General features: G+C 40.4%; 2 protein-coding genes across 5 annotated transcripts; one reads left to right on the top strand and one right to left on the bottom strand.

Annotated features, from left to right (window-relative positions):
* Positions 1–4602: 4602 nt before the first annotated feature.
* On the top strand, positions 4603–20519 carry ndfip2 (Nedd4 family interacting protein 2). The gene is made up of 8 exons (XM_026158607.1): positions 4603–4860; positions 11315–11549; positions 11744–11874; positions 13322–13409; positions 13721–13845; positions 15855–15921; positions 16005–16110; positions 18543–20519. Exons 1-7 carry the CDS (start codon positions 4834–4836, stop codon positions 16106–16108), a joined length of 777 nt encoding a protein of 258 aa, XP_026014392.1. The 5' UTR covers positions 4603–4833; the 3' UTR covers positions 16109–16110; positions 18543–20519.
* Positions 20520–61493: 40974 nt separating this feature from the next.
* On the bottom strand, positions 61494–67791 carry spry2 (sprouty RTK signaling antagonist 2). Of its 4 annotated transcripts, none has more exons than XM_026159911.1 (4): positions 67051–67791; positions 66027–66181; positions 65357–65451; positions 61494–63884 (listed from the first exon to the last, which is right to left on the bottom strand). In XM_026159911.1, the coding sequence occupies exon 4, from the start codon at positions 63834–63836 to the stop codon at positions 62835–62837; it is 1002 nt and encodes a 333-aa protein (XP_026015696.1). In that variant the 5' UTR covers positions 63837–63884; positions 65357–65451; positions 66027–66181; positions 67051–67791; the 3' UTR covers positions 61494–62834. The 4 variants fall into 4 exon arrangements, with proteins under 4 accessions (XP_026015696.1, XP_026015694.1, XP_026015695.1 ...); XM_026159909.1 differs by having other exon boundaries at positions 65880–66181; XM_026159910.1 differs by lacking the exon at positions 66027–66181.
* Positions 67792–72089: the final 4298 nt, after the last annotated feature.

Below are 72089 nucleotides of genomic sequence, written 5' to 3' on the forward strand. Positions count from 1 at the left end.
AGACCAAAAAAAATAAATAAATAAATAATAATACATTATTCCCAAAAGGAAGATTTTGTATTTTTAAAACCTGAGCTCCAGCCTGAAGTGGCATCAAGCTGTGTCCAGGTTTTTGCAGGGCCAGTTGGCAAAGTCCAACTAGACAGCACCCAGGGCACCGGCAGGCAGAGGGGTGCCAAGAAGTGTGTGTGTGTGTGTGTGTGTGGGGGGGGGGTGCAATGTGGTTTTGACAAAAGAAGAGGAGCTGATGAGCTGTTTGCTTACAGCTGTTTGTAGGAGTCTTTCCTCTAAGGATCTCCCACAGCAAAAGAGTTGTGTGTGTTTATACATGTGGCACAACAGCAGGAAGCGTATGAATTATTGGTAATTACGATTCATTGTCTGAAGTAAGGAGACAATAATAAACAATGTTGGTCATTGCCACAGTCAGCACCAAAGAAATGCATGTTTCTTTTAGACTGGTGAGTTCATGCAAATACCAGGTAGGAGCAATGGCTTCTCAGCTGTCATCAAGTTTAGGGGGACAGGTCGCCAGTCCTTCCCTGTTATCCTCAATTAACTTACTCATGTCTCTGCAGGAAGCATGTAAAAAAAAATTAGGGCCACTAAAAGAAAATAACAGGGTGACCGGAACTGGTTTTTTTTTTCATAGTTCTTAGATCGAACCATTTTCTTCTGCTTCTTACAGTCAAAATTCTCTACAAACTCAGGTGCCAGCCCACTAGGAGGTTGAAATTCAGTACTTTCAGTCAGTGAAGCAACACTGAGCCAAGAGCACTAACCACTGCACCGTCACCCCCCTTACTCTCACGTGTTTTACAACCAGAATGGGCAAAAAATACTAGAAATTTCTGGTCAAACACTGCCCCCAGGTGGTGAAATTTTAAAACAGCATTACCTCTATACCTTTAAAGTAAGTCAAATAAGTCAAATACCAGCCCGGGCTCACTTTCTAGAGCTGGTCATCCACTAATCCGAAGGTTGGTGGTTCAACCCCTGCCTGGGCCAGTCTGGATACCAAGATACTGAATCCCAAGTTGCTCCTAGTAAGCATCAGAGTGTGATTATTAGACAGATGGAACTTAGGTGCAGAAAATGGTGCTTGGGTGAATGAGGGAAGTTGTATACAGCTCTCTGAGTATTCAGGTAAAAAAAAGCTTTATATCAAAACCAAAACTGTTCTGTCATTATTCTCAAAGTTAGCGCCACATGTCAGAGCAGTGAATTGCCAAAGTGTGGAGCGGTGCAAAGGTACTGCACACAATACTAGAAGAGCTACAGTATTAACAGAAATTCACATTGAAATTACTTACAATTATCTGCAGTTACATATTTCTATAAATGTATTTATTTCTATAAAAATGAATTCAGTCTAGTAATAAGAGGTGGTTAGTTTGTGATATTACTCATTACTGTGACCCAAATTTACTCCTATTGTATTGAACTTTATATACAAGTGCAGGTAGGTCACACATCAGTCTTTACAAATTAAGGCCTATAATTTGGCCTTAGCAAGTTACAGTCAACAGCCTGTGTTATTCATGTTTTTTGAATCACATTTTCAAGGAAATACATCACTCTCTCTTGTTTGTTGGTTAAATTGAAGATTTATGATTGGGTGGGCCCTAAAGATGAGCAAATCAATCCAAATGGTATCAATACCAACGTTGGTATTGGTATCGGAATGATAGTAGCACGATAGGACTGATACTTTGTTTCTATCCTCTGAGTTTAGTAAATAGCCCACCAAATTGTCTGAATATCTTTGTTTTCACTGTCATGTCTATTTTATTAATAACCTATTGCACATTTTAAAACACAGAAGTTTAATGGAGAGTCCTTGCTTAAATGCACCTTGGGAGTTTTAGCTGTGGCTTTAACAGTGGTTTTACACCTACAGGAATGTATCTTCTCTCCTACTTGGCAAGTTTAGATAACACAATTTAAAATTGTTGTTTGAGTCGCCTTTTAGATTCCCTCCCACACAAACACACCCCACAACCCTGTAAATAACTTTCATTGTGTTCCTCAGATGAAATATGCTCAAGAATTATGAACAATTCTTCTCACAGTGCATACATCGTATTTGGAAGTATATTAAAACCTTCCTGTATTGCCACTTCTCCACACATAAAATGCAAATTCAGCCCCAAATGCACGGCAGCTTGGCAATTAAATTGCTGCTTGTATCCTCGCGAAACTAAACAGATGTCTTCCCCTTGTGATGCACGATTCTATCAGCATCTAACAAAGTGCTCACCTCCAGTGAAACAGCAAAGCTTTCAGGGGCATGAGAGGGACTCTGCCACGCTGAAAAGCTGCAGTATCTGACAGAGATGCCCACTGTTTCTTTATATAACACCTTTTTATAGCACCTATTTACCTTGAAATGATGTTGCCAAGTAACAACATCCCAACTGTGCAGCCGCGGTGGGGATGGTGGTGTGTGTGTGTGGGTAGGTGTGGGTGTGTGTCAGTGATGGATGTCCTGAAGGGCTGTTATTGACTCTAAAAGGGGGGTTCTAACAGCGAGCTGGGCGAATGAATTCCAGTGTTTTTCACTCTCATGCAGGTCTGCTGCTGCAGTAAAGGTGTAGACAAGAACTCATCCATCACTGCTGCAAGTTCCATCCTTAACGCTGCTAATCGCCTTGCACGGGGCCCAAACCTCTATGATGCTTCTACACCACCCCTCCTTTTTTTTTTTCCTTTTTCACAAGTTTCTCCAACCTCTCCCACTCCCTCCATCCTCTTTCTCTCTCAGCATGAGTCACTTAACTGATACATGTACTACAATAATCCCTCTTCTTAGTGAATGGGATTAATATTCAATTCAAGAAGAGCCTTTCATCAATACCCCTCCATGCCTTCTTTGTTCGCTCTGTTTAACCTTTTTTTGCTTTTTTTTTTTTGGCAAATCCAGCAATGATGTAATAATGCAACAGATCAGGGCAGATGTAGTGATGTGTAGTTAAGTGCAGCAGAGCCAGTCACTTTGGTTAAAAATGATACGTGTGGAGGGAAAATGCACGTACAGCAGTTTGGAGAGGGGAAAAAAAATCTATTAACAATGCATCAAAAGAGGATTTGGACTCAAATTGTCCTCAGTGCTCTGTTTTAATGATGCCTTCTGGTCTGTTAGGCTTCTACGAGAGACCAAGCTACTGCTTTTAAGTCACCCTGCAACAGTATCTGAAGCTGTTTGTGCTTTATCCTTGAAACTCCAGCACTTGCATTGATAGAAGTATCAACCAGAGCCTGTTATGCACTGATCCAATCCAATGCTGATCCAGGATTAGCTGGGGAGGCGAGACCACATGACGGAGTAAACTTGAGAACGGACGTAAAGAGTTTACCCCGCCTCCCCTCTGCTCATATCCACACACATATATTTTAACATGATTTTTGATGGTGGGGATAGAGGAATGTTTCTTTTAGACAGTGAGCTGTCTAAATGCACTCCCAGCCTGGAGCAAAGAGGGTCAAATCTATCTGAGGTTGCTCTCTGCGTGTGTTTGATAGTGTTTTGCAGTACTGCAAATTTTGGTATCGATCCAAAAGTACAGAGTCAGTAATGCCAATACCAATACCGATATTTATGTAGTCTATGTAAGGGAGACCAGTGTGTCATGATTGATGAGATGACTCACCAATAACAACAATTTATTTAACAGAATTCAGTGTATTAAACGTAGAGGATTGAAACAAAGTATCGCTCCTATTGCTCCAGTGTCGATGCAATACCAGTACCAGAGATGATATCTATATTATTGATAAGGGTGTTTGATAGCTCAGGGCCTGCTTATTTGTGTTAAACAAGGAGGGGTCTCACTTCTTAAACTGCAGCAATAAGGTTTCCAGGGTTTTTGGTGAAAATGAATAACGATCTTATTTTATGTTCACCTTGCTTTTAGTCATGCAACAGGATGGTGTTAAAGTTTTGGTGTTTTTTATGGATGGAAATGGGTCGTTGTGGTTCAGAGATAAAAGAGGAATTTGGCTCCACCTAGTGGTTTCTCTCGTCAAATTTATTTATTTATTTTTGTATTTGCGTCATCACCCTTTCTCAATCCTTGGAAATCTGAGATCAAGCTACCGAGGAAGGAGTCAATTGGTCGAACGACAATTGGAACAAGAGGTAGTCGCCTTCAAAATAAAGCGTCTAGCGAGCGTTGACGGCCATCTGAAATGGTACAGAAAAAGTAAAACAGACAGTAGATCAGCCATCTTAAAACGTTATGAACTGAATAATATTAAAAGACAGTAACATATCACATTCCCAGGAATTTCTAACAGATTAACTGCCTAACAATTCAGCTGAAAGCAAGCGCGGATAGAAGCCAAGTGCATTAGATATTGATATTATATTAATTGTACCTTTTTTATACTTACAATGAAAATATAATGCTAATATATGGTTGTTATCAAAAATAGTAATAATAATAACTCTTAAAGCTTAGGTGTAAACGTAAGGTAAATTAGATAAGTAGAAGATCACATATGCATTAATGAATACAACAACGATAATAGTAATAATAACATTAATGCGCAATACAGATTATATACATTTTAGTTTGAAATATTTAACCGGAAGTGTGACATCTTTAGACTAGCTTGAAAGTGGGTGAAGGTTTTTACACAGAACGGTATTTTTCTGTGAATGCATTGTAGGTTGTAGCCATTTCTTTCATCGCTCAGAATCCGGTTCTTCAGCGTTGTGTCTGGAATCAACATCTCTTGCCCGTGACTCACACATCGGAGTAAACCCAAGTCTTATTTTTTTTTGATAGTTCTCACCGGCTGGCTCGTTTAGCCAGCTGAACCTAGTCGAAGATGGACCCAGCGAGCCGATACCAAGTGGTGAGTGGAAGCTGATCAAAACACCGTTTGATAGCTCGGCTTGCCACTCGTCACAGGCACCAGGCCCTTGCCAAAAAAATTAATGCTTATTGTTTGTATTGACTATTTAAAATGCGTTATGTGGGACAGACAAAAGCCGTAAAAAAACCAAACTTTCACAAGTGTTGTGTTTTTCCCCTAAATTGGTTTTGCTATGGTACCCAGCCTTTGATTAGCCACCTCCGTTAGCTGGCCAGCCAAGAGTAGTCACGAAGGCCGTTTAAGTGAAAATGCTTTTAATAGCGCTACACACATAAAATACACTCTCTAACTTGTCGTTACATGTGTACATTAAAACATGTAAATTAATCAGAATGTTTTTTTGTATGTAATTTGTATAGTATATTTTTTTTCTCTCATTTCTTTTCTAAATGTACTTGTATATTGTTCACATGTTGAAATAAATTACCAATCAATCAATCAATCAATCAATCAGGTGTAGTTACACGGTTTTTGGCAGCATAAATTCTGAGAAGCTTAGCTCTAAGTTAAGTGGTTAGCATAGGGATTTAGTAGCTGGCTCATATTAAATGTGGTAAGAGGGCCTTTTTTCCCTCTGGTTGTATTTTTTTAAAGCTGTATTTCCGGCTTAAACCGCAGCTTAAAGGGCTGGTACGAATCAAGAGAAAGGAATGACGGTGACAAATAAGTGTTAACGAACTAATTGTTCAGAAATATGACTTATATTATGTCTTCGCAGAATCATAAAATTCTATAGTAATGCAGGGAAAAGCTAATGCTACTACTGTTAGTCAAAAACATTAATGGATGCCAGCCTCAGAGTATGGCTTCTTTGGTTGAACTGGCCTAAGCATGTGGAGTTTGTTCCTTCTGTTAATGTATTGTAACAGCAGTGTTGGTAAAACTTTGGAGTCAGCTATGAACCTTGGGACATAAAGTATGCTTTGTGCCTTGTATTCTGGTATTATGGCTGATAATCCCACAGCATATTCGGTATGAGCCAAGGCAAATCAGCAATGTCCTTTTTAACTTTTCAGCCCTGAACAAAGCAGCGATTCACACCAAGTTCTTTTTTTTGGTTTTTTTTGAAACTCCAGCACAATACAGTGGATTCTCAAGGATGGCTTGGATGTGGCCAAACGGATAAGTTATCTGATATTGTGGTTTGTGAAAGCAAACAAAAAATATACTAATAAAAACCCAGTGTTCATCACAGTATGCCTACACTGTCATCTCTTGCTCTGTTTCCTTTCTAAATAATACTACAGGTATGGGGCACTGCTGCTGTGAGGTTCGGGTGTATTTGGACACATGAGGAGGCTTGTGGCTATGTTGTTAAGATCTTATGTAATCCCCTGTGCTTGCGTGGGGGTGCAGTTATGCTTTGTCCTTGATTCTGAGCCAGTCGTCGGCCGCTCATTCACTTCCCTGCCTTGTTTGCTGACCCAGCGCTGGTGGAGGTTCAAAAGTCGGTTGGGACGGCCAAGATCTTAGTTTTTTAGAAGTCTATCGGTGTGGTAAACCAACAGATTTCACTGTGACTGTGCTTATTAAAGAAGCTATTTAGGTTTGTTAGTCACCTCTGGCTTTTCAACTTGCGTGATATCATTACTTATCACAAAGGGTGTTTCCCCTGTTTGTCGCGGTGTTTTACCACTGTTCGAAAACCACCATTACTTCATGGAAAAGGTTTCAAATGGTAGATTCGCCTTTCAAAAACATCATTTTAAGCAGATTATCAGAATTGTGGAATTCAGTCCTGCTGACGCAGAGTCAAAATGAGTTTCAAATGAAAACTTGCATAGCTTCAAGCTATGCAACTGAAGTTTGCCGCCTTTTTTTTTTTCTTCCAACTTTTTACATATAAAGCAATCATTTTGTTAATCAGGATTTTTTTTTTTCAGTACAATAATCATGAAGTGAAAATCATGACATGCTGCGTTTGTAATTTTTTTTTTTTTAAACCTTTTCAATCCTAAAGTAAAAATCTGATATCGGCACATGCTTAGTCAATATTTCTAATTGATAAATCCGACATGTAATGAAGCTGAATGTCAAACCCAAACTGCCTCAAGCTTTGCAGTGACATCAAATCAATCTGCTCTTGCTAACTGTAAACTTGGTGAATGTATCTGGCTCAAACATTAGAGGCAAGCGTGTTCTATTGCCTATTAGATCAACACAAGTCAGCAGAACAGCATACCAATTCACCCAACTAAAGGTATCACTGTAACTGTTTACTGACGATTGTGATCATTTAAAATTAAATTCATTGATTGTGTCAATCACACAGATCATAATCTCATCAATAATTGTACTTTTTGTAAGCTTAGTCTTCAACATCATACTTTTGTATGTTGAGTTCAATTTAAGTTGCTTTCTTTGTTTTTTGCATGGCTGTCCCACCTAATATTCATATGTGACAAATGAGGTTCCAACTGACTTTTGGCAAATTGCAGTTCCATTTACACATTATGAAGGTTCAACAAGAGGATTGGACCTAAACATTAGTGGGCCATGGGAGTTTTGGGCTCTCACCCTAGTGAATGGCACCATACAACAAAACTATCATTAAATCTGCTGGTGCATGGTGTTGTTTCAGGCGGGTGATGTGCTTCTTGAGTTTGTTTGCAGGTTGAAGACACGAGTTGACCATTGTGGTGATTTTTACCACCATTTAAATGATCTATCAGTACAGAAGCATATACAGAGAAATGTTGCAAGTTTGTCTTTCTGAGGAAAATCTTTAAAAAAAAAAAGCCTGCAATTTCTTCACTTCTTGGTTTTCACTTCTCTTATATTATCGCTGGTATAAAAGATACAGAACTGTGGTGACGTCACCACTGACGTGCAAAGTGACCAGTGGAAATATATTGGATCCTTCGATTGCTCTGCTGTTTTTAATATAAACACGGTCCTGTAGAACAACGGTATAGTGATCCACCCAAACTATTGCTATTACAATAATTATATTGATGATGAAAATCAAGAACTGAGGATTATTGTGAAAGTTGTCAGCTCAACTTAGATCAGTGTTTTTCCTGTGGTTCTGCCTCTTTGATTACAGGCACTTTACTGTGCTCTTGGGGAATTTGTTCTTGGACTTTAAACAAGCTAAACTTGCTTAACCACCTTGAGACAGCTTTTGTTATTCTTTGGGTTATCAGCATTCTGACGCACAATGAGTCTGTCAGGTTATCCTGCCAATCCTGGGTCACGTAGCACTGTCCTTAAAGTTACATGTAGTTTACTTAATTCTAAAACTACAATCTTATGCCTTTGGCCAGGAGCTGACTAGATTGAACTTTCTAATGGATGCCCTTTTGGAACAGAGGGGCGGAGGTGATTCCCTCTCGGTTATACTGTAACCATCATCTGTAATTTCAGAAAGTGTTTGGCTCTAAGACCTGACAAAAAAAATCTGCTTAGGCTTGTAGATGACCCTCTCAGATGTTGCGTGGTCTGTCATTAACTTATTACATGTCGATCACTTTTCCAGAAACCTTCCTCTGTTGACATATTGATGTGGCTTTATGTATCTGTGCTTGCTGTGTCAAACATTCTGTTTAGGGCAAACCGTACTGCTCTTACTCATTTTACTCCTCCTTACATGCAGGCTAAGGATATCACTGTAATTGAACATTTCTTAAGCTTCTACATACTGTAGCAGTTCATTTCTTTAGGGTTCAGATTGTGTTAGCTTTCATTGAGTACAGCTCTGACAGATGCCAAAGGGTAAAGACCAAGGATTAGTCTGTAATGCTTAGCTAAGGAATTAGAACTAAGCAAGAATAATGGAACCTGCCACCACTAAGAAAGTCTCCTATAGAGTGGTAATCACCTTTCACTGGGGTAATACAGTATTTAACTTTATCTGTGTTTTTGAAAGGGCTAAAGGCATAACTAATTATTAATGTCAGCACCCATCATGTTCCGAAGCAGTGGTGTGGGTGCCCTGGCAATGCTTCCCAGTGCTAACAGACATAAATGTGAAGTGGTAAGCAAGATGGAACATACAGTTAGCATAGTATAGCTGTTTTTGGATTGTTTGTATGTATGCAGTGTCAGAACTAACTCACATGTGCCCAATATTAAATTTGTAGTGCTATCAGAGCTAATGTTAGCCACACACTCTGGGTGTTTTCTTACTTTTACACTAGTTGATTACTCTAAATTTTCATTTTAGTTAGAAAACTAGTAGCTATTAGGGCTGAACGATTATGGAAAATAATCTAATTGCGATTTTTTTTTTTGCCCCAATATTGCGATTGCGATGCGATATGCGATTATTTTTTAAGGTCTTTGTCTTCTGTATTATTAAACAAAGACAAGCAATACATCATATAGTATGGCCAATACTATATTACATTAATTTTAAACTGTTCTTTCCTGGAAGACAGACCTCTGTTATGATGACATGAGGTGATGCATGAATTGATGACTGACATTTTTATTTAACTTCTTCAATCACAACAGTATATTTGAACATACACAATAGTTTATTTTTAGCTTACAAACATCTGAGCATAAAGTGCTGACAAGGAACCCTGGTGTAAACATTAAAATGAAAGTCAGTACAATGTGCAGATTGCAGAAATATACATAAAAAAAATCAGTGGCTTTACCACACTCAGTTTTTCGACATCTGTGAACTACTAGACAGTCATTCAATTAAAAAATAATATTAAATAAATAAAACTAATAAATAAAAAATACACACATCTTACTGATCTCTGCAGTCAGTAACATTACACATAAAGTGCAAACATAATAGCAATTGTATAAACACACACACAAACACGCCTTTAAAATTTAAAGGCGTGAAATTGGACGGTCTAGCCAATCAGAAGGCTAGTTCTGATTAGCGTCACCGCTGTCTCGGTGGAGTTTAATAAACTCGGCCGTCTGCTTCTTGCTATCTAAAATATAACCAGACACTGGTGTAAATTCTCGACTGTCTCATACTTCTGTTTAATAAGTTTTCTGTTTGACGTTTAGTCAGCTGTGTGAAAACCAAGGAGGAACCCACCCGGGGGATTAATAAAGTTTTATTTTATCTAATCTAATAACTTTAATCTCAGCCAAACCGATTTACTCACGAACAAACAAAACACTGAAAAAAGCCCAACGATAACATTTTTAGGTTGTCTAAGTGACTTATATATTACGTTTAACCCGAGCAGCGAAACTCCGCGGTGATCTGAAAATGATGTGCCGGGAGTTGTGCCGTTCTCGGCCGCATCAGTAACCCTCGAGCTCCCGGCTAGCTGTCGAGCTGGTGGGTAGCAGACGCCTCTGAAAACGTCGAAGCACTTTTGCAAATATGGGATATCTTGATAAACCGAGCAGATATTTGATGTTTACACAACTACTTTCTCGCCTGAAAATATGTTAAAAGTTTATTTTGTGACCCAGAAAGATTAGTATGAGTAATTTTAAAACTTAGTAGCGGCCGCCATTGCTGGAAACTGGAGTTTGGCTGGGCCGCGCTATGAATTCTGGGATATGGTAGTAATTTGGACAGCCTTCGGCGCGTCGCTGTGACGTAATCGGTCTACAAATGCGGCCTCAGGAGGATGCAGCCCATGAATTTGGACATGTCCAGAGTATAATCGCAGCCTTTGCGGTTAGAAAATTGCACTTGATCATGTCGCGATATTATCGCAAATGCGATATATCGTTCAGCCCTAGTAGCTATGCACGGATTTAACATCCTGACTCCATACATTTTCTCTGGAGGACTGGCATTTGCTGCTTTTTTGAGGTCACCAAAAAGTAAAAAAAAAAATTCCACTTTGAAGTGTTGCCCCCTTTAGCCACAACTTTTCAGCAAATAGTCCATACCGCCTCACCTTTATTAGTGAGACGGAATCCAAAAAACATGTCATTTTTACACTTTGTTTACCCCTGTTGTTTCACAGCTCGCTGAGCTTTGATTTTTCTACAAGTACTCTGGTGTTACACTGACAACTTCTTCTGTCAGACGCTTATATTTGAAAACAACCTAAAGCACTCAAAATGAGACTGAAACATACATGTTCAGATTGTTTGTTTATGTTTACCTGACTGATACAACAACTAACTTGTCCGTACATTGCTATAGGTGCGTGTTTTTTGTTTAGACTGGCCATAGCTTCCCAACTTTGGGCCTCCCTTTGAGAGCGAAACCAGAGTTTGATTTATATATATTTTTTTGATTCATATATATATACACATACATATACATGAATGAAAATATTGAAATCTTTTGCTTTCTGGTTTGTTATTTCAGTCGACTGGCAGCTGTTTTTATGCAGTCAGAAGAATTGGAGTTTTCAAACTTTGAAACTGCCAACACTCTGGTGCTTTCTTCTCAAGTCTTTCAGAGATGTAGGACGAGAGTGTGTGCATGTGTGCATTCCCCTTGAGCAGCAGCATTGGTTTTGGCTGATGATCTGCTTCTTGTTATATTCAGTTGCACAATGAGGACGACTCTTCGGAGGCCGGCGCCAGCGAGCCACAGCCGTGCACTTCTGCCACAGCCCAGCCCGGCACATCCGGCCAGGACCAGAGTCAGACTCAGGTGAGCCCGACCCCAGTCCCCGCGGCAGGGGAAGCGTCGGGCGTGAGGACTCAGGGGGAGGCAGTGGACACGGCACCACCTCCATACGCTTCCATCGACTTGGGAGCAAATGCTGCAGCACCACCTGGTACTAATTTGACTTTAATTGCACACAGAGTTTGGTCTGATTGCAGCTCTGTGGTGACTATTTGGAGTGTTTGTAGCTTTGAGTCACTTTAGTTTCCAGGACGGTCTCAGAGCGTTATAGGAAGTGCACAGCTCCGCTTTGATCCTGCGTGCTTTCTGTCCTTTTCTTACTTTTTTCCTCCTCTCTCTCAACAGAGACTAGTTTCCGAGGTGACTTCCCTGTGCCGCCACCCTACAGCGTTGCCACCTCATTGCCCACATACGATGAAGCAGAGAAGGCCAAAGCAGCTGCCATGGCTGCCTCAGCAGTGGAGGTGATGCCACGGGTAAGGAGCCCTGCTCACACACGGTCGCCCTCTCAGATCCCCTCTTATTATTCTTGGGTTAAAGTTCTTCCACTGAAACATTCTTGTGGTTACTGGTCTTTGGTCTGGGTGTGGTTCACCTCAAAGTAGGGCTGGGCGATATGGCCTAAAATTCATATCGTGATATAATCTGAAGCACGTGCGGTAACGATATATATCGTGATATATTCTTTTCTTCTGTATAACGTATTTTCCACACTATAAGGCACACTTAAAATCCTTTAATTTTCTCAAAAATCGAGAGTGCGCCTTATGTATGAATTCTGGTTGTGCTTACTGACTTCGAACTGATTTCTGCGTGCAGAAATCTGTTAAAAAATGTTTTAGTACAACTTTGGTAAGCCGCACTGCTTGATGGATTGTCAGAGCATTACGGCTGCCGTAGTGGGGAGCTTCGCGGCGTAATCTGGGTCCAAAGCGCCGTCTGCTTCAGGTCCCAAAGTCAAACGAACACTGAGAGTTAAAGAGTTAAAAACATGACATACCATGTTCTGACTGAGAGATTTTGAAACAAATTAAAACGTACAGCTCTGCTTCCACTTCCGACATAAATGAAGACAGAAAACTAAACAGCAGTGGCGTTTGCAGGGTTACTGAAGTTGGACTACCTGGTATATAATGTTGTACCATGTATGTTAGCATAACATTAGCACAGTGAAGCTGGAGGATGAACCCCAACTTTTTTCCCACTTATTAAAAGTTAACGTGAGGGATTCTGGTGGTCAGGGACAAATGCAGTCGCATAGCAAGATGCTATACACGGGCCAAACTTCAGTCAGGAGAACAACTGAGATTATTCATCCACAATATGAGGTTGGTTATTAATATAGTGCAACAACATGGGAATAGAACAGCTGCGAGAGAATTCAACATTAATGAATCAATGTTACGGAAGTGGAGGAAGCGCAGTTTTTGGCTTTCCCCATATTTCACAAGTGCTTCATCTCTTTGCTATGACTGTCGGCATAATTTGCAGATGATAATGGTTTTAGCTGCTGCGATGCTTTCGACCAAAACAGGCGCAGCTTGATGACATCATCAACATGCGCTGTCACGATAGAGCGGTATAGTCAAAATCTCTATCGTTGGCCAAATTTATATCGTTTCTATCGTATATCGTTTATATCGCCCACCCCTACCTCAAAGCATGCCAGAAAATTTTTGTCTTGACTACCCCACGCTTGTGACATTCCGGACCAAAGTAAATGCTGAAAGGCTTTATTTCTACCAGCTCTGAGTCTTCCCATTCAGAACAAGTAAAACTGCATTTCAGTTAACTTGAATTTATGCTCTGAGCACGTTATATCAGCACTTTAAAGGTTATTGTTAAGGTGACTTACTAATTCCAAAATACATTATGACTTTTAAAATAATATAACATTTGTACGTCTGTGTGTGTCCGTGTAAGGATGATGACTTCCCTCCCAGAGACGACTTCAGTGACGCCGATCAGCTCAGAGTGGGTAACGACGGGATCTTCATGTTGGCCTTTTTTAGTGAGTCTCGTGTTTTCTTTTGTTTGCTTATTTATGTGCAAAGTAAAGAGACCTGGTAGCAGCTCTGTTTGCTTTGCCCAGATTGCAACACACTCGTAAAACAGCATGTGACTCCCTGATAACAGATGAATTAACCCTCGAGTCTCACTCATAATTCAGTGGATAAACATTTAGAGAGACGCTCAAATCCACTGAGACTGTTGTTACTTTTAGATTTTTAACATATAATTTTTAAAAAATCCACTGCTGATTTCAAAGTGAAAGTCACTTAGATGCCCAAATAAAAACAAGTCTTCCTGATGTTCCTTCAGTGGCCTTCCTGTTCAACTGGATCGGGTTCTGCCTGTCGTTCTGTCTGACCAACACCATTGCGGGGCGCTATGGGGCCATCTGCGGCTTCGGCCTTTCCCTCATCAAGTGGATTCTCATTGTCAGGGTATGTTTTTCCACTGTTTGTTTGTTGTGTTTGAACGATGGAGGTCAGTGTTACACACGAGGATCAGGGTTTAACGAAAAGTTGAGCAACTCAACAGCAATCTTGGAAAGAATCTGTGCAGTTTGTTTGTTTTTTTAAAACTTATATCTAAGTGAATGAGAATGCAGCCATTACTGAACATTTGAATATTATTCTCCTACAGCTACACCATGTTGTGGATGTTTTCCATTAAATAAAGCCTGCAGACAAGCGGTGAGCGGTAGCTAACATTCTTTAATCACAAACAAAGAACAGAAAACCAAGCTTGGTGGAGAGCCTGCATGATCGTGGGGCAGACGGTCAGCAGAGTCTCACTGAGCCTAGCATGGCTCTCAGTTAAATACCTTCTCCAGGAACAAAAGGCAGTACACAGCTGTTTCACACCTTAAGGTTCACACTCCCTTGCTACCTCCCAGAGTCCTCAAAGAGAGAAAAGATTCTTCCTGTGGACTTGTCTGCTTCCCCCAACTTCCTTACCAGACCCCCACCATCTGTCTAACTGTATGAGTGTGAGACATGTTAAAATCTAGTGGCGCTAAGGCATTATACAATAAAATAATGTGATCAATACATAAATAAAAGAAATTCCTATACAACCACGTGAACCTCTGAGCAGTGCTACAGGATTAGCTTTTTGGGGACGAGTCTCAGTGTCGTAGACCCAAAGACTTTGACCTTGAGGGCTTTGGACCGTACTGCTGCCAAGCCGTGAACTAAATGAGGTTTCTCTGTCAGACACTCTGAGTCCTTTACGCACTCTCTCCAAATCACCATTCCCGCATAGTTTGTCTAAGGGTGTTACCCAGAGTTCATAGCCCTTTTATGTTAAACACAAGGTTGGTAGGTAATGGGGGGAAAATGGCAATGTCATACGCTCTGCTCCTCTGTGCACAACTACTACTGCAGAGGCTCATACAGTGTTCATACCATTACCAGCCTCTGGCAAACAATCAGCTCGTGCTACTGAGCAGACGACCTGCTGATCTGCATCCTCAGTCATTCTGGTGTTCTGGCTTTGAAACGCGAAAGATTGACATAAATCTGTAATATTCTTTGTTGTTTGGAAGTTTCATCAGTTGGGTTGACAAAGACTAAGTCTAATGTGGTCTACAGGCGAGAGTTTAATTGTGCTCGCAGTAGAAGGAGCATTATTATATCAGTTGGGAGCTGCAGCTGAAAAGCTCTCAAGCTGGTGGTGGTATTTGTGATGTTTCATTTCCTTTGCACATGTCTTTGAAGTTTGCAGAGTGTTGTTGCTATTATTATATCTTTTCATTTGTGAAGGTCAAAAGTCTCACTGGGATTAAAAAACCTCCCCCAGGAATGACGTGGCCAAGAGGCCAGCAGAGCCCTGAGAGCTGTTCAGAGTAAGCTCAGGACCTGCGACGCCCGTGCTTCCTGTCTCATTGTTGTAGGTTGAGATATCGAGAGAGAGTCTGATTTGGGCGTCTGATAGAACTGCAGCTGCTGCTGCGGAAGAACTCACAGGGGGACATTAAACACACTTAAAAACAATGCTAACTGCATCCTGTGTTAATGTCTGCACACTCATGCCCTTACCCGTGTGTGTGTGTGTGTGTGTGTGTGTGTGTTAGGGTGACCTTGAGGTTTGACTTTTTTTTTTTTTTTTTTTTTTTTTTAAATGTCATATTTCTGTTTTCAGAGATTGCCCTGTTTATACACAGCTGTCATTTTCCACACAACACATTTAGCAATATTTTCATTCATGCACTAGTCAAAGTAAGCAGATTTCATACCATCCCCGGTCCTCATATAACTGTTTTTTTTTTTTTTTTTAATCTATAGTGTGAGAGCACATGACTGCTGGTCAGGCTTCATCGATGTGGGATTTGTATTTTTTAATGGACTTTATGAGAGAGCGTCACTTTGTATAAAGAGCAAATTAGACACAGCAATTGTTTCCTTCTGATAACACTAAAGCCAAACTCTCTCTTCCTGTGTGTGTCCAGTTCTCAGACTACTTCACTGGCTACTTCAACGGTCAGTACTGGCTGTGGTGGATCTTCCTGCTGCTCGGTGAGTGCGCTGCAGTCAGTAATCGTCCCTAAAAGCCAAAAAGCCTCCGTGTCAGAGTGACTTCATGATTCTCTCTCCCACAGGTCTCCTGCTGTTCTTCAGAGGTTTTGTGAACTATCTAAAAGTTCGCAATATGTCAGAGAACATGGCCACATCTCATAGAACACGCCTCTTCTTCCTCTACTAAAGGTATCAAAATCTTTGTATTGAGCTGGCTGTGTTCAACTGGATCAGAGTTTTTCAGTATGTGAAGTATTCAGATCTGCATTTGTTTTCTAGGTGTTTGGTTTACAGCTCCAGCTTAAACTGGGGAGGTTTGATGAGATGAAGTCAGGACTAGAGTCTTTCAGGGTCTCGTTCGTGAATGTGGTAGGCGCAGAGCTGACAGGTGGCTGTGGTAAAGACATGGCATGTCAGCGGAACTGTTGGTCGACCTACATGCAGAGTTTTTTTTCCCCTGTGGCTGTGAGCTGTGGGAGCTGTGGGAACTGAGTGAACGAATAACCCAGCCAAGACTCGTGACATGTGTCTCAGCACCTCGCTGCTGCTGATAGACCCTGTGCATGAGAAAATGCTAACTTCCTGGTTTGAGACCAGATGTAGGGTTGTACATTTCCGGTAGCTTTACTTTGCGGTCAATCGCTACTACGAAGATATACTCCAAAATCATGTCCAAAACTCGAAAACGGAAAGATCGCGTTAAGTTACAAAGAGCAGAAGGTGGGAACACTCACCACTGTTGTGTCATAAAAAATCTAATGATCAATTTTGACGTTTAAAGAGTTTAGATCAATCAGTTGTTTACATCACTCAACACAAGCAGAACTGCATTACTGCAGCAGAAGACACATCGTCCACATTCAGAAGCACATCTCTGTATAGTGACAGTTATTATGATTTAAACAGGCAAATGTTCAGCATTCAAACTACAGGTGAAGAATAGTCAAACCAGATGTTTCCCTGTTATGTCGATATCAGCTAGTCAAGTACACACCACACCTACACAGCATGTTAACAAACCGTGAAAAAAAGCCACACAAAAAATGAACGATTGCTGGTAACGTTTTCTATGCATTAGTATTTACGAAGAGTATGTTGTGACTTACCTTCACAATTACAGTGGTCCCTCGCTATAACGCGGTTCACCTTTCACCTCGCTGTTTCGCAGATTTTTTAGTGCAAGTTTGCATGTTTGTTTATTTTTTTTTTACATCACATTGTGTCCTGATCGCTGCAGACGATCTCCTCCGTGCCGTCTCTCCTGTACAGTACAGAATCGCTGCATCGATCGCTAGCAGTGTGACTCTGAAGTGCAGTACGTTATGTCCACGAAACGTTTTGCATCGTCAAAAAATAAAATTGGCTACTTGATTTCACCTATCACAGGTTATTTTTTAGAACATAACACCCGCGATAAACAAGGGACCGCTGTTTACAGATACTGAGAAATATAACATTTGAATCCCTTTTCTCTTTTGCTCTGAGGTGCGGGGGAAAAAATATCGACAAGTCGATGAACATCATTTACATATATATTGGGTATATGCCCAAGACATCTATTGAAATGTAAATCGCCGCTTGATTCATTCATTTGCTTAACTTGTTTTGGACCGTAAACAAGGCGCGAATAGGACACCGGAAACAAAGCTCCCCACAGGAGTTTCCGCACCGGAAGTAGCATATGCTAACGTGCACACAGTCTACTGGCCACTTTGCAGAATTAAAGCCTGGTGAGCAGCTGCACCTGTACAGAGGATCTGTACCTGGAAGAGAACGAGACAGGAGAGTTGCTTTCCAAGTTAAACGCAGCTTAAAGCAGCACATAGCTATTATCTTCAGCTCAGGTGATCTTTGTCAGTTCTAAAATTAGACACAGCCCCATTCATGGTAATCCTTTCATGATGTAATTACAGATGATCGTCATTTAAAAACAGAAAAACCCACCATTCTCCAAAAAGCCAGCAGCACACAGCTCCTGCTGATAGATTGAAAAGTGTGCTGAACAGTGGACACTTCTGTGTGTTCCTGGGTTCACTTCAGCCGGTTATGTTAGAACCTCTGTCTGCTCTGTGGCTGGTTCAAGGGCCAACAACAACACAAGTAAGAGTAGCCCACAAACTGGTTGGTCCATATATGTTTGGCACCGCCTAAACAGTAAACAGCTGCAGCGTGTAGACAACTTGGAGTAAAGCACAGGCTCTACACGGGACCAGTACAGGGTTACTGCACCACGCCACAGTGAGTTTCAGTGATCATTTTACACCATGTGCTGAAATCTAGAGCCAACGTCACAACATCTCTTATCTTTGGAAGTGTCACAATTTAGTCAGCGGAAGTCATAGTCACACGAGCCCTGAGGTTCTTTGTTCAAGGTCGTGAATGCTGAAGCTTCACGACTCATGTTTAGTGTAGAAATGTTTACAGTGTCCACCTGACAGTGGACAGTGCCAGTTTGTACAGTGTGTGAGAAACATAGTGTCCAGATAAAGGTCATCAGAACGGATGTGCAGTTTAAAGGTGGTACTGATGCACTTACAGACAGGAAGTTGCAGATCAGATATGTTCTCATGTTTAATAACTGTCACTGTTCGCCCCTAATGTGTGGAATTCATTCCCTCCAGGTTCTCCGTGCCGTCACCGCTCCATTCCAATGTGAACGTCCTTCCCTCCCCCTTGAATGACCTGACTAAAGAGCCTTGCAGTGAAGAGAGGAGATGGGGAAGGAATGGAGGAAAAGATGTAGGGAGAAAGAGTTACCAGTTTCATTAAAAGTAAAACACGGCTCAGCTCTGAAGCAGCTGCTTCAGAGCTGAGCCGAAAAATCCGACTTTGATGATCACGTCTCATCCCTGGCCCTTTTTGCCCCCCCCCCCCCCCCCCCCCCCCCACCCCACCCCACCCCACCCCCACTTCATTTTCCTTTGATTCAAAGCTTTTCACACTGTCTTCTCTTGGATCATGTGACGGAAACACCAGACCAGCTCATGTGTCACACAAACCTGGCCTGAGGCGAATTTAAGAGTTAACATTTATTCACAAAGCACAACAAAACAGTGTAGGATGTACATAAAAATAGCTTTGGCAGTTCTAAGCTAGCTTATGTGATGCCATGCGGTGACAGCAGTGTTAACAGCTTAAAGCTGAATCACAAAACCTTCATGACTATAAAGTAACATTTGGAATTTTAAAATAGAAACCGTGTAGGAGGTGAAAACCCATTATGAGACTTTGATATTCAGATTTCCCCTCCAACAGCCTTGTTTGTCTCACTTGAAACAAACAGGAATTAAGGATTCAAACTGACAGACCTTTTAGTTACTCGTGGAATTTTAAAACACACCACTGTTTACTTTATATGGTTTTATTATAAAATGAATAGAATTCATGGCACATTAATGTTAAAAATAATGTAGTTAAAAGTAGCATGAAATACATTAATTATTTAACAAAAACATTAAAATAATACTAGCGGTGTGTTTAAAAATTCCCTGATGATTGTTTCATGAACTTCTCTTGAGCTTGAACTAAGCACTAGTTTTGCCGTATTATTTAAGCTTAGGGTGTTATAATGAAGTCTTAATTTAACGCTGGTGTAGCAGTTTGACAGCGCCAGTCCTTTTTCGTCATCTCAGATTTTCTTCAAATCAAATTTATGCAACAGTTTCCATTATAAGGGCACTCAGAACCGAACACCGAAGCTCTGCTTAGCTAGAATTGGCTCAAAATATAATAAATAATATAACTTTTTTCCCCCCTTTTTTTCAGTCGGTTAAGTTGGGGCTCTGAGCCAATGGAAGGTGTTTGAAATTGCAAACTGGAATCTTCTATTATAATAATTTAAGATAATACAGGTGCCAAAAATTAGCATCAGCAATAACGGCACTCTGGACTGATATCAGTCACTGGCAAATATTTACTGATGATGTCACATTGGATGTGTGATGAAGAGCTTGAAACCTTTAATGACAAACCAGAAGCTTTTCTTAAAACGATATCAGATAACATGTGCTGGCAGAAACTTAGCATTGGCTAATATTGGCTCTATTGACTGATATCAGGAATGACAGCCACAGATATTTATGCATTATCCACCAATTAATTACAGTATGAAAACCTAAATAATTCAACTATAAAACAGTGAAGGGGGAAAGGAATGAGAACAAAAGCAAATTTAAAATGCAAAAAAAGTGGTTGTTTTTAAAAAATAAATAAATTGACGAGTCATACTGATGCTGTTTCCCTCTGTGTTCTGTGTCATAAACAGAGCTTCCTTGTTTAAAAAACAAAAACAGAAAAACTTTGAAGTTTTCCATGGTTGAGTCATGTGACCGACTGAATATCTGCTGATATTCCTGGTATCAGTCAGTAAAGCCAATATCAGCCGATACGGGTTACCTGCTGATATCGGTGCATCTGATATTACTCGAATAAAAGCTTCTTGTTTATCTTGTTTTTCATTGCAGCGACTTTCCCTTAGAAACGATGGAAACATTTGCACCAGCAGATTTCCTGAATTGATTTTTTTTTTTAATCTCCTTTCCCTTCAATAACAATCATTAATCAGCCTTTTTTTTTTTTTTTGGTAACATTTTTGAATCAAAGAAAAATGAACAGCTTTCATTAATTAATTAATTTATTATTTTTGGGTTAAACAAAAAAACCCAACCCTCACTATTTCACAGCACAAGTTCACCTCATCTCGGTCGGCAGTGAAACGGCTGCCTTTTCATTTTCAAAACAGTGTCTGTTTTCTACAGAGGCACTAACCAACGAGAGCTCGGTGGGAAAAGTTTGTTTTCAGGCTGCTACGGTCAGATCAGTAGAAAGTGACCCTAAAGCGGGCCTCGTATGCATCTCCTGCTTCGGTGCTGTTGAAGTTTAAAACGATAATAAGCATTTTTACATAGAGGGCAGCGACATGCCAGGCTCGAGGAGAAACTCCTTGAAATACACGAGTCTTATGCAATTTACTCAATTGTAATGACCTACGATTATTGTGGCTTTAAGGTCCTGTGATAATGAAGTAGACGTAGTTGCGTAGTTTAATCAGAGACTGAGATCCAGTTGTGACATCAGGGAGTGAAATGGCTGTTATTGGACAAGCTGGTTCTGCATGACCTGCATGACTCGGACAAAAGCCAACACACGGATCTCTCTGAGGTTTCAGCTTTTCTGATTACATTTAGGATTTCTTCCTCTTTCTTTTCATGGCGTGAGAAGCTTTCAGTGATGTGACTCCTTTTTTTTTTTTTTTTTTTTTTAATAAATCAATGTTAGCTGACGTTGTGACTTCCAGTGAGTGCGATGACGGCGATGAAGTCTGGGGACACGCTGTTGCGTCTTGAATATGGAGCCTGACTGGACAAAGAAAAATAAACTTTTTTTTTGTTTTGTTTAATTAATTATTATTTTTGTCATTAAGAAAAGAGAAGTGTATATACCAGATTATGCCAATTCAGAATATTTGCACTTTGAAGAACTTCTGTACAGTATGATTTATGAATCTGCAAAACTGGATCTGGGTTTAGAAAAAGGTTTTCTTCAGCCATCATTGAATTCTTAAATCATCCCAAGTGGAGAATTTGCCTTTTGCACTTTTTATTTTTGAAAATAATATTTGTGTGTGTGTGTGTGTGTGTGTGTGTGTGTGTGTGTCTCATCGCTTTTAGCCTAAACTGTGACAGCTTGAGAATTGCCAAACTTTTTTTATTATCTTTTCGACTCTCATCATATCCCACTAAAGCCTCTTTCAGCAATATTCTGATCTTTTGGTGAATTGATGCTCTGCTGCATGATTTTCCCTCCCAAATGAGTGGGTAATGTTAGGATTAATCTAGTGCAAAATATTTCTCTTTGTATATAAATGAGGAGGGGAAAAACGAGGCAGCAGCCACACTGTTTCTCTTGTCCAAAATATGTCCAAGTAACATGTTCTGAAGCGGTTGTTATGCATTTATTATAACTGGAATAATGATGACAAATAAATAATGTGTTTCAAAAATAAGAATAAAGTTCAAAAGTCTGCCACTTACATTTTATGTTGGCGTCTGCTTAAACTCATTTGGCAGTATTACTTACACTGTTCCACTTACAGGTTACGGGGTTAACATGCTACTGTCCTGTCAGATACTTGAGTTTCTGTGATCTCGACATCATCAGCGTCATTTTGTTTTTCTCCCGCTGACTTCTTTGGTATAATTTCCTGGTTCTGGCGTCACAGGGATAAAGCTTTCCCAAGTAAATTATAAAAATCTGAGAGCTAATCTGCCAGGTAAAGCCTGTGTATCATCTTTATTGCTTATCACCACACAAAGCTTTACCCAGAATGAAAGCTGACACAGGATATCTGCTCAAGATGAGTCGCACACAGAAAGTGAAAACACCCACAGGTGCTGATTCAGCTTTAAAAATCAAGAAGGTCGCTTGAAGATCATTTGAGGTCACCGGTCCAAAGGTGAAGCACGATTCGCACCTTTCATCAGGATAATGATTGCAAGCTACCGAGCAACGTCTCACAATAAAGGGCGATGCAAATCTAAAGTTAAAGCCAATGAAGGGATCATGAATAGATGCCTAAAGTTGTAACACAATCTAAAATATATTTAAAAACAATCCTGAAATGACACAAATTAATATTAGGAAGTAAAAAGTGCCAGAAAAGCTGAGGTATTAAACCTGGAGGGGATTTTAATCCTCTCTAACGCTGAATGGGATTGCAGGTTGAAGTCTTTCTTCAAATAATGACATTCAAACAGTTGTTATATAATACACCTACATATATCTATTAATACATTCATGTATTAATACATTCAAGTTCATTTTCATGTAGCTTGGAATACCAATTTTAAGTTACAGATGTATTCAATTTTTCATTATCTCTAAAGCTGAAAGCAAAGGTTAAAAATAAATGAATGTTTTCACCAACTCCACTAGATGGAGCCAAAGATTTATAGTTTATGTAGGTCAACGCGTCCCATCAGGAGAGAACCTCAACTGCCTTTTTTATGTCTGCAGCTAAGTTCCTATTAACATAATTTAAACCTCATGCCCATAAAAATGAAAACTAAAAAAACCCTTCATATATCACTGCCTCTGGATTTTTTTTATTTTTTTTAGCTCTTGTCATCAAAATGCAACAAGTTAGAAATTGAATTTTACAATGATGTTTGTGCTTTCTTGGAAAGAAACATGTTTTTTCCCCCCTATTTTTATTTTAGTTGTGAATCTAGTCAGATTCAAATTTGTTTTATAGTCAGACATGGGCTTCGACCTTTATTTCCTGTGGTTGAATAAAAACGCTGAAGTGGTGACAGCAGCTGTGGATGAGCGGAGGATCATTTCCACAGTGAACGAAAAACTCATTCATCCATCCAAGTGCAGAACACTCCAGGTGTAGTGGGAGTTTTTGAAGGTAAAGAAGTGAAATTTTCTGCAATTTGGTGGACATCAATGCAACTGAGGATGTATTTCACTAAAGGCATAAAGATCCACGGCAGGATCACAATAAATCCATAATATAATGTGTCGGTGGCCATAATGATATGAGCCTAACTGGAGGGGGTTGTTTGCTAATCGGAAGGTCAGTGGCTTGTCGAAGTATCCTTGGGTAAGATACTGAAATCTCAATTTCCCCTGATTAGTCCACTGGAGTTTGAATGCCGTACTACATATTGACCCTTTCATGCATTGAATTATGACATGGAGTGACACATCAGTGTCCAATGTAGTGGTTTATATGCAAGTATACCATCAACACTGACACAAATAAAAGAAAATAGCCTCTGTCTACTGTAGTGACCACCATGTGTGAAAGGGTTAAACAGAGCAGAAAAGTACTATGTAAGTACCATGCTGTATCTTATCTGGCTTCGTAATGCAGTATTGCTGTTCTTTTCATCTGAGAACCTCCTTAAACTCAGTTTTGCGCGACTTCCATGACATCCTGGATAAATGTTGTCAAATGCTAAATACTCAAACCTTTCAAAGAATTTGGGACTTGCTGTGTCTGTATGTCTTCTTCTGGGTAAACTTCCCCGTTTTAACCTTCAGCCAAAACTTCAGCCATCTCATCTAGCAGCACTTATAAATAGTCTTTGGCCATCTGTTAAAAAATCCCCAAAACAAACCGATGCCAAAAAAAGAAAGATCAATTGAAGTTGACATGAAATGTAAATATATCCCTTTTACCACACAATATGTAATCAGTTCAGCTGCATGGGGGAAAGGGGAGGCTGCATAGGTGTGCAGTATCAGAGTGTGACCAATAAAGATGAAGAGCTTGTGTGTTTTTATTAGCCCTCAAATCTAAGAGTGAAGCTGATCTAAAACAATGATTTCCTTGTTTATGAGATGCTCACTGATGTTCTGATCTCTTGTTTTTATGTTCTACGTTCTGTGAAAGTCAGCTATGCTACAGCCGGGATCTGGAACCCATTTTAGTCTCGCAGCTTTATTGAAGTTTTAATGGTGGCGTAACTTAACCACTGATCCGAGTTCAGCGGTCCCTGTCGAAGGGACTTGATAAATATAAGCCAGAGGCTCTTTAGAACTGCTCTGGGGGTACGTTTTGCTCTGTGCTAGATCAATGTGTTCTCACACACCAGCGCCTCAGGCTATTAACTACACTCTCTGTTCTTACACAGCTGTCTGTGTTATCATCTAAAAGCCTAGTTTCATGTGATAAGGCACCACGAGTCTGAAGCAGAAAAATGTGTTGGTCATTAATTATCATCGTGATAATAAAGATAAGTGGCTCGCTGTCAGTTCACAGAAGCAGGGACAAACTGTATTAACACACAGTTTAAGTTAAAGCCACAAAAAAGTCCCAAGGCTTGAATGAGGTTTCAGTCTAAGAAGCAGGAGGTTGTGGTACAGTGATTATTTTCCAATTGCTTTATATTTGTGATGCTAGCAGTTTTGTACTGTATTATATATACTGAATGCTAAAATCAGGACATTATGAAATTTGCAATGTGAATGCTAATATGTCAGGCAGATATGTTGATCAGGTGCATCTTTTTTCTTCTGCTTAAGCTTGACAACAGTTGTTATTAGCAGCAATCTCAGGGAAAGTTTGACAGCTGTTTGCAACTTTTTAAATAAACACAAATCTCACAAATATAGCTTGCTCTGTGATACAGACTGTCCAATGAATTTTATTACTTAGCATTAATTAGCACTTGCTAACCAAGCTTGCTAACTTTGGCTTATAATTTGGTGTTCTTGATGACTCATAGCTCCGAAACAAATTAAAATGGTGCGAGCAAATGCAAATGTTGAGGCTTCAAAATGCGAGTCCAAAAAAAGGAAGAAAGAAAAAAGTGACATCACAGTGGCTACTTCCATCTTTTGGATACAGTCCATGCCATGAACACGTTTTCTTTTGATAACATATATAAATTACAGTAAAACTTTTGCTTTTTGTTGAAATACCATTTAGAAAATGACAAAAAAGTTATTAAAAACAATTGGGTAACATAAATACCTGCACTAAATTTCAAGGCAATCCGTCATAAATACTTATATAGACGTTAAACTACTTAGGATTGTTCCTCTGGGGAATACATGTACATACAATGGAAACAGATCAATTTAGTATTTATTAATATGTTTCAGTATGGATGTACAGGATAGCAAAATCTAGAGATCCCAAGAGCCACAGCACTATGATCATTTCTGTCACCACACAGATCCATTGGGATTTTTATATATGTGACGTGGCAGCTTCAATACACATTAAATAAACAAACTAACACACAGATCTCATCATCAGACAACCCTCATTCTCAGAATTCTCCAAATTGACTTGTGGATCATAGTGGGTGGTTATGTTCATTCATGGTGGGAATAATTTCTTTTTTTTTTTTACCACAAGGAGGCGCTGTCTACATATGTTCTCATCGCCTGTGGAAACTAGGAAGTAAAAGCACTTCATGGTGAAGTTTGACTTCAGTAAAGCAGTTACAGGTCCTTGTGAACTACTGCTTCTGCATACTTTATGTATGAAAAATAAATCCTGGGTACAATTAATATTATTTGGCTCTGAGTCTGACCATGTTGGACTACAGTGACATATTGTGGAAATTTAATTACAGTGGAAACTAGTAGCCTACTGTAGTATTAATCATACTTCATCACTTTTCTTGTATCATTCAGAGCAGAAAAGGGTATTTTAAAAAATGATAGTGGGCGATGACTAAGACGTTGGTAGTACCCTTGTATGTGTGTGCGTGTGTGTCACCTCGCTTATCTGTGAACTGTGAAATGCTTGGAGCTACAAGCTGTTTCTTGCCTCCTGACAGACAGGGCTCAGGGGTTGCTCTTCCTTCCTGTGTAAATTATACACTGAGTTTTGATAGGTGTCACATTAGACACAGCACGTTGTTCCCCCTCGGTCTCTCTCTACCGCTGCCTTTTTCATGTCGCTGACAACAGCTATGTGTGCCAGAACCGGTTTCCACAAAGCAGCATTCTGATTTTTTAAAACACTGCTTTGTTTAACCATTTCTTCCTTTTAATATTCAATTAAATTACCTTCCTGTTTTAAAGAAGCGAGTACTTCAACAAAATCACTTTTAGAAAATACCTGCATCTACCTCAGTGTATACTGAATAGGCATATTCGATATACAGTGTGGTCACCAGTGAACACACACAAACGTGTCCGAAAAGTCTTTTCAGAATTCTTTGGATGAAATGTCCCCTTCTTTGTGTATTAGTAATACAGTAAAGATAGTGGCTATTTAAGACCTAGAACTCCAGTATTGGGATCTCCTTGAGGCCCTACTTGTGGGTAGGCACTCAACAGAAAAGGAGATCTTTATGTGAGAGATGGAGATCTGAAATACAGTGTTTATTAGGCGTTTCACTGTGTTGGACAAAGTAGAGCAATATCTAACAGTATGACAACCTCAATCAGGATTTTTTTTTCTTAAGTATTTTTATTCATCTTTAGGCATGAAAAAAATATTTTTGAACTTCATTTTTATAAACATGTACTTTTCAAAGAGTTTGTTACATGTCCACTTAGGTGGACAGCATACCGGTACGTTTTGAGTTATGGATTTGGTATGGAGTGACACATCAGTGTCCAGTGTAGTGGTTTATGTGCAAGTATACCATCAACAAAGACACAAATACAAGAAAACAGCCAGTCCTGTCACAATGGTTGTTGCTGTTGTTACATCCACAGTGTCAACATGGCTCTTACATGGCATCTTGATGGCATTCCTTTTAGCAAAAAAAGAAAGTCTTTAAGCTTAGCAGTGGAGCTGGTGCAGTTGGCAGGACGTGACTAGTGGACATGTAGCCGCTGGAGAACACAGAAAGTCTATGATATTTTGCAATTTCAAGCAACAACCAGAAAAATAAGAGCAGGTCAAGAATTAAATAGTTGTGACTACGATTGGGAGTGGAGATGCTGATAAATGATACATGAGAAGGGTGATAAATACACCAAGGCAACCTGAGCTTATATCATAGTTTGTAGAGATTTAGGACCCAAAGGCAATATATAAGCTGACTAAAGGTGAGAAAATTTATTAAGCCTGATAATTAACTCCAAACATTAACAAGGCCTAGAAGGCAAAAACAGAACCAAAAACTAAATAGATGCAAAGGGGGAACAGAGATGGAACACAAGTGGGAAGTACAACAGATGATCTGAAGAGGACAAAGGGGAAGCTAGGACAATTTATACACCGAGGGCTGAATAATAATCAGACATAAAGACAATCAGGACAATCAGACAGAGAAAAAGTAAAACTAACACAGGACATGAAAGGAAAGCAAAAAGACTGATACAGACATGATCGCTTATCAATTTTGAAACACACTGAACATAGAAATAAGAAGACACGCTAAATATGAAGACAGAGACAAAGACACACTGGAAGGAAAAAGACAGAAAGATGAGTCACAGGGAGGGACCGATGCAGTGGAATTCATGGTTCAGCAAGAGTTGCACATTGGCAGTCTGGGGATGGCCCATCCGTCTGCAGACAGCTCTGCTGTCAATGGAGCCAGTGTACAAAGTATGTGGTACAACCGGTCTGTTGGCCACTCTTGATTGGGCTTGTTGGTGCATCAGCCAGCAATGGAGAAAAGCAAAGATCTGATACAAAGATCTGAAGAGAGTGTTAAAAACAATGAAAAGTGTCTACCCCAGCCACTGCCTGTGCTTTTCATGCTGTATTCTTTTATCTTTGATGTTTTTTAACCGATCCTGTGTGAACTGGTTGGCATTTGGCAGTCAGCTGCTGCCAGTGATGGCCAGTTGGGATTTTGGAGAGCTGCGCGTGAGCATATCTGGTGTGGGTGAAAACCCCCTCTTTGCTCACTATAGGAACAGAAACGTGTACAGATTTGCGGGATTATAAATCACACTTAATGACACACCTAGGGAACTAAAATGCTACTATTAGAACTCAAGATATGTACTATAACACAGGAGACAATGCTGGAACTTATCACTAGAATAACAGTGAGGTAAAAAGGCAAAGTTAAGGCTCTCCATAATAGGGCCCGTGCCTTGAAAAGTACAGCGTACTTACAATGTAAAATGGGGACATACCGTCTGTTTTTCCACTAAATTGTCAAGAAATTCCTTAGTGTTCCTGTAAAACGAAGGTGTACCTACATTTAAGTACTTTAAGTATTTGGAGTGAAATATAATTATATTGTAATTTCAAATAAAATATGTTGAAATTCCATTTAATTACAGGGGAATTGTGCCCTTAGTGGTGGATCGTATTGTAAAGTGTTGCTATTTAAAGAGTGACTCTGCATGAGTTTTAGCCCTGTGCATTTATTTTGAAAGCGTACAGTGTTAATGTAACACAGAATTACACTGAGAATAGCAATCATTGTCTACCAGGGGAAGCTCCACTGAAAGGATGAGGCAAATAATAGCCTCACTGCTACATGAAATAATGACTGCTTGAAGCTTTGGTCGATATTCTGGGTATTCTTAAATTAATATTTTAGTAAAGACTATAACCTGAAAACAAAATCGAATCTTTAAAAGAAAGTGGGGCTTACTCTTAACAGAGAGGCCTATTCATATAATGGGTTTATGTTCCCTAGTTGCCTACCCGCCTGCCCCTGGCCCCAATCTGGCCTCCTCTTTTTTGGAGGCTTTAATGACTAACCCATTTACATAACTCCCTTTCGGTTTGCAAATGTTTCCCTTTACGAGGCCCTTGCCTCCCCTTGAAAAGCATTCTCTTCCTCCCTCCCTTCTTCCCTCCGTTGCTCTATCTGAACGTCTCTTGCCTTCGGTGTGACCAGGTGAAGCCTGGCCCGGCCCCGATCCCAAAGTAAACCTCTCACATGCAGAGAGAAAAAGGCAGACGGAGAACTGTGCCGACAAACCCTGTCAGCATCTGATGCCCACCTACTGCCAAGCGTGTGTGTATTTGGCGCGCAAGCTTTCCGGTGTGTGGGTGTCCCTACTGATAGATAGCAAAAAGCTTGCCTTAGCCAAAAAGAATTTGCTAATATTTTTCCTAACATGGTGTAAAATGCACTAATTTTACAGCAACCAGTCTCATTAATTGACTTAGAACATGACATTTCGGCAGTCAATATGACAAATTAAGTTATATTATTACAGTCTCTGCAAGTGTCTTGAGCTACCACTGATTTCTTTATATTTTGCTAGGAAAACAGGTAGATACAGTTGATTGAAATATACATGCATCATCATATAGTATATAGGGCAAAAACACAGTTTTACATTTTTAATGGACTTGAAAGTCAATATTTGGTATGACCACCTTCAATTTTCTTGTCATTTCTTAAAGTAGTTTTCAAGAAGAGATCCCCAGGCTTCTTGAACAACTCTTTAAAACTCTTCTCTAGATGTCGGATGCCTCTTTTTTTCTGTTCTCTGTTGAGATGATCCCACACTGCTTCAGAAATGAGGCCTTGGGAGGTCAATCCATGACTGATAGTGTTGCATTGTGTGTTTTCCTATCTAGGCATATCTCAGTCTTTGCTTCCAATTTCCCTTCCTTATGGAAGGCTTCTTGACAGCCACCCTTCCACTGAGACCATTTCAAACCACATCAGCTCAGGTTTTCAACAAACAGTAGACGGATAAACTGAAGGACCAGATTCCTCTCAGGTCCTGCATCAGTTTTTTGCTGGATATTTTTAAGAGCGTGACTTTCATCTACTGAACATTTGGGTTCTTGCACTATAAGTCTAAAGCATGAAGATAAAAATACTCAAACTACACTTGTTCAAATTCTTACTATGAGCTGGACAAGAAGATTGAGATCACTTTCTTATCTTTTCCCAAAGTACTGAGCTAGCACCAGAGCTTCAACATGTTATTTACTGTTATATTTTATTTTTATTCTTATCTTTATATTGTTTTAGTGTACATTAAGGGCCATGTGTATATGATTTTTGACAGTAAAGCTGTCTTTGACTTTCACTTATATAGCAGTGTCTTGTGGAAACATTTCTGAGTGACTCGGAAAAAAAAGTTTGTACTGTGGTAGCGATCTGATCACACTGACGATACGTTCATGAAGGAAATAAACCACATATAAATATAGACAACCTAAATGTAGAACTTCATCTGGTGTCAGCGCTTTGATCTTATCAAACCACAAACATGAAACTTTCTTCTTTTATTTGCTGTTGTTTGTTTGTTTTTAAATTGCATGACTTCAATTTAAAGTGCATTTTCTTGCAGAGAGGTGGACGCGAAGACTAAACTAACTTCGTATCTGTGAGATAGCTTAGCCTAGCAACAAGATGGGAAACAGCTATCAGAAATCAGATATTTCTTACTTGTTTATGTACTATGTTTATCATGGTGTGAAAATAAGAAGTCATGTTTTTCACATCAAGACATGTGCTGGAAACATTTAGTGGTGACTTTCAGAAAATAACTTGTGGCTTAATAACAGTCAAATCATGTTTGCGATAAGCTCAAACTGGAAATAAGCCGAGTGTAAATATAGAAGACCACTGCAGAGACTCTGGGGATGTTTCACAAGTGTTGAATCACCAGCCTTATCGGACCGCAGATTTGGCTGCTATTTTCCATTAGGTGGTAAATTATGTGTTTGAGCTGAAAATGATTTGAACAGTGGGGTTAAAGATTTCTTCTGGAAATTACTGTCAGTGTGATAGAATAGAATGCCTATTTTTTAAATCTCTGTTCCTAATTTTGCAATTATTATTATTATTATTACTATTATTATGCAACTGGTTAAAATTTAGAACATCCCATCTCAGAGTAATGCTGAAAAACCAGCCCAAGCATATCTTACTTCTGGACCAGACTACTGTAATTCCACACTAACCTTCCCTGAAAAGCATTCAGCTTTTCTAAAATGCTGTGGTGAAAGTATATCAAAAATATAAATCATATTTCTTCCATATTAGCTTGTCTTTATAGGCTCCCTGTTAAATTCTGAATTTAATCTAAATTGTAATCCTTCTCCCCACAAACAAATAATCTCACAAAAGGAAGGTTTGTTTGAATGATACAATGGGTTTATAGCGAGAACTTAAACCACCAACGCTTGCATGTGTGAGTTAACATGTTTACAGTACCAAAACCACTATTAAAATACAACACAAGTCACCCACACAAAGTTATTTAACCCTGTAGCTGTGAGGAAACACGCAATCTCGTTGGCACAAGGCAGCATGGCTTTCAAGTGGGCATGAAACACAGAGTTGCGGGATTACAAAATAGCTGCGTGTTCCGCTTTCGGCGCTCGCATGTACACACATGTCTCCTTTATTCAGGAGTCAAGACAAACAGCAGGGCCTCGAGGCATCTTTCACTGGAAGAATGGGTTTGGAATGGCTTCCAGGACACATGCCTGTCTGTTGTCGAATGTCAAACACAGAGCTGTGACATTTCGCAAGACTGCACGTACACACAACATGCAGAGAGAGGTTTTCAGAGCATTTTCACAGCTCTAATGTGGCTCCAAAGGTTATTCCTTTAGGAGAACAAAGAATTTATCAATGAGATGTGAAGATCTCTTCCAAGTCTTTGGCCAGACTTTGTGTCATGAATGTGTCCTGTCGTGGGACAATTGTGGGGAAAAGAAAGTTTACTTTAATCCTTTCCTGGAATTTTCTAAATTGTTTTTGTATTGTCCTGCGCTGCAATTGACGCCCAAGATAGTTGCAAAAAAAAATGACTGAATAAGGATGTGACCTTTGTCATTTAGGAAACAGTTGCAGTTCTAATGCCATTTCCCTATGTTTGTGATGACTTCAATTTGCGACTTATATGCATTTGCCATATTCAAGGCAACTAGAGTGACAGCAGAGGCCTGTCAGAACACCTGTAGTTGAGCAGCTAGTGTAGCCAGACAGAAATCTTACACCAATTTTGCAAGCTAAGGTCATGCGTCGTTGCTTCAAGACTGAGGTTAATGCTGGATATTTACTTTTTAAAATGCTTTTGTTTGCATCATTTCTCTCCACGCGTTATTTTGGACCGCCACTTGAACTTATTGACATTTTAATGTGCCTGAGGGGTGTACAGTATGACATGAAATAAGATTAATCGTCAACGAGGTATTTTGAGCCTAAAGCCACATGAAACTGTTCCCTTTAACCGTGGTGACACAACCATCTGGGCTGAAAAACAAACCCAACTTCCTCTAAGTTGAGGCTGGCTCGATTGATACAGTGGGGCAAAAAAGTATTTAGTCAGCCACCGATTGTGCAAGTTCCCCCGCCTAAAATGATGACAGAGGTCAGTAATTTGCACCAGAGGTACACTTCAACTGTGAGAGACAGAATGTGAAAAAAAAATCCATGAATCCACATGGTAGGATTTGTAAAGAATTTATTCGTAAATCAGGGTGGAAAATAAGTATTTGGTCAATAACAAAAATACAACTCAATACTTTGTAACATAACCTTTGTTGCCAATAACAGAGGTCAAACGTTTACTATAGGTCTTTACCAGGTTTGCACACACAGTAGCTGGTATTTTGGCCCATTCCTCCATGCAGATCTTCTCGAGAGCAGTGATGTTTTGGGGCTGTCGCCGAGCAACACGGACTTTCAACTCCCGCCACAGATTTTCTATGGGGTTGAGGTCTGGAGACTGGCTAGGCCACTCCAGGACTTTCAAATGCTTCTTACGGAGCCACTCCTTTGTTGCCCGGGCGGTGTGTTTTGGATCATTGTCATGTTGGAAGACCCAGCCTCGTTTCATCTTCAAAGTTCTCACTGATGGAAGGAGGTTTTGGCTCAAAATCTCACGATACATGGCCCCATTCATTCTGTCCTTAACACGGATCAGTCGTCCTGTCCCCTTGGCAGAAAAACAGCCCCATAGCATGATGTTTCCACCCCCATGCTTCACAGTAGGTATGGTGTTCTTGGGATGCAACTCAGTATTCTTCTTCCTCCAAACACGACGAGCTGAGTTTATACCAAAAAGTTCTACTTTGGTTTCATCTGACCACATGACATTCTCCCAATCCTCTGCTGTATCATCCATGTGCTCTCTGGCAAACTTCAGACGGGCCTGGACATGCACTGGCTTCAGCAGCGGAACACGTCTGGCACTGCGGGATTTGATTCCCTGCCGTTGTAGTGTGTTACTGATGGTGACCTTTGTTACTTTGGTCCCAGCTCTCTGCAGGTCATTCACCAGGTCCCCCCGTGTGGTTCTGGGATCTTTGCTCACCGTTCTCATGATCATTTTGACCCCACGGGATGGGATCTTGCGTGGAGCCCCAGATCGAGGGAGATTATCAGTGGTCTTGTATGTCTTCCATTTTCTGATGATTGCTCCCACAGTTGATTTTTTCACACCAAGCTGCTTGCCTATTGTAGATTCACTCTTCCCAGTCTGGTGCAGGTCTACAATACTTTTCCTGGTGTCCTTCGAAAGCTCTTTGGTCTTGGCCATGGCGGAGTTTGGAGTCTGACTGTTTGAGGCTGTGGACAGGTGTCTTTTATACAGATGATGAGTTCAAACAGGTGCCATTCATACAGGTAACGAGTGGGGGACAGAAAAGCTTCTTACAGAAGACGTTACAGGTCTGTGAGAGCCAGAGATTTTCCTTGTTTGAGGTGACCAAATACCGTAAATGTCGGGCTATAAGCCGCTACTTTTTGCACAAGCTTTGAACCCTGCGGCTTTTAGTCAGGTGCGGCTTTTCTATGGATTGTCCGTGATTTTTGTCATATCGTAAGACGATTTGTTTTGTGTGTTCCGCTGTTGTACGGCACTACGTTGCCTGGCGGAAGGATCGGGGTTCAAGAGTGGTATGTTAGTAACATGTCCGTCCGCCAGGCAACGTAGTGCCGTACGAAGTAGCGCGAAAAACAAACTTCAAAGTAGCGCTACGCATTCAGCGGGAGGGGTGGATGATGAGCGGCGATAAACTTGCAAGTTATGCCCAAAAAGCAAGTTATGCCCAACTCCACCGGTGGATTCTGACAGCGTGGAAAAGTGTGAAAACATCCACGATCACCAACGGATTTTGAAGGGCTGGACTGCTGCATGATGGAGAGGAGGACACCGCCACGGCCCTTCTGAGGGTGTTCGACTCTGACACTGACAATGAGGATTTCTTTGGTTTTGAAAGTGACAACGAAGGAGAGAAGAAGAGTGGATGACGAAGCCATCCTGAGCCTGTTTGTATCCGACACTGGAGAAGAGGACTTTGGTGGTTTTAGTGCGCAGGAAGAAGAGAAAGATGGTGGTGAATGACTGACTTTTCTTCTTGTTAAAGCTGTGTCACTGCACCTGAGCCTAAAAGGTAGTCCGAATCTATTTTTCTGGTGTGCTGTAGGCTACTGTTATGTACTACATGTGCAAATATGTACCCATAACTTGTTTTTCAAAATATTAATAAAAGGGGTGTGTCTCCAAACAGCCATCTCTTTCCTGACAATTCCCTTTGTGCATATTCTCTTACATATGATAAGTCAACATTGAAACACCTGCGGCTTTTGGTCAGGTGCGGCTAATGTATGTACAAAACAGGATTTTCCCCTGATTTTAGCTTGTGCGGCTAATATTTAGGTGCGCTTTGTAGTCCGGGAAATACGGTACTTATTTTCCACCCTAATTTACGAATAAATTCTTTACAAATCCTACCATGTGGATTCATGGATTTTTTTTTTTTCACATTCTGTCTCTAACAGTTGAAGTGTACCTCTGGTGCAAATTACTGACCTCTGTCATCATTTTAAGTGGGGGAACTTGCACAATCGGTGGCTGACTAAATACTTTTTTGCCCCACTGTATGTGGACTCAGGGGTCCACATATCAGGGAGTAGGGTGACCATATCTGGATTTCCAAGAAAAAGGACACTTGGCCCAGTCATGTAGAACTTTAATAATACTGTTTGCTTAAAGAAACCTTTAACATATTTAAATGATGCCTTCTCTGTGTGGTTAATGAATGGTGAAATAAAAAACGTCATATAGACTTTTAAAAGTCAACAAGTGCAAATAAGAGGCCCTTTGGTCCCTTGTATCTCGCACCTAATGTCTATGATAAATGTAAGTGCTTATGTGGACATATTAACTCTTCTAAACTGTAATAAAAGTGTGATGAAAGTAAAATTTTTGTTTCTTTTTGTGGTTAAGACAGTCCACCACCCACTTCTGTAGATAGATATTAATGGATAGGTGGGTGCTTTTCCCCAAGCACCCACACTGTTGATTTCTGAAGACATAAACATAAACAATATCAGTATGTTCATGGATTAATTGGGTAGAGAAACAGGAACTGAAAGGCTGTAGCCTATGTGCTTGAAAACATGCTAACACGAGCGCCTCCTAAAACCATAGGTGGCTTGGCGTGTTGACATAAATCAGTCTTCCATTTAGTGTCTGTAGAGCAGCTCACTTTATACCTGATGACATTTCAAGTCTTTAGCGTGAGTTCTCTGGTTTCCGGAGGGCCTCCGTTCCCTTTAACTCCTTCATGTGTGGAAAGCCTTGACACGTGGAACTCCTGGAGAGTGACCTCTTCATATTTTCACAGTAAACAGCCCCTCCAAAGGCACTCGCTCCTTCTCCTCCATCTCTGAACAGTGGCCTCCTTTCAGGGCCATCACTTAAGGGCCCTATTAATAATTTGACAAGTTTTCTCAAAGATTAATTACAGCCAGCTTCTAGGCTGCAATTATGCAGGGTGGAGAGACTCTGTAAACCTTCTTCAACGCCATTTCCAGGCCCAATTTTCCACTTATCAAGATGTCAACGCAGAGGAGAGCAGTCTTCTGATGCATTGATCCCAGTTAGGTGGAAGGAATGAACAGCTCTCACTGGCAAATGCTCTCTGATTCCCTGGCAGATGGCTGAAATTGAATGCCAGATTGAAGTCATTAAGAGCAATCTTTTAAGGCCAAGAACAAATAAATCTGCACCCATCAGAATCAGGGAGTTGTAAATCTGAAATTCTCTGAATGCTTAGGTGGGTATTTCTTCTTGACTGGACTGCAATGCAGGTTAAGTCCAAGGGGGTTATCACTGAAAAAAAGGCTCTCCCTTGTCTGAAGAAAACTTGTCCATTAAATGCCAGCAGTGCACACAACCAACAAATTTTTGTGTAACAATCGAGAGAAATAAAATAACTTGTTAAAAAATTTGTCAGGTAAAGTATATTCATTCAATTTAAGTTGCAATTTTGTGTTTTTGAAAAAGTTTGATACAAGTATTTATTTCTAGCATTATTATGGTCATTTAAACGGCCTCTCACAGTACTTCCACAGCTCCTCAGGAGACAGTGGTCCACAGTTCAATGCTTCATTAATCCATTATCCCCAGTTGGATTGGACATGGATCGGCTTTTGCAGTTTGTGCAAAATTCATGTACACAGAAATTTGATGTAAAATCCGACTTACAGCGAAGCTAGTGACTCTTCAGGCTATAATAAATGCTAATGCTAGCATGGCAACACTGTTTATATTTCAAGTTGTTTATTGAGCCATGAATATTTGGCTAATATTAATATTGTGCCAGTGGACACCCTGTCAGATTTAATGAAAATAACTTACCCAACTAAGCAGCGTGTCTATAGGCTATGAAAATCAATCCACATTCAGGGGGCACGTCACTGACGGCCAATCAGTGGCTCTAATGTGGACCTAGCGGTCCAAGTGATTAAGGCCTGGAGAGACTATAAGTAGCACAAGAAGAAAGGAGCACAGAGGTCACCAGAAGTGACGCTAGAGTGCGACACTAGTGGAGGAACTGTGCCACTATGGCTCCATCACTGCTACTACTTCTGGACACCAAAAGGAGACCCTGTACTCTTTTCAGAGTCAAACCCACCACCCTAAATCCATCAGTACAGATGCGGCAGAGTAACATCTTCTGTTTCTTCTTCTTGTGCAATAACTAGTATCATAGTGTCATGTGGCAGCTTTAGAGTTTTGTAGCCATACTGGCTTTGTGAAGAAGTAATGCTCAGGAAGAAGTATCCTGAGAGAGCTGCTGCATTGAAGAAGGATCGCTCAGATGCAGATTCAATGCTGGACTTTAAGTCAAGCTTTGGGACAAACAGTGATCTCTCTGCATTGAATCATACTTGTTTTTAATCAGGACAACATGCTGTGTCCTGTCTTCTTCCTCGCATCCCAACCCGTTGCGGTAGATGGCTGCCCCTCCATGAGCCTGGTTCTGGTGAAGGTTTCTTCCTGTTAAAAGGGAGTTTTTCCTTTTAACCAGCTGAGAGTGTCTTTGCTGTGGATTTCAATCCACTCAGAATTCAGAGGAGTTGCGCCCTGCTGAAAATGACAGAGAATGCAAAGGTATAGCACTTCAGTATTGCTTGAAATGCCTTACCACCTTTTGTGACTCAGTCATTGTTTAAATATCTATGGCTGCCATTGCTGCCACCCACAGACTCAGACTGCTGCAAATTTAAATCAAGAGACAAAACAAAGTAGATGACTTTTTTTTTAAAGACAAAACATTTTTCCATTTTCCATTTCAAATACTCATTTTCAGTTCAGTATCAACAAGCCATGAATGTCGTACAACAAAGCACTCAAAGCAATTAGCGCTCGAGTCTGACCGACTTCCACCTTTATATGATGAAGTGGTTGAACTTGTGACTGCAGGGTGAGGTGGCAAGTAGCAGCCAGACTCCATACATCACCTCTGAAAAGTGGAAGGCTCCTGTCGTCCAAAGCAGATGGTTCGTCCTGAGCCAGCCAGCCGGCCTCTGGATGAATGTGTTCAAGAGTGTGTGTGTGTGTGTGTGTGTGTGTGTGTGTGTGTGTGTGTGTGTGTGTGTGTGTGTGAGAGAGAGAGAGAGAGAGAAGTGGCGAATACAATGCAGTGAGTGTCCCCATGCTGTTGTCTGTCAGAGATAAGAGCCACCTGCCTATCCCATTCAACCAGAGCCCTCAGTGTCACTATAACCCATATACATCAGTTTAAAACTACAATGTGTATGTTTTATTGTGTAGTAGCAGTGCAATTCATTTGGGGTGTACATAGTAATACAGTTGAAGTGTATAAATGGTGCTTTTTAAGTGAAAAATTAAACAAATATAGCTTTCATTCATTAAGCCCCGCTGGAATAAATAATGGCCAACTGCTGCTTCCTGCTCTGACTACTATCTCATTTGCCTCATGTGAAAAGTGTGTTTGGGTTTTTGTTTGTCATTCCAAGCTAATGCATTACCATCTATCTGTGCACCCGGAAAGAAAATGAGAAAGAAAGGGGGGACGGAGAGGTGAACTCGGAGCACAAAGCTCAGATTGTTCCTCCTCGCTGTCTGTCCATGATAACAATGAGCCATTCATTTGCGCTGCCATGGGCCCTAATTAATTCCAACTTTACATTCTGACCTACAATCTCCCTTTGCTCATCCCGTTTTCCTCCAGATCCATCAGTTATTCCACACGCCCAGATGACTTCACCCTGTGTCTTTATCTCCTTCACTTCCCTCCTTTTTTTGACCAAAACATGTTAGCCTCATTGGGCAAATCTGAATTCCCATATAAAGCTATTTTCTTTTGCACAACTACACATAAAACTTTAGTACTGAATATATCTGCATTTTAGAAGGTTTTCCTTGTTTTTATGCATGGACTAGTGCCTTCCCCATGCTGAAAGTTGAACGTAGTGGAGGCCTTTTGATTTTGAACAGTATTTTTAAGCCTAAATGTTAGCATTTTGGCTGATGCCAATTCAGATTTTTATTGCCAGAATTGACCATATTTGGACAATAGGTTAGAGTGTGACAATATCTGCTAAATATACAATAAGACTTCAGATATGCTAAAATTTCACTCATTCAAAACTGAAGCACAAACTTGTTGGATTGTCTGTACCACAGACTCTATTCATAGAGACCAAAACTGTATCTTGAACCAGGCAGTGAACATGTTTTGTAATACTGGAGGTCTGGGGATTTCATCACGAAAGTCCGAGGGGATTGACTGCCCTTTGGAGTTAAGTGGCTAACAGAGAAAAGGCTTTTTTAAAATATATTTTTGCATTAGCCTAATTTTTCAGACTGGGAGGTTGCGATGTATCTCCACAACCACCCCTGAGAAAGATATTTGACTCTTGAGCGGCTAAATGATACTTAGCTAGCTAGCTAAGTAGCTAGCTAGCTAAGTATCATGTTATTTAAGAGTCTAATGGTTTTCTGTTATGTAACTAAAAGTAAAGGTAGCTAGATAGCCTGTGAGCACAGCGGAACATCTAGCCACTAACTGGAGATTTACGCTTCAGCGGGAAATCTGCACCATAACTAGATTGTAACGGCAAACTCCTCTGAAACCCTATGACATAACCTAACATGCAGCTTCCCAGAAATTTAACTGCACATTGGTCAACACATCCCCCAACTACTGTGATTGGTCTGTTCAGTAGTGCTAATTTCCGAATGGTTTGTGGCAGCAGTTTTTGAACTGAAAGACATCAACAAAACAAGCTTTAGGCTTGAAAAACAAAAACAACAAACTAAAAGAACCTAAAATATTCCATTGGACTACAAAGATCCCTTTCACATTCCCAACAACTGTGCACTAACATACTGAGTAGTAGATTTAATTTTAAAAGAAAAATACACAGCCCACCTTCCACCAACCTGCTAAGCCTTTAGTAGGTCACCTCCACCTCCTACATTATCCTTTAGAGAGTTACAGTCAGTTGTGGTCAGTAAATGTAGGTGGACAGCTTATTATTTCAGTCTCGCAGAGAACGCTGCTATTGATGTCAATCAGTTATACCACTGAAAGCACATTGTAATTGCAGTATTCCTCTGCTTCTGATTTGAGGTGAATTTACAATTGACCTTTTTTTTCTTCTGCAGTTGTCTTTTCCACAATGGATGAATGCTGCTGTAAAAACAAGTCTGCTTCTTAGAAACTGGCATCAAAGGCTGACATTTACCATTTCATGTTTCACATCACATACAGAAGTAGAGGTTTGCAGCGTTATTTCTTTAACACTCTCACCACAGAATTTCAAAATAATAGATATGTTGAATGCAACAACTCAGATCTTTTAATAGAAGCGTCCGTGCATACATGAATCAAGCCAGGACACGAAGCTTTTCAGCCATCGTTGCTTCTCCTTTTATCTGCCTTTTTCTCATTCATAATTTTTATTAAAATACCCTGCCAGCATCTTTGCCCACAATTTACATCCTGCATCAGCCCACACAAGCTGTGTAAGCAGAATTTCCTTCTTTTTGACCCTCCGTCTTCTGCTTCCCCTCCCTTCTCACTCAGCTCCTTCCTCTACTAACCAGGCACTGAACACCCCCCCCCCCCCACACACACACACACACAAACCCTTCAAAAATAATCCCTTTGCTTCAGTCCCTGCTCTCCCCATGTCAAACAGAGCTTGGCGCTGTTTCCTTTTTCCTGCCCTACATCCGAAATGTGAGGAGAGAAGAATTAAGAGAACGGGGTTGGGGGCGTGGCGGGGTGATGACGAAGAATAGGAGACAGAAAATAGGTGGGATATAGAAAGGAGAAGCCATGAAATATCCAAGAGAGAAAAGTGGGAGGGTAGGAAGGAGGGGTGGTTGTGTTAGGGGCACAACATGAAGAACAGAGGCTGCTTTGTCGATAGCAACAGCAAACTTTTACAGCGATCGCTTGGTGCTCTCACTGCGTGTGCTCAAAGTGAAGCAACCCGTGTGTGTCTGAATATGTGCGGCAACATGTGAGTCTAAACACGAAGGATTCTCCTTCCAAGAAGGATGTAACGTATGGAAAACACACAGAGTCACACAGGGTACTGGGTTGGTTAAAGCAGCAGTAACATGACACTTAGCTTGGACCACGATGACCAGATCCTTGATTGTATCCTCTTTAGCATAGGGGCGAGTATTCGGAGCCCAGCAAAACCAAGCTTACAGATAGTATTTCTCTTGCTGTGAAGCAATGGCCAGAAACCAATTCTTTGACTAAAAGCTACTATGAATAGATAACGTTTGGACAACACAGACGTGTGTTAAGTGGATGATATTTATGCATTTTGCTGTGTTCATTTATGTGAATATCTCATTTAGAATGAGACAGGTACTTAGTTTACACACACTTTGACGATATATCAGCCCATTCTCTTTCCAGGGACAGAAATTGCTGATCTTTGTCAAGTTTGGCAATATATGAACCACTCCAGTGGCTTTGACAAAAGTCATTTTTTGTGCCTAAACCTGACCGAGTTATTTCTGGTGTCTAAAAATGAACAAATAACCAACTAGCTTTTAGTTCTTAAATTATAGCCAGTCATTGTATTGGTGATTGATGCCTCTAAACTTTCCCAGGCCAATTTATATGTCTAGTTTCAAAATTACTTAAAATACAATTTCTCTATTTTAACATCAATATATAATTGATTAATTATTAAATTAGGGCTAACTATATTCTCTACTAATACTGATCCTCCATAAAGTTCAATTTATGAGAGGCAAATCCAAAAAAACAATGATCAAATCAGAGCAAGAAATGATGTGTGTCATTTATTAGCCAAGCCTAAATTAAGCACAAATTAATTAGGCCTTCGGGTACTTGTTAAATGGCCCCAAGTTTCAGTTTCCTGCCTATTGTCTCTTATTAGGTTTTGTTCAAAATTTGATGTGTCATACCCAATTATCTGTGGCGAAGAGCCCACAGATAATTGGGTAGTCTATTGTAACTTTCAGAATCCTGACACTGAATATTATTAGTCAAACTGTGCTGGCCTGTGGAAAAAATGATGCTTTTCTTGTAGAAAAGTACCTTGCAGTCTGCAATGGTTGTTTGTTTTTAAGAACAAAAAAAAAAGGATTGTCCTTGTCTTTCTGACAAGAAAAAATGATACTACTACTACTTTCCCAAAGAGAGGGAAGAATAAATAAAGATTAATTTATTTGTCAGTGGTAGGAGTTTAATTTTCTGCTGCTGTTTTCAAAATCAAGGTAAGAACTCTGGGCTTCAAAGGATGTTCCCAAATCTTTCAAAAGGATGACTTTGTGGAAAACGCTATATTGGAATGTCCTTATGTTCTTGTAATAATCTTTATTGTGATTGTAGTTGTTTGAGGTTGATGCCAATGCTGGAGGGTTAGCCACCTCATTTTAACATAATTGGGCAACACTTTTCACAAAGTGCTTAGTTCCAAATACTGTCCAGTCATTAGTGTCCACACTCACCACTGCCAAGGGGCCGATGGTGCAATATGGCAGCCTCGCTTCTGTCAGTCTGCCCCAGGGCAGCTGTGGCTACAACTGTAGCTTACCTTCACCAGTGTATGAATGTGAGAGTGAATGAATAGTGGAATTGTAAAGCGCTTTTAGGGGTCCCAAAATGCGCTATATAAATGCAATCCATTATTATTATTATTAAAAATCACACGCTGTAACCACATATTGGAGATGCTACAATGACAAGTCTACATGGCAAGTGCTTGACCTACTCTTGGCTGTATCCCCCCTTGTACCCCAGAACAGCACTTTTCATTGCTGACAGCGTGTGATAACCAAACTGCTGCTGAAGCTGTTCTTTAAAAAAAAAAAGATAACATAACTTGGAAACAATTTGATGGCAAAACATCTTTTTAGCTTACATTGGTGTGATAAAGCACGTACCCCCTACCTGATTCCCTGTTTTTTTGTATATTTGTCACACACATTTAAACACATTTAAATATAAGAAGAAGATAACACAAGTCAACACAAAATGCAGTTTCTAAATGAAGGTGTTTATTTTTAAGGCCCCCCCCCCCCCCAAAAAAAAACAACTTTAGCAACTGGGGTAGAAGGACCTTAGTCAGGGAGGTGACCACCAGAGATGGGCATTACTTTTTTTGAGTAACGAGCAAAGTAAGGGATTACTATTGCAAAAAAGGTAATTAGATTACTGTTACTTTCCCGTAAGCACGCTGCGTTACTGCTTTACTAAAACTGTGATTTTTTTATGAGAGTGTCTCATGACAATGACGTAAGCGAGTGCGACGTTCGTGGCAACAGCTGTGTGCAGATCAAAAATGGATAATATAACGTGTGCGGGAGAGAGTATGAGCGTGCAGCGTTTAAAGCGTGGAAGCACTGACCTTATTTTGAGTTTGATTCCGTAAAAAGTGACAAAAACATTAGCGTCTGCTGCTCACTGCGTGGGAAGTAAACTTCTTTTTACAGCGAAAAAAAACCCTAAACGTCTGAGCAAGCACCAAATACGCTGCTGCTGGAATGTGACATTCACAGAGAAACTGCTGTATCCTTCCACTGACCGCTGCGGCACACCTGCACCAGGGCAAACCTCCGCCTGCCCCACTCCTGCTATACAGGTGAAAATAGAGCAACAGGACCGCTGAGTCTTTCATTTTATTTATTTTCTGCTGTGTTTTACGTGCATCTATTTGAAAGAGTGAGTGTAAACACACACAAAAAACGATTTTATTTTATGTGCTGAAATGTGCAGAAAATAGGTTTAAATGTTAAACAAATTTCTTCCAGTCAGAATGTTGCATATAATTTAATGTTTGCTTGATGCATAAAGTTAAACGATTGAAACGAATAAAACAAGTTTTAAAAAGAGACTTTTCCATTTGATTACATTTTATATGATGGATTATGCAGAAAAAGTAAAATTGGGCTGAACGATCTATTGCTTTATTACCTATTTAGGGGATAAATCATGTTTTAAAAAGTAATTAAGTAACTAATTACTTTTGAAAATAAGTAATCAGTAAAGTAACAGGACAACCATTTCTGCACTGTGCCACCAGTCTGCCCTTTATGGTAGAGTGGCGAGATGGAAGTCACTCCTTATTTGCCTGAAGTTTGGAAAAGGCACCTAAAGGCCTCTCAGGCCATGAAAAACAAAAGTGTGATGAAACAAAGGCTGAACTCTTTGGCCTGAATGCTTAATATCAGGATTAGAGGAATCACCACGCCAAAACCATCCTCACTGTGAAGCATGGTGGAGGCAGCATCATGCTGTTGGGATGTTTTATTTGGCAGCAGGAGCTGTGAGACTATTCGGGGTTGAGTGAATGCAAAAATGTACAGAGACATCCTTCATGATAACCTGCTCCAGGGCACTCTGGACCTCGGACTGGGGCGAAGGTTCATTTTCCAAGAGGAAAATGACCCTAAGGACACAACCAAGATAACAAAGGAGTGGCTTTGGGACCACTGTGTGAATGTCCAGATACCAGAATGTCAGAGACTCGATTGAACATCACTGGAGAGATCTGACAATGGCTGTGCACTAACACTCTCCATATCAGGCTGGATAAGCATACATTTTTTAAATATATTCAATGTTTCTGTAGGCTCTGTTCATCCACCAAAGCCTGTATGCCACAGCTGAAGAGTGGCTATAACCAAGTGGACAGTTTGGGTAGTACAGGCCCTTATGAGAGAGAGAGACAGTGAAATTTGGGCTGTAAGGGTCTCTTTCTTCAGGGTTATTGAGCACGGATGACCACAGGAAGCCGTTTCCAGAGCTTTTCCACTGGTGTGTGTGTGTTCAGCTTAGGACCGTCTCACCACAGGAACTTCCTCTTTGGGTAAACACACATATACACACAAACACAAGATTCCCACATACATGCATCACCTGTATACACACTAAATTCCAAAAGGACAAGCACACCCGTGTGTCCAGTGATGGTGTCAGCTTGCACAGAGGGAAACTGCTGTTTATACAAGTGCTTTAATGAAAACTGACTTTTGATTTTTCCTTTGATTAACAAATGACAAAAAGCCGATAAAAGCTTGGCTTCTTATTTCAGAGTTTGGTGCCAAAACATTTATAGATGTTAAAATAAAGCCAAAACTAAAAGCTGATTATACTGATTCAGTCGACTTGGCAGACATGCCTTGTTATTTTGATAGGCAACTTAACTAGCAAGAAAAGTGACACAATTCTGCACCAAAATGAGCTCAAGCCATACTTTGTTTTCTATATTAATCCAGCAGGCATTCCAGGCTGAAGGAATTCTGTTGCTTTTGGCGACAGTTCAACTGCAGTGCTGCTTCTTAAGATGCCTCGCTGTGAAATGACATGTTAAGTGTGCGTCTTGTTTTCTCTAACTTCAGGGTCCCGGCAATGAGGCAATCTCTGTCTAGTGGTCTACAGCGGCCCTACAGACATGGAACGTATACAGAAAGCTTTAGCCACATTTTAAACTGTAAGACATGCGGGGCTATCAGAGACAAACATAGGTGCAGTAAATCAGAACAGAGCATTTTGTTTTCATATTTAGTGTCACTCCTATTTATTCATTTATTTATTTAATGGCAACAATTTTCTAAAAACTCATGATGTACACAACAGCCCATGGACTGACGGTGTCCTGGACACTAAATATCTGATTTTTGTCAAGGTTTTATTGTGAACATTTAGCTTAGACTTAGCAAGTACTCTAAACCATGAAGCAACATAATAATAATGATAATCTCAGAGACTCTCTTGCCTGAAGTTTAGTCCCCTTTCTGCATCTTTTTCCTGTCATAGGAGGGTAGTTGTCTCTGCTTATCACAAATGCTCAACATGAACTTTTATTGAGAAGAATCTTCTTTGTCCTATAGTGTTTAAGCTCCTAGGACCTGGCGTCCACATATGTGGACATCATTTTTTGGGATGTCTAGATGAAAACACTTAATTTTTCTCTACAAGGGCCTGATATCCACTTACGAGGACATTATACTGCCACTGTTCTATCAAAATTTAAAACCAATGTCCTCATATGTGGATCTCATTTGTCTCAGAAACAAAAATTAAGTAAAAAAAAAAAAAAAAATCTGGTAATTCTTTGGTTTTACATTCCTCAGGTCCCAATCAAGGATAGCAAAGAAAAATTTAAAATGCATGCCATGAAAGAGTTCGGGTGTTAGGAGGTTAAATTAGCCTAAACATAGATTCTTAGCTAGCCACCACATCATTATGAGCCCAAATACTATTGGATACACAACTGGTGATTTAGCACGTTAATCTCTCTTTTTTTTCTTCTTTTTTTTTAACCTCAGATCTGTGAATATTTAAGGACCTTTCTATTCTGTCATAACACCCAGCAGTTCTTTCTTGTCTTCTGCGATGGAAATGAATCTGAGACATCTACATCAAGAAAAAATGAATTTAATCTGTATGATTATTGCTGTACTGTAAAGAGGGCATCCTGAGCTTTATACTGATACCACATTTTTGGGGGTTTGACAAACAACATGGACTTTCTTCTCAAGAAGATAAGCATTGCAAATTCTTCGTTTTATGGCAAATTAAAGGCACAGTCTGTAAAATGTCACCACTACATGTCAGTAGATTGCACATCGCAGTGAACTGAATTATCTTTTCTTACAGCTCTACATTTAAGCAGCTACACTGGCTGCTGAAAACACACACCCGTAAATGTAGAATGCATAATCAGCCAAAAGTTTGGTTTCTTAACCCTTAGATGCACACGTGGGATCAAAAATGACCCCACGGGTTGTTTTTCTTCAAAATCTTTAAAATGCAAAGTTGTAATATATTCATATTCCAGGTATTCCTCATAAAACATGTTTGTAACATGAGGCCATTTGCATTTTTATTTATTTTGTCATTAATTTAAAAAGGGTGAGAAGTTCGGCCATCCGGGAGGGGCTCAGAGTAGAGCTGCTGCTGCTCCACATCGAAATGAGCCAGCTGAGGTGGTTCGGGGATCTGACAAGGATGCCTCCTGGGCGCCTCCTAGGTGAGGTGTTCCGGGCATGTCCCACCGGAAGGAGGCCCCGGGGCAGACCCAGGACACGCTGGAGAGATTATATCTCTCGGCTGGCCTGGGAATGCCTTGGTATTCCCCTGGATAAGCTGGAGGAGGTGGCTGGGTAGAGGGAGGTCTGGGCCTCTCTGGGCTGCTGCCCCCGCGACCCGGCGTCGGATAAAGCGGATGAAGATGGATGGATGGATAATTTTAAAAAAATGCAGTTTTTGTATCATTACCCCACTCTTCCATAAGTGGGGTCAAAAATGACCCCAAGCAGTTCCTGTGGAATCTTCTATGAAACTTTCATTCTTGGCAACTCTGACTGACCCACTTACACTTCTGATGGATCAAGAATTAATTTTTACACAGTAACATACATGATTTATAGTCAGGGCTGCACATAAGTGGTCCGCAGGTGTGAATTCGCTGTCAAAATAAAAGTATTCCTGGAAATACAGAGAATACGCGCTTCTTTTGTGGTGGAGGAACACCAAAGTAATTGCTTACAGAGCTTGCTTCTTTGACATCTTTAAGAGTTCTGAACAAATGTCTGTCCTCCTCCAGCACATCTAATGTACACACACGAGCATTCCAACTTCTTATCTGGTATGTCTTTTATTGTGACAGCAAATGTGCACCTGCAGACCATTTATGTGCAGCCCTGTTTATAGTTTCCTGTGCATTTCAAACATTGTCCTTTCTGATGTTTTTTTTTTAATATTTAAAGTAACATGGCTGCTATGAGGCCAGCTAGGATCCCTGTGGATCTTGCCCTACAAATGATCCAGGATGGATGGGATGAAGAGCCCATCGGAGGCATTGACTCAGAATCTGACATCTAAGATATAGAGGACCCAGACTATTGTCTCCCCCACTGAACAAGGCCAGTCAGACACAGAGGAGTCCTCTGATGAGTCCTCTGAAGAGGAAATGGATATTGAGTCTAACAGAATGAGCCCCTCTTACTGCTCTAGCCACAATATTCTGAATTAGTCGGCCAGGGCTTGCACCTGGGTTTAGTACTGTCTCCCCTAATAGATGCATGGAAGATGTTCATGTCTGATAATATAATAGAAGAGGTTCTTACATGCACAAACATGAAGACACAAAGAGAAGCCACATACAGGGGAAAAGAGTGGAAAAATGTAATCAAACATAAACTCCAAGCCTTCATTTGATTGACCATTCTTGCAGGAAGTGAGAAGAACTGGGATGTACCAGTCGGTGTGTTCTTTGGGAGTCCTCTGCATAACCCATTGTACAAGGCCACTATGTCAATTCAAAGATTTAAAGATATTCGCCATTTCTTGCACTTTGATGACAAGAGGACCAGAGCCTACCGACTGAAAACAAACAGCATGGCAGCTTTCCGCTACATATGGGGCCTGTTCCTGGTCAACTGCAGGCAGAAATTCATCCTCAGTGATTGTGTTACAGTGGATGAACAACTTGTGCCTTTCAGAGGGAAGACCCAGCTTCTGCAGTACTGGCAGAGCAAGCATACAAAAGTGATACAAGTGATACAAAAACTGCAATTTCTTAAAATTAATGAAAAAATAAATAAAAATGCAAAGGGCCTCATGTCACAAACATGTTTTATGAGCAATACCTCAAATATGAAAATATAACAACTCTTCGTTTTAAAGATTTTGAAGAATAACAACCGAGTTTATAGCAAAATGCATTGTTTCTATTTGGGGTCATTTTTGACCCCACTCGTGGAAGAGTGTAGGTATTGGTAGGTTGTGCATCCAAGGGTTAAACTATTTACTCTGTTGATTTATATAATGAATATTTTCTAGAAGTATAATAAGCTGTAACTCTCTTTTATCAATTCAAAATTTCAGCACTACTGAAATTGGGTTAAAAGAGTTTTTAACATTAAACATGAAAACTCAATGCCCACAAAAACCACTGCATTAAAACAGTAATTAGGCAACCGTATTTTTAAAAATGTCAAAGCACACAAACCAGACCAAGGTCCGCAACTCTGAAGGTGCCCTTAAACGATTCTTCAGCATATCTGTGTACGTTGTATGACTCATATCCTAGAATCTAGATATATAAATCAAAAGAGTAATGAGTATAACTAATAAAATATTACTAAAAGTAAATTAAACTGTACCTCTTCTTTATCAGTTTAACCCCAATGAAATCGGGTTAAAATTGTTTTTAATGTGAAACATGAGAACAAGACAATGCTGCCCACAACCACCAAAACTGGTGATTGAATTAAATAGTAATTAGACAACCTGGTTTTTAAAAATGTCAAAGAACACAAACCAGAGGGAGTTGCTCATCTGTAAAGGCAACGTTAAAGCTGAAAACTTTCTTCAGCACGTCTATATTCATGGCTGTGGCTGTAGAGCAGGTCGCCTACTAATCGTAAAGTTGGTGGTTTGATCCCTGTCTGCTCTAGTTTACATGCCAAATGCCCTTGGGGAAGATGCATCAGAGAGCCAACTTGCTTTCTGATGCATCCATCGGTGTGTGGATGTTAGATAGGAAGCACTTCCATGGGAAAAGCATATAAAAAAGTGCACTGAATGCTAAGTCAGGGTGGAAAAGCACTGTATAACAACCAGTCCATTTACCATATCGATATGGTAATATATTGTCATATCGATGGCATGATGACCAGAACACCATCAATAAAACTATATTGTAGTGTTCAAATGTGTTTCCTTCATCTGGATTTGTTTTTACCGGATTTCCACATTAAAGTCCCGTGCTTAGCAAGTGAAAATAAAATAAAATAAACAATAAAAGGTGAATCAAATAGACCATTACGGCAAGGCTGGGATGGTCCATTTGGTAAAGTAAATCCGTTGGGCATCTTTGATGGCAAAAGAGCCAAACGGGACAGGCAAAAAAACCCCAAACAAACAAACGAAAAATTACATGTTTCGGTTTTCAAGCAAGACCCAATGTCCGCAACAAGGGGCTAAAGATAAAAAAGAAATAAATAACAGTTTTGACAAGAAGTTTTGTTGTAACGTTTCTTTGAACCACAACACATGCTACAAACTTCGAACTTTATTAGATGTTGGAAATATTTTTTATGGATATCTGGATGTGAAACTTTATTTTAACGTCTTCTAGAATAGCCACACTGATCATTTTATTAGATCTAGAAGAACTTGGACTTTCAGTAGTACCTCAGTGTTTGATTTTGGGATCCAAAAGACCATTCATACTGAAAAATGGCTAATGACATCAGACTTAACAAGGAAACTTTCCAAACTTATCCCAAAACTGTCTGAAATTCATTTCTGAAAATGCCTCCTATACACTCCTCTGGAACTATGTGGATCACATGTTATTTGCTTTTCCAAAAAGCCCCAACAGTAGTGGATAGTTGAGCACACCCATCCCTTTTTACCTTAAATATCTGGGAATATTCAGGGAGATTTGTCATAGGGCAGCACAGTGACACAGGGTTAAGACTATTGACTCACAGCAAGACTGTCTATTGTACATTTATTCAAAGTGTTATGCATTTAAAATTGTTGTAATGTGTTGCTGTAATGTACATAACAAAGTCATAAAATGAAATCAACTACACTCAAAGACTATCCCATGCCAAATGTCTGTCTCAAAACATAAAAATAACCACATTGGCAGAGGTTAAAAAAAAAGGCCAGAAACAGACAAACATACAAAATGCAAGATAAGCTGAGTATAGCTAAAGGAAAGTACAGAGTGGGCCATTTATATGGATACACCATAATAAAATGGGAATGGTTGGTGATATTAAAGTCCTGTTTGTGGCACATTAGTATATGTGAGGGGGCAAACTCCTCAAGATGGGTGGCGACCATGGTGGCCATTTAGAAGTCGGCCATCTTGGATACAACTTTTGTTGTTTTCAATAGGAAGAGGGCCATGTGACACATCAAACTTATTGGTAATGTCACAAGAAAAACAATGGTGTGCTTGGTTTCAACGTAACTTTATTCTTTCATGAGTTATTTACACGTTTCTGATCACTTATAAAATGTGTTCAATGTGCTGCCCATTGTGTTGGATTGTCAATGCAACCCTCTTCTCCCACTCTTCTCACACTGATAGCAACACCACAGGAGAAATGCCAGCACAGGCATTCAGTATCCGTAGTTTCAGGTGCTGCACATCTCGTATCTTCACACCATAGACAATTGCCTTCAGATGACCCCAAAGATAAAAGTCTAAGGGGGTCAGATCGGGAGACCTTGGCAACTGGCCCACGACGACCAATCCACTTTCCAGGAAACTGTTCATCTAGGAATGCTCGGACCTGGCACCCATAATGTGGTGGTGCACCATCTTGCTGGAAAAAGTCAGGGAACGTGCCAGCTTCAGTGCATAAAGAGGGAAACACATCATCATGTAGCAATTTCAAATATCCAGTGGCCTTGAGGTTTCCATTGATGAAGAATGGACCCACTATCGTTGTACCCCATATACCACACCAAACCATCACTTTTGTTGTTCCAACAGTCTTGGAGGGATCCATCCAATGTGGGTCAGTGTCAGACCAATAGCGGTGGTTTTGTTTGTTAACTTCACCATTCACATAAAAGTGAAGCCTCATCACTGAACAAAATCTTCTGCGTGAACTGAGGGTCCTGTTCCAATTTTTGTTTTGCCCATTCTGCAAATTCTGTGCGCCGATCTGGGTCATCCTCATTGAGATGCTGCAGTAGCTGGAGTTTGTAAGGGTGCCATTTGTGAGTAGCTAATATCCACCGAAGGGATGTTCGACTAATGCCACTCTCCAGTGACATGCGGCAAGTGCTACGCTTTGGGCTCTTGCTGAATGAAGCTAGGACAGCCACTGATGTTTCTTCATTAGTGACAGTTTTCTTGCGTCCGCATTTTGGCAAATCCAACACTAAACCAGTTTCACAAAACTTAGCAAGCAGTTTGCTAACTGTAGCATGGGAGATGGGTGGTCTCGTAGGGTGTCTTGCATTGAAATCTGCTGCAATGACCCGGTTACTGCATTCACCAGATATCAACACAATTTCGATCTGCTCCTCATGTGTTAATCTCTTCGACATGTCGATGGCTGTGAACAAAGAGAAACTTGTAAATAACTCATGAAAGAATAAAGTTACGTTGAAACCAAGCACACCATTGTTTTTCTTGTGACATTACCAATAAGTTTGATGTGTCACATGGCCCTCTTCTTATTGCAAAAACAAAAGTTGTATCCAAGATGGCCGACTTCTAAATAGCCACCATGATCACCACCCATCTTGAGGAGTTTGCCCCCTCACATATACTAATGTGCCACAAACAGGACTTTAATATCACCAACCATTCCCATGTTATTACGGTGTATCCATATAAATGGTCCACCCCTATATACACCAGTTAGCCTAATTTAAAACTATTAGCACTGCTTTCTAAAATGTGCAAAAAGTGGCAAACTTGTTTGTTTATGGATACTGGGGATACTGGACACCACCAACACGTGGAAGTGCTGGAACAATTGCAGACATGAAAACCAAGAGGTCTGCTGTTTGTTCTACCAAAACGTGTTAGGTTTTGGGAAAGATTGTGGTGTAGATGAAAATATACGTTTTAGCAATGCTAAACATGTGTTAGAAAGCTCAGTTTTCTATCTGGAATTTCAATGGCAATGGTAAAGGTGTTGTCTACCAGACATTTTTGTTCCCCTAAGTAACAATGTCAGCCTTGTAGCTGGCTAACAGCTTTTGCAGCTGCCTGAACTGAAATTACTTAAACAAAGTTTGGTTTAATATTTGCATAGCTTTGAAACTCAGTCACATTGCCAGCATTAGCACATATTATGTCACATTACAGCTTGAGAACTGAACTGAATCCTATCTTCTCGTTATACACATTCTTTACATTATTTGTGATAGTGCTTCTTAAATAAACCACATAATGCACCTTATGACAAATGGACCAGACATCTTTCTTCGAGCTATTTCAAGCAATTGAACTTAAATGTGATCATGAAGTAAGTTTTGCTATATTTTTGTTCTTTTCCCCATCAGCATTCCAAAGGTGTACTCTACCCCTCTCTCTAAAGGACTCCATATGTCACGGCTATAAAGCAATGTGTTCCTCTAAACAGAGGAGGCTTTATCTTGTGAAATATTGCACCTGCACTCACTGCAGAGTGGATGCTTTTGGCACAAAGCCTCTCTCTTTGTCTTATATACCTCCTGTCTTGTTGTTGGGAATCTAAAGGAATCTCAGGTATGTCGACAATCTCTACAGTCATTGACAAATCTCTGTCTGCAGGCCGGGGAAACACGCATACATATACACGTTTTCATGTGCACACAATAAAAACCCAAAGTTTGGCCGGGATTGGCTGTCATCATCAGCTTGTCAGCGTGCTGCACCTGTGAATGGTAACATGACCCTGTGGCTTGCAGTGCTCTCATAGCTGCCTGACAGACACAAGAGATCAATTTCCTCCAGCGCAGAGCGTGTTAGAGGAGGAGGAAGTTTCCTTCAGACTTTAAGAATTTAGCAATCAGCTTAGATGTGTTTTTTTTTAAATAAAAAAATACATTAGTGTAAAATGTGATAAACATCCACTGTGCTGTTAGCTAGAGTGCTTAAAATAGGACAGAGGTTGCCTGTATGTTAAGCACTAGCCCATTTCCTTTGCAGCATGTACATGCATGCATTCTGTGGTTAAGATTCGAAAATACTGAGTCAGTCAGACTTGTCTAAAGAAAGAGTATAAAGCCGCAGGACACTTTAAGACAGTGAAATCGGATTGCAGTTCTTATGTAGCATCAGACACGCTGATTTAACACACTGTTTCTATATATGATTAATAGCTCCTGGTTTAGCATCATTCTGGCCTTAATAAATGACTATCTCTACAAATAACTAACCCTAAAATTATCTTCTCTATTAACAATTTATCCAATTGTATTTTCAGTTTTTTTTTTTTGGAATCAGTAAAGAGCTTCCATGAAATGTTATTCATTAGAAGTTCTGCTAAACTTACTATGCACAAGTAGCGCTTTGAGCTAAATGCCAATGCTAGGATGCTAACACGTGACACTAATAAAAAGTAGACAAACAATGCATTGGATGCATGACCGTAGAAAACAAGAAACCTCAGATAAGTAGAGATAACATTTCACTGACACAAGAGAGCTTTTAGGCCTACGGCTAAAACTTGTTTTTTTGGACTGGTATGATATATTGTTTCCCCAAAATCTGGCATGCTAGCATTTGACAAAAAAAAATTTCTGTACATAGTGACATAATCTCTCTTTTTTATTACGCCACAAAGATGTAGCATAAAATTAAGTTAGATTAGGTCTGAAAATACCAAAAAACAAGCAATGTAAGCTTTTTAAGGTAGCATTCACAACTCTCCAGTTTAGAAGGTAAAGTACAATTAAGTGCAAACACATGCCCATAAGCCTCCAGTGTATTTCTCACACAATAGCGCATTTTTAGTGCAGTGGGGCCTGTTTTAGTTACAGTCTTTTAACCTCCAAGACATCCTAAGCGCATCATTGAGTTTGAGGCATAAGAAAGGAAAATCTGTTTTTAATGGAGCTGAATGACACACAGGTTGATAATATCTTTTCCTTTCACAGCTTTGTTCCACATGGTTTCACCCTCTGCTTTCCCCAATCTCTCGCTTAAATCAGAAGGATGACAGTGGAGGCATATACAGTAATATAACCGTAGAATTACTTTGAACTCTTCACTGTCACGATGGTCCGCTCCAGATAGGAGGAAGGACGTTAGCTCTTACATCTATCTCGTTCACAGTTGAGCAGATTTCAGAGCGATAGCATGCATGTGCCTGTGTCCTGTAGTGTGCACGCACGCACTTATATAAATATATGTTTCCATGACAGTTACATATTTGACTTGCAGATGCCCTCACCTTCCTTCCTTGTGCTGTAATTTGAATAACTAGGGCCTGGTCTCCATGTGAATGCTCAGGTTACATGATGTCACCTGAAAAAGGAGAAGTTTTCTTTCAAATTGTGACCAGAGAAAGCAGAAGCCACAATACAATGATAAGATATTTGCCTGGAACCTACACATGAGAGCCAGGCTTCTACGGTAAACAATGATGTTGCTTCCTGTATGAAGAAAACCAACCCTTGAAGCTTGCATAATAAAACACCTTACTCAACGATTTGTCACACTGGTATAGAGCAATGTTCTAGCGATGGACTGTTTTAGTTCAGTTTTTAATTTGTGTTGTTTCAAATCTGGATTAGATAACTATGTACAGTACTGTACAGAAGTCTTGACCCGACTATCGTTCGTTCTCATTTTCCTAGTAAAATATGAGTTGCTGTAAAATATGAAAAGGCAAAAACTGAGATTTACAGTTCCAACAAACTTCAAAGTCAGTATTTCTTCAATAGTTTGAACATTTCTTTACGTAGTCTTTAGGAATAATTCTCGAGGCTTCTGAAGGACATTCAGAGTACTTCTTAAATAAACCACATAATGCACCTTATGACAAATGGACCAGACATCTTTCTTCAAGCTATTTCAAGCAATTGAACTTAAATGTGATCATGAAGTAAGTTTTGCTATATTTTTGTTCTTTTCCCAATCAGCATTCCAAAGGTGTACTCTACCCCTCTCTCTAAAGGACTCCATATGTCACGGCTATAAAGGAATGTGTTCCTCTAAACAGAGGAGGCTTTATCTTGCGAAACATTCAGAGTACTTCTTGGGATGTCGGCTGCCTTTTGTTTTGTTTTCTGTGTATCTTCCCTCAAGTTAGGTGACTTTAATACTTTAATAGGCTAGTGTTAAGTGGACTAGACTACATATAAATAGAGAAAACCTTTAAAAGATCTTCAGAAAGCCTGGAAAACTACTGATAAAAGTCAAAAATGAACTCACTAACAATGTTAATTACGTTTATTTCTGCGTTCCTGGACTTTGAAGGGGAACGTCACTCGAGTTTTCATTGAGTGACGGCAGTTTTCAAGCATGACAATTGGCTTCATTCATTAATTCTTTCACTCTGCCACGTCTGTTTGTACTTTTACAGCATTACCAAATTCATACTACGACAGCTTTATAAATGATTTTAGTTCAAAACAATTTGGTTTTTAGTTTTAACCATACGGGCTACATGGAACAAACAGAGTTCAAAAACTGTGGCAGTTTCCACAGATTCGCTTGTTCTGAATTAGCAGCTGTGATGCAGCAGCTGTGATGCAGCAGCTCTCGTTACTGAAGATATTTCATCATATCAGTCCATCATTAAAGATATACAGAGGAAACAACTTTTTTTAAACAGCATTTTAAGAGACTTGACGCAATTTATTTTCCTCTCGAGTTTTTCTTCAGTTCTTGGAGAAAGTTGCTATCAGAGTGGTAACAACTTGGTGTCCAACTGATGCAGCTGACCTACTTATTTCCTTCTCTGTGTGCAAACAGTGTTTGGCTAAAGCTGTATGAGCACTAAATGTCTGCTATTCTCCTCACAGAATGTAAACTGTTACTGTATAATTCTAAGTCTGTTAGCGGTTACACGCATGCACCCACAAGCCCACGCACCTTCCCAAAACACACACATAATTGCCACCATTGCGCACATCCACACACTAAATGTGATGTGGTATAGTGAGCTGTCAGACCGCACTAATTCCTCTTTTTATGTGTGTCTGTCCTACTGTGTAGCAGAGGGATCAGGATTGCCTTTCAGGATAACAACTGAAGCTCTAAGCTCTTTGTGTGTGTGTGTGTGTGTGTGTGTATCTAGGTGAACAACAATTGGCCGCTAAGCTGCAAAGAACCTTGCAGCCATGGTGTCGCCAACAAATATCCACTGGCTGTCAGCAACGGACCAACTCTGAGTGTGTGTGTGTGTGTATAGCCAACTTCCTGTGGTGGATTGAAGTTAAGTGCCGCTATTAGACTTAGGCCTCCAGTTGGGGCTTCATTATCTGGGTGAAAGACTTGATTATGCTGACAGATACACACACGTGTGCAAGAATACACATGCATACATGAACTCTAGCACACACGCACGCCTGCAGGTCCGGCTTTTACCATTTCCAACATATGCAAAGACTTGTCTGCAGCTTTTTCTGCACAAAGACACACACGCACACTCACACGCCCTTCATCTCCTTCACACCCACTAAACTGTTATGACAGATGCATTCTCCAGTGTCTCCTTTGCTCTCTCTATTTGCCTTCCTGGCTTCTATAATCTCTCTCCTTAAGGCATAACAGTAGTTCAGCTGTCACCGGGATGGAAACGAGTTACATAAGATTTCGTTTTTTTAACCACAGGCACGCCCCGTAATTCACCTTGTAAAGCTTCGCATGTATCCTAGTTAGTGAATATGAGAATGCAACACCAAACAAACAAAAAAACAGGCCAAAGTTCTCGTACAATAGGAGATCATTTTGGAAATATTCACACCAGTGATGAGTAACATAGGAGAGAGCGATGATGCGGCCTCCGAAGGCATCACATAATCCCTATTCATACCAAAAATGCCACTAGTTACTTCCTGTACCTCGAACTGCACAAAGTGACGTATGACAGTAGCAAGAGGACAAACTCAGTGGAAAGTAAAACCACAGTCAGGTGGGGGGATGCGCTTCAGCTCTGAGCTCTAGATGTGCCTCTGCCGCCCACATCGGAAAACAATTAAGAAAAGTTCAGCTTCTGAGAAAACATTTTCACTGGTAGAGAAAAGAAAGGTGTGGTGATTTTTTTCTTCTTTTACACCTACATTCTGTGGGGTTGAAGCCTCACAGCCTCTCTTTAACACCGCCAGTTGAATTTATTCAACTGATTTTCCTCCCAAAGTAAAGTGAGCACATTATAGGTGTATATACATCGTATTACAACAGATAACATTTTATTTTAAATCTAAAATGGATGGTTTTGGATTTAAAAGCATTGTGTTGTGTGTGTTTTTTTTTTAATTCAAATGATTTTTATTTATATAGCGCTAAACCACAATAACAGTTGCCTCAAGGCCCTTTATATTATGAGGTAAAGACTCTACAATAACACAAAGAGAACAGAGAGACCTCCAACAATCATGCCCCCCTCTGAGCAAGTGCTTTGGTAACAGTGGGAAGGAAAAACTCCTTTTAAACAGGAAGAAATATATCCAAGGGATTTTAAAAGAAATTCACTGTACTTTTCTGCTGGGACAAAGAATATGTAAATACATTGTCCAGTCCAACAGATCCACATAATCCCATGTTTAAAAAAACAGAGATTTCAAGTGATGGAAAAATGTGAAATCTACAGAGCCCCTGAAGTCTCTTCATGTGCATTTGTAAAAACTGTCAAGTTTTAAGTTTGATCAATTTTAATTAAAACTTAAGCACACATTACATTTTCTGTCAAGCCTCAACTTCTGTGGTTCTTTATGTTATTCTAAGGATAGTACTTTGTACCTTAACACAAGGTAAGAGCTAAAACTTGTTGGAAACACAAGGGTAATTTACACTTACTGGACAATTTGTAAGGTACAGGTCTTCAGCTGCTTGCTAACACGAGTATCTAATCAGCAGTTCAATGCATTTATTTCATTGACAAAGATGCAGCCTGCCCTGTATTGAATGTTCATGTTGGTGGAGATGTAATGGTAGGGGATACTTTCCTGGCAAACTTTGGGCCTCCTTAGTACCAGCTCAGCACTCAAGAATTATTGCTTCCAGCAAAAAAAAAAACACATCACGAAGATTCCATTTAAATATCTATGTACATATATATATTTAAACATGTAGAGACCTGGTGAATTGAAACTGAAAATACAACTTATCACTAGGATTAACAACCCCTCTTTTTAACAGCTTTCCCCCTCTCATTGAACCAAACCAAATGCTCTCCCCTGACCCCCAACATAAAGTTATAGTCAAATCCAATACAAGCAAGCTGTACTTGATAGTGTCTAGCGAATGCACGTGTGTCATTAACATTAAACTTTTCTCAGAACCGATCCCGTTAAAACTGTAGTGGAAGTGGAGAGCAGGAAACCTCAGTTTTCATTAGTGATAGCATTTATGCAAGCTACAACATTTTCTTTAAACTATGAAAATGTAATTTCCTGGAGTGCAACTAACCGTGTTAGATTTCAGAGAAACAATATCTTGTCCTGTATCTTTTTTTAAAATTAGTGCAGATAGTGTGCTACATAAAAGTGTATCAATACAAAAATCCAAATGGAGACATACTAATCACCAGGGTGAAAAATTCACAGGCTTTTGACAGCCAAATTACACTTACATTACTCTTACATAAGCCCTGTAAAGCCTTAAGCATGACATAATTGCCAAAAAATGTTGTTTTTTGAATTTCGAGTGCTTTTTTCAACCTTCTGACAAATTCAAAAAAGAGAAATTAAATATCACTTTGTATATATGAGTTTTAACTAGTGTTATATTTGCCATCTGGCATCTGTGTGCCAATCGACAAATTGCACAATACATAAAAATGTGTTGTGTAATTTGTTTAGGTTTTCAGGGGTGGGCAGAATAGTATAGCAAAGTGCAAGTAATCATTATTTACATATGGCCCTGCAACAATTCCGGGGCCAGGGCCATATGTCTTTGTGATCTTAATATGTTTGACAGTTTTCACAGGGTGGTGCCCGTCTCCCTCAATTTCCTCTTCTGCTCGTTCTCGTTCCCTCACAGTGGTGTTTGATTGCTTATGCCTGGCCGACCTTCAGACAGACAGACAATGCATCCATGAAGAATAGCCTCGCTTCCTTCCTGTCTTCCTGTGCTGCGTTCTGCCTTGGTGAGCAGGGTGAATAGGCTGCTCTGCCCCACAGCCGCCATGAACCGCAGGGGCCACTGCGGCTAAAACCAACAAAGAGAGCCGTTCTGGGACCTTTTTTTTCCCCTCTCTCTTCCTCCGACCCCCCCTCAGTCCTCTCCGCTGCCAAATCACTGCGACAAGCTTTCCCTTTCTCCTGCATTTATTCTTTTGTGCACCAACTTTTACTCTTTTTGTTTTTCGTCCTCCTGGTCACATGCATCAGTGGCTTACCTTCCCTCTCAAGTAATGTGAAACCCTTAAAAACCCAAAGAAATGACTGAGTGAGACAAATGAGATACATCTTCTGAAGATGCCTTTAATCTAAACGTGACTTCTGCTAATGCAGAGCAAACATGCAATAAAAGGGATTTAAAAAAAAAAGTATGTATTAAAAAGAAAGACCTGGTGAATTTGAGCTGAAAATAATACTTCTCAGTAGCATTAACAAACATACTCTTCTTTTTAACTGACCCCCCCTCCCTTATTGAACCCAACCAACTGCTCTCCCCCTACCCCCAACAAGAAAGCCATCTCCCTATGGGAATACAAAGTAGGAGCAGGTAGCAGAGAAGAGCGCTGGGGAGCCAAAATAACCCCCCCTCCCTTCAACTATTGAAAACAGGATGAATGCATGCCGGGCTGAATACAGGGGTAAACTGTTAGGTCTTTGTCATTCAAAGTGATGGTTTTAACCCTTTGCAGTCCCCTCTTCCTAACAACCCACTCCTTCTGCCTCACCCACCCTTCCCTCCTTCATTCACAGCTGAGATAATGGAGGGGTAGAGGCCTGTGGCTGCAAAGATGAAGCCTAAACACGAGATCAACTCTCTTTTCTGTCTCTAATAGGATTCTACCCGTTATGTTTCCATCTCCTCTGCCACCGCTGTAAAATAGGTGAAAGTTGATAATTATGTAAAACACCCCCTTTCCCCAATCAGTCAAAGGCTTTGGATGAATAACAAACAAGTGAGTGCAGGTTGGGCCTCGGCATGTCAATCACTTCCCTGAATGCATACCGCACTGCAAACACGTCCGTATGCTGTCAACAAGTGTCAGGGGCTTTATGTTTCAGGCTTATGTTTCCCCTGCAGGGACACTCAAAACCAAGGAATTCCTGAACAAACCTTTGATTAAAGGAAAAAATAAAATAAAATAGGGGACTGAGTATCTGCAGGCTCCTGTGGATCTTGCATGAAACAAACCTGAAGCCCGGCCAGAACGTAATAGCAGGCTTACATGAATGCATATTTGCAAAAACACAGGTGGAGCGTTCGACTTTAGAAGATGAAAAAGAGGCGACGATCGCATTCCTGCACACACGGGCTTTACCGGAGGCTTTGTCTAATGAGGTGAACGTTAATGTGTTCCCATTTCCGGTTTTGATCTCTCTAAACAATTTAAGCGATTGCGTTGTGGGGAAAATTCCAAAGCACCGGTTAATGACCGCCCTGCTTCGGATTTCGTGCCGAGGCTCAGTTAAAAATGTTGAGAATGTGCACCTTAAATTATATGAAGGAAAGTGTAAATCTAGATGAAACGGAGCTGCTCTTATGCCACAGTAAAGAGAAGCATATTCAGACAGTGAGAAACACACCAACAAACAGGAACAATACACACAAAAACAGGAACAACTACCGTCAGACTTCAGGGTTGTTTAATGTCAAACGTTAATATATTTGTCTCCTAATCCATAGTGAAATATTCATCCAGCTTTGACACTCGTACAGGGTCATCTCTGATCTTGCAGTGACTACAGAGTGACCCCTTCTCCCACAAAGAGGCGAAACATTGATGCCTTCTCAAAATAAATATTTTATCATTATAAAATAATAAACCTTCAAATAAATATATAGTTTTAACTTTATATTTAAAGTTATATGAAAATAGAATTTTCATATAAGGTCACTGTACAATTTACAAGTAGAAGGGATAAGATCTTTCTTTTGTAAATTACATAAACGTGATTAAGAAACATTCCAGTGAATGTAAAACAAAATTTCAAGCAAACAAAAGGTCAATTATCTGATTCATATACACCCATTAGCCAAAAACATTAAAACCACCAGTCTCCCTTTTCTTAAAAAACACTGTGATTAATGTTGTGTCTGGCAGTGGGGACACTGTCATAGGTTGTGGGTTGGTGACTTTGTTTCTGATCAGTTTGGGATATTTTAACGTGTTCTTTCAAATCGTTCCTGAGCAGTTTATGAAGTGTGATGGGAACACTGTCCCCTGTCCCGGGTGGGGCTTTGCGTAAACAACGTTTAAATGGGCGGTACGTTTCCCGGGCAAACCTTATACTGCAATGACATCATTGCTTCGCTTGTCAGTGGTTTTAATGTTGTGGCTGATTAGTTTAGGTATGGATTCATCAAGGTGCCTCTGGCATGGCAGAAAACTTTTCCCAGTTGAAGTATTATGTACAAAAATAAAACATCTGTTCAACTCGTTTTCTGACGTACGCACACCATTTGCAATTAAAACTTTACAGTCAGTAACAGGAATCTGTTCTTAGCATACAAGTTGTATTAAATGTTAAAACAACAAAAAGAGAGAAGACACTATCTGCTAGCCTCTCATAACAATAAAACAACGAGGGCACTTGAGTGAACAAATTTTTCAGGACATTAAGAAAAAAGGAGGAAAAAAAGACAGTAGTTGAATATGTCTTCATACCTTTAAATGTCGAGCGCTTCTTTTGGTTTACCTTTCAAGTGAAACTCCTAATGCTAGGGTGAGTGAATGCACCTCCCATGCCTTTAGTACAGAGATTTTTCTGAGCCCACTTTAAAAAGGCAGCATATTAAGGCCATTTTTCAGCAGATATTGTAATAACCTAGATGAAAAATACAAAACCTTAAGCACAACAGCATTATTAGATCTCTATTAAAACCTTTCATCTACACAACTACATGCCTATCGAGTTGAGTGAGCGTAGAGCCATTCCATCCATCTCCATTTCAACACACACATTACGTCTACGTTGGTTTCCGGACATCCTCATAGTGGACTGAATTTGAGTTCTTGCACCGACAGCCGGGTCGTTTGGCTCTGTCATAGCAGCACTGACACACTGCCACGCATCCTTTAACCGGGAGGTAGCACAGGATACAGGGCAAGAACAAGGAGAGGAGCGACACGGTGACCCAGCGGACGCAGCAGTGGGACTGCGTGCACGAGAATGGCTTGTCCGTGCACGTGTCCTCGTCGTCGCTGGAGCAGTGGTAGAAAAGGCCTTTTATGCAGCAGACGCATGTCCCGTACTCCACTGCACTATCTGCTGAGCACACACACCGCCGGCCGCACATCCAACAGGAAGGGAGCACCCGTGGGCGACGGCAATCTGAACACTGACATCGGCCGCAGTCCTCACACCTAACCGAGTGTTTACCTTGATTTCTATTGACACTGCTGCTCGTCATCACCACTACTGGCCTGGACTCCTCATTCAGGGGTTTCAGCTCCTCTGAGTTCAGTTCGGAACGCTTGGGCTGTGTTCTGATTATCTGTTCGCCGTTCTCTGGGCTGCCGATAAGCCTCTGGTCTGAAGAAACGCTTCCCACGCTGGTCCTGATGCTGCTATGGGAGTCGTCTACACTGGAAGACTGCATAGCACCCGGCGTGGAAGAGTTTCCGTGCAGGTTGCGGAGATTATAAGGCCTCTCTTTTTGAGTCTCCTGCTGTCCACTGCCTCCTAAGCCCTGTGATGTATCCTGAGTACCTGAAGACTTTTGGGCAACAGTAGGCCCTTCTGTGTACTCATTGCTACTCCCAGTTATCCTAATCTGATCCAGAGATAGCACTGGTTCAGTATGGGGCAGCTGTCCTTTGTTCAACCCGGGATTTGAAGGACCGTCATCAGTCTGCCGAGTCCGTGGTTCAGAGCTCCCTTCGTCATTCAGTGTACCCGCTGGCCGGTTCAATGATGACCCCCGCTGCCCTCCTCCCCCGTCGCTGTCGTTCTGACTTCTGGAAAACATCTCGTGACTGAAGGGCCACTGTGGCTGGCAGGGGACACATCTGAAGTCCTGTCAAAGAAACACACAGTTTATATCCGTATGGAGTGGCACGTCATGCAAATTATGCCATGCAAATCCTAACCGATGTCAGTACGAGCACCACTATGGAAATTAGGTCTAACAAACACATCAGTGTGGCAGAAAAGATCTGTTAGATCGCACAGTCGATGTAATGTTTTAAGTCACTAGCTGCTGTCTGCTGGGGCCTGCAGAATCAATTTTATGAAGGCTTCCTTTGAATCACAAGAGAGTCTTTGTCTGCTCTCAAAAGGCAGGATAACCAAAGGTTGTTTGCTCAAAGCTGAATCTAAATCCACTCCCAGACCTTACGTTTATGCCTCTGATATTTGAATTTAGGTGCTTTCCGGCTGCTATTTTGTGAAAACTTCCTGTTTTCTCGCATGTATGACAATAACTCACCATATCTGAAGAGAGAAAATTTGCTTAAAACAACAAAAGAACAACACTATCCTGAAGGTCTGACTTACAAGGACTCACAATTTGTTATTTTGCGACACACTCATCTAAAATGATTCTTTTAAACAAGTTGTCAAACAGGCATTTGGATGCGTGTGAAAAACGCCCAGACTGCAATGGGGACTGAGACACACGAGGTGAAGTTAATACCAGCTATGCAATGCTGGTAATGAATTGATGCTGTGAGGTCATGCTGCTGAACATGAAGAATCTTGCCCTTGGTACAAGTCCTACCACAGACCCTTGCTGCAGCGCTCACGCTTCCTGTCATCGATCTGGCATGTAACAAGGCTTAAAATGGCTGAAACTTCAGTTTCTCAAATGATGACTCTTTTGGTTGGCCATTTTAGTTTGCGTACTATATGCATGGGAAAAATTCACTATATTGTGGTATCTATTTAAAAACACAACCCCCCACCCACCAAAAAACCCCAATAAAAACAAAGCTCGCAGACAAATTCAACGACAGCTTTGTTAACTTCGTTAAACTCAATGTACCAATGCAGGCGGCAAGAAGGTCTAAACACTCCTATAGAAAATTACACAATTATTCATGAGATTATAAAATTGTACATTTTATAATGTATCAGTTATCATTAATACACTGCTTTTGGGACACCCCTTATAAGCTTTATAATTAGTAACGCACCTACTAATTATAGTAGGTACGTAATTACCTTTTAAATGCAATCTTTTTCCAGGTAAATCGTGATCTTAAAAAAATATATTTATACTAAAATATAGATTTCCCTCCCATCCTCTTCTATTGGACATAAAGAAACATTTCAGGTCATCATTCATCACAGCAGCTTTGTTGCTTATGTCAGTCAAAAGGCTGATAAAATTAGGCCTATTATAAGTGCATCACTAATCTGTCAGATTGAGCTTCGGGGCATGGCGATGTGCAATTTCTACCTTTAAACTTTATTTTAGAAGGCAAAACGTTAAAATAACCAGATTATAGCAGCATCAATACATCAATTAATGCTATGACGGTTGTTTACCTTATACTCAGAAAAGCCAATCGGTTGCTTGGTAGTCAACTGTCAGATCTGAAATTGTCGTTCTATCATAAGATGTTAGAAGACATCACCACTGGCTGAGGAAAAGTAAAAAATATTTTTCACTTTATTAACCTTCCAATAACCAACACGATCAGCCAACAGTCAAAATATCGTCTGACACAGCAAAAACATCAGAGGTAAATTACGTGTCAAATGACATGTTTCACATTTTCTACGCCCGTCTCTCACAGGGTCAACATTTCCATCGTTAGAGGTTGCATACTCTGATGATCAAAGTTCATTTCTTTTTAAACACTGAAGACTGATGTGGGTCAAACTGATAACTCAAACGAGGAGTTGAAGCGCATGAAAGAATGCATGTAAGAGGAGAGGAAACCAACTTCATTTCTATTAAACAAAAAAACCAAACAAAAACAAAGCAAAGAGCACCAGTGTCTAATAAGAGTTTAAGATGAAGCAAACCAATACAACAGCTTCGACTTCCCAACTACTGGATACTCACCCCAGATCAGCCATAGTTTCCCTTTGAATGTATTAACAAAAGTGCTCTGTACACAGGCTCATTTAAACCACTGCCTCACACCAAAGTGATAGGGTGGTGAAAACGAAAAAAAAAAAAGGTCTTGATTCTTGTGCTCGTGCTAATTACCTTTTAAATGCAATCTTTTTCGAGAAGTGGAGGGACCAAGGCCACCCCTCTTTTCAGTTACAATACAGGAACGGCTTTTGTTTGTTCCTGTGGCAAGTGGCAAATGGCCTGCAGCAACCTTCCCCATTCGAGCACATTTTTACATTGTTAGACAGCTGAAAAGATGATGAGTGACAAGATTTGAAGAAGAAGTTTGGAGCAAAGAAAGAGGCCATGTTAAGTGGGAGTACACTCAGAGGCTTTGTGTATGGTGGGACATCTTTGGGAATATCTTGGGTTCTTTTGGTTTTATAAGCCTGGTTAAAACAGACGCCTCCACACAGGAGTCTGTGACAGTGGGAGGGAAGCTGGAGCTCTGTGACAGGATCGAGCTTCCTAAAACTAAACAGAGCATCAGCCAAAAAGAAAAAAAAAAAAGACATTAAAAGAATTGAATGCTGAGTAAAACCAGAAAGCCCAATAACTCGCGCGGATTCTGATACGCAACCGATAAGCGCCTTGCCACTGTGTGCATGAGATTTATAATGCAAACATGCAAGCGTGCGGCACGGAAAACACGTTTAAAAGAAAGAAAAGCTAAGCGGACAGCTCGCAGCAGCGGACGGAAACAGTGCAAACTGTGGGTGCACGTATGAGCAAACACGTGCCAACTTGGGACACTGCTACTTCCTAATAACCAGACACCAGCGGTCAGGTGAACAATTAAGCTAAATGAGTCATTAGTCAAAGGGAAGGCGGTGGCTAATTTTAGAAGTTAAGAGGGAAAGAGGGACCTTATAAACTTAAGAGGGGAAGGGTGACTAAGATAATGAGCTCAAAACTAAGCCAGCAGCTATGTTAAAATCATAACAGTGCACGTATGAGCCAAGTGCAACCCTAAAGGACGGGAGTGACAAAACCACAGCTAAGAAAACTGTGAGGGGGAACAAAGTTTGTTAGTCCAAAGCTTCAACCAAGAGCATGCGTATTGTTAAAAAAAAGAGAAAAAAAAAGAAAGAATAAAAACTACACAGGTCACACTTACCGTGCTCGCGACACTTTTAGACCCCAGTTTAGGTGAAACAAATCCAAGTTGAGGGGGCGAGGATTCCCTGCGGCAACACTTCAGTCGGGAAAACCGTCGGTAAAATCCATTGACAAAGCTTCCAGCCGGAGCGCTCCTTCGGGAGAAGCGGCGCTAAGATGTAAATCCCATGTTTTTGCGCAACAGCACGAGGCGTTAAAGCACGCGATAACTTCAAACAGCCGCCGCACGATAAAGTTTATTAGCAAACTTAAAAAAGGAAAGAAGAAAAAGACTGGAACTAGAGAAGAGAAGCAGGCGACAAACCTCCCATTTACAGGTAGTTTTCACTCCGTGTGTTTTATCCGCGACGTTCAGAACGTCTTGCAAGTACTTTTTTTTTTTCCTCGCGTGTGAGTGTGATTTTTTTTTCTCTCTCTCTTTCCGGAGAGGTCGGGATTTGCGCTGTATGTGGCGTCAACCTGAAGGGGGGGGGGCGGCAGAGCACTTGTTGTGACGGCGGATATATCGCATCCGGTGCTCAACCATTGAATGCCAGAGAGTAGCCATTCACACCCAGTCTGATCAAGCCGATTAACCTCTTTGGAAATATGTGTGCTTGGGCCCGTAAAGTCTTCAGTTTCTTATAGCTGACACATTTTTTTTAATAAAAGAAGCACGTTACAGAGCAGTCCCCTGAAAATAATGTGTCATATGCTTACCATGTGAGGGTGTTTATAGGTTGCAAATAAACAGAATGTCAGTCCATTCGATTTGTTTTTAGCTAACTTTACAGGGTACATGGGTAGCACAGTATTAGTATTTTCTACTTAATGCAGTTTGTGTACTTTGTGAAAGTGAAAAAATGTAACGGTTACATTACATTGCATTATGAGAGAAGCTGGGTAATTGAGCACATCTTGTGAAGTACAGTATAACTGCTAGGTAGTGGTTTTGTACATTTGTGTAACATTATGTTGATGAATATTGAATTAACCTATATTAGGATTTATCACCCCTTTCCAAGTGTAAATTATGGCCTCAGAGTTAAAAATTTGTCAATATTGATTTTGTCCAATAAGATAAAGTTATCCCTCTTCAGTTATTGTTTTTGCTGGAAAATGAGAAAATGAGCGTACCAACACTAAAACCTGCCGTAAATGTTGCAATAAGATAGAGTTTGTAGTTGCAAGCATCTTGCCGCCCTGCTTTTACTCGTGTGATTGAGCTGTTAACTTGCTCAGAGTTAGGAGCTTGGGTTGTCGAGTAAGTGTGTCCAGTGTTCGATGGTTTTTCAGTTGAGGCAGTTAAATGTAAGTCTACTTCACTGACATGGTCTCAGGGTGGTGGTGTGTACAGATGACCTCTCTTGTTTGTAATATTCCCACAGTATTTACATTTTATTTGAGAAAATCTTGATATTTGGTGTTCCTGTACAACATTGCCATGTAAAATATCACGATGCTATGCCGTATCGATTTTTCCTTTTACCCTTACTGCTTAGGTAGCCTTTTTCTACTGCTGTCTTTTTTGGTGCTACTTCTCACTGTTTATGTAACAGCTAAATTCATTTTATACATGATTACATTTTCAAAATTTGACTATAATATAACAACAAAAACATATAATATAATATAGAGTACATTTACTCAAGTACAGCACAAGTTCACTTCAATTCCACTTCCTTTCTCAGGGAGATTGTGTACTCTTTAATTCCAAGTTTAATTCCAATTAACAACTACGGCTAGATGCCAAACTGTTATACAGCCTGCAAATTGTGACTGTTTATAAAGGATGGTGTGGCTTTATTTATCGAAGTGCTTGCTAGTAACTGACAGGGATGCTTTTAATTTAAAGTAAAGTAATTTTACTTTGAAACACAACATCACTTCTTTTCTTTTTTTTCCACACTCCCAAGTCTTTAATGGAAAACTACTGTCTCCCTCTAAAATCAAGGTAAGCTGAAGACAAACTGCGAGATGCAGTGCCAGATGGAGTAGTTTCACACACTCATATTGACTTTCCTTTGACGTACAGGGCACTGAGTTAATCTTACTGAACACCTTAGGACACTTTTCTTATTTCACACCTTTTTAAGCTCTGCTACCAGGCTGCTATGGATTTAAATCCAAAAGCAATCAATGAGAATTGATACAACTAATTAGCAAGTCAATACTGTAGTTACCCCAGAGCTCTTGTGAATAATTATAAAGTGGCGCCACTGTGTGGCCATCTCCATATACTACAGGCTACAATCAATAGCATGTGGATTTTCTAATATAATAATAGACTTAAACTAGCTTCAAAATCAGTCACATTCCTTTAAATGACTATGATAAACACATGGGCACCAATAAAGAAAAGCAGAACGGCATAAAGATGAAAATAGGATGCGGATCAGTGAGTCTGGATTTAGATTCAAGGATGAAAGATTGAATGGTTGTTATTTAGTAGTCAAGTCCTACACTTATATCATCTTACAAAAAGGCCCGGACAGACTGTTACCCGCCTTGTGTCCCTGCAAAATAATAAAAAGAGCAATTAGCTTGTGTTCAGCGAGCCTGAACTCAAGCAGAAGAGATTCAGTGAAAACAATGGACTTGGACATCTCCATTCCCCCGTTTTCCTCTAATTTAGTAATAGAGTGTCTGATCAATTTCAGACAGAATAATTATGAAGTTGTGAGAAGCACACTGCTGAGAGAGGTCACTTTAATCAGCTCAGTGTATGACTTGGCAAATTAACTTGGATCAGGGTCAGCAGGCTCTCAAGACTTCCCACTTTCTTTCTACAATTTGTCTTCCTTTGTTCCTCCCTGGCTGCTCTTCATTTACCCTTAAAGCTTTGTTGTTCTTGATAACATGTTACATGTCTCCAGCAGCACACACATACACAAAATGAGCCAAGGCACAATCAAGACTTGCAAAATAATTCTGTTTATTTAGGTGCTACATATGTAATGTCCCCCTTTTTGGTAATAAACACTTTACGTCACTTACATTTGATAATTTAGACACATTCTGTTGTTGTTTGTTAACTATCAAACATCACATTTTCAGTTAAGCTCTGAAACAACCAGATCTGTTTTTTCACTTTAATCTGGTCAGACTTGATTTTTGTCCTTTTGTGTGAGTATTATTATTATTATTATTATTAATTATTATTATTATTATTGTGTTGTAATTAGTGTGTGAATTCTTGTGTTACGGCTGAAAGTTTGTTTCTTTCTTGTCATAGTGGCCTTTGAAACAGTCTACTCAGCTAATTCTTGATGTTTGTGGCAGTTTGTTAATATGAGTTGTGCAGTTGTGTCAGTTTCGGTAGGCATTTGCTTACGGAGAAGGGTTATCAACCTACGCAAACATGCTCCCATGCAGTTCTTCCTAAAGCTCAACAGCACTTAGTTTGTCTGTATAATGGCATGAGAGATCACATCACTTCTTCACTTCCTCCCACCATCGACTCACTTCAGTTTGCTTACCGGACTAATCGTTCCACAGACGATGCCATATCTCACCTGCTCCACACATCCCTGAGTCACCTGGACACTGGCAGAGGGAATTATGTTAGGATGCTGTTCGTGGACTACAGTTCAGCATTCAACACAATAATTCCCTCTAAGCTTTTCACCAAGTTGACGGATCTAGGACTCAGCTCATCACTGTGTCAGTGGATCCTCAACTTCCTCACAGACAGACCCCAATCAGTGAGGGTAGGAAAACAAGTCTCCCCCTCCATCTCACTCAGGACTGGAGTGCCTCAGGGCTGTGTTTTAAGCCCCCTGCTGTACTCACTGTACACTTATGACTGTGTAGCCACATCCGACACCACCTCCATTGTCAAGTTTGCTGACGACACTGCTGTTGTGGGCCTGATCTCCGACAACATCGAGACGGCCTACCTGGAGGAGATTAGGAACCTGGAGACCTGGTGCCAGGAGAATAACCTCCTCCTAAACATCAGCAAGACTAAGGAGCTGATCGTGGACTTCACTACAAAGCAGGCGAGGAATTACAAACCCCTCATCATCAGTGGCACGCCAGTGGAGAGAGTGGACAGTTTCCGATACCTGGGTGTCCACATCACTCAGGACCTGTCATGGTCCTGTCACATCAACACCCTGGTTAAGAAAGCCCGTCAGCGTCTCTTCTTCCTCAGAAGACTTAGAGACTTCCATCTGCCACTGAAGGTGCTCAAGAACTTCTACTCCTGCACCTGATCTTATGTGCTGCACAATAATGTTTAACATTTAGTATTTACTGTCATATTCCCATATATCATTGTGATGTTGTTTATTCTATTACTCTTGTTCTCTTCTGCTTGCTTTCTTTTTTCTTTCTCAGCAGGTGATCCAGGTGATTGATATATGCATTTTTTTATCTCTGCCCGTTCTGTTGGTTTTTGTCTTTTGCCCTTCTCCCCCGTCCCTCTTCTCAGCTTTTTCTCTTTCCCTCTTTCTTTCTCCCCTTCTTTCCCCCAGTCAAGTCTGTCCCGTATTCAGTAAGTGAAAATAAAATAAACAATAAAAGGTGAATCAAATGGACCATTACGGCAAGGCTGGGATGGTCAGTTTGGTAAAGTAAATCCATTGGGCATCTTTCTTTGCCTTTAGACAACAATTCTGATGGCAAAAGAGCCAAACGGGACAGGCCAAAAAAACAAAACAAAACAAAAAAAACAAACATCTGCACCTGGTTTGGGAACAGCACCAAGCAGGACAGACGAGATCTGCAAAGGGTGGTGCGCTCGGCAGAACGCATCATTCAATCAGAGCTCCCTGACCTGCTGTCCATCTACACCAAGCGGTGCAAGTCCAAAGCTAGGAAGATTATGATGGACCTCTCTCATCCCAACAATGGACTCTTCTCACTGTTGAGGTCTGGGAAGCGCTTCCGCTCCCTTAAGGCCAAAACAGAGAGAATGAGGAGGAGCTTCTTCCCCCAGGCTATTCGGGCCCTGAACCAGGTGTAGGACTGGACTCTCCCAAACACGTCACTATAAGACTGGACTCTCACACACGTCACCACACGCACCACCACACATTTCCTATAATCCTATAA

The sequence above is a fragment of the Astatotilapia calliptera genome, chromosome 23 (genome assembly GCF_900246225.1).
Source record: "Astatotilapia calliptera chromosome 23, fAstCal1.2, whole genome shotgun sequence".
Classification (NCBI taxonomy): Eukaryota; Metazoa; Chordata; class Actinopteri; order Cichliformes; family Cichlidae; genus Astatotilapia; species Astatotilapia calliptera.

Bases quoted from the DNA above. Each gene is read 5' to 3' on its own strand.
- spry2 (XM_026159910.1), bottom strand. From the start codon at position 63,836: ATGTTTTCCAGAAGTCAGAACGACAGCGACGGGGGAGGAGGGCAGCGG.
- ndfip2 (XM_026158607.1), top strand. From the start codon at position 4,834: ATGGACCCAGCGAGCCGATACCAAGTG. The intron at 4,861-11,314 runs GTGAGTGGAAGC...TGTTATATTCAG, and splicing joins CAGCGAGCCGATACCAAGTG to TTGCACAATGAGGACGACTC. The intron at 15,922-16,004 runs GTGAGTGCGCTG...TCTCTCCCACAG, and splicing joins GTGGATCTTCCTGCTGCTCG to GTCTCCTGCTGTTCTTCAGA.